Here is a 60,948-nt window from a genome sequence, read left to right on the forward strand (position 1 = left end):
GCACGCTTAAGCGTCAACTGCACGCTTAAGCATCCTAGCTCCAGTTGCTTCTGGACAGCACGCTTTCTACACGCTGGTGATCACGCTTAAGCGTCCTCTGCACGCTTAAGCGTCCTACACCAGGACATCAAAAGTTACAGGTTCCAACCCTTTTTCATCCAAAATCCCCATTTTGATTCTCCCAAACCCCAAAACTTAACCCAAAACGTGTTTATAGGTCATATACACTATAAAACACTTAAACATCAACAAGTTTTGAGATTACAACATCAATTCATCAATACACCAAACTTTCTCAATTTTCAACAATAACAATAAATTCATCACCATTTCAACGATACACATTGCATCAATTCAACAACAACATAACAACAATAACATTTGAACATGAATTCATCAACAATTTAACAACAACAACTTCAATCATCATCAGTTTTGCACAAAAACAACTTATATTCATATCTACCCATTTGACATACAAATTCAACAACAACATCACAATTAACATTCAATTCATGTACATAATCATGTCAACAAAATTAAGCACGAAATTCTACAACCAAAATCAAATTAAGCACTTAATCACAATTATGTAAAGAATTAGGGAAGAATTAAACTAAAGGATTATGATTAAAGCCTAACCCCCTTACCTTAATTCTTCACAATCAACACTAGGGCTCCACTTTAGCTCCAATCCTAGCTCCAATCCTTGAAGCTTGACCTCCCTCTAGCTCTCCTCTTGAAACCCATATCTTCTCTCTATCTCTATCTCCTCTCAAATGAAAAAATGTGGTAAAACCCTATTTCTCTACTAACAATAGTTTATATAGGTCCTATTTAATTGGGTTCAACTCACAACATCTTAATGGGCATAACCCATTTCTATTCTAACCCCAAAAAAATGTTACTACTCACTTAACGGTAAAAACGTAGTACGAACTGTCACTTACCAATAAATAAATAAATTACTACAACTTCCTAGCACCTAGTGAAATGACAACTCTCACTAAGCACTAAAAATAATCCTCAACAAAATTTACAAAATTACCCCTACTCTCAAAATGACCAAAATACCCCTAAGTCCAAAATGACTAAAATACCCTTCCAACACCGAATTCTACAACTCTCAACCAAAAATGCACACAAAGGCAATTAATCACATAAGAGCACATATAACACACATAAATAAATAATAAAATAAATCTAAAGAAAATTGGGCTGTTACAACTCTCCCCCACTAAAAAGAATTTTCGCCCTCGAAAATTACTTGAAGGAAACAACTCCGGATATGCAACCTTCATCGTACTCTCTGATTCCCAAGTGGCACTCTCACCAGTTGGTCCAACCCAATCACTTTAACCAAAACAATCTCCTTGCCACGCAAACGCTTCACTTCATGATCCTCAATCCTAACTGGCCAAGTCTCGACGGTCAAATTATCTCTTACTTCCAAATCATCCACTTGAATCACATGAGATGCATCATACACATACTTCCGCAACTGAGACACATGAAACATATCATGAAGATTCGACAAAGATGGCGGTAACGCAATCTGATACGCTATGACCTTAACCTTCTCAACAATCTCAAACGGTCCAACAAAACGAGGAGTCAACTTCCGACACTTCAAAGCACGACCAACACCGGTTACAGGATTCACTTTAAAAAACACATGATCTCCAACTTGAAACTCAATGTCCTTCCTCCTCTTATCATGATAACTCTTCTGCCTACTCTGAGACGCTTTCATCTTCTCTTGGATCATCGTAACCTTTTTCGTAGTCTCTTGCACAACATCCGGTCCTAACAAATCACTTTCACCTTACTCATACCAACACAAAGGAGTTCTACACCTCCGACCATACAAAGCCTCAAACGGTGCCATCCCGATACTAGAATGAAAACTGTTGTTGTAAGTAAACTCAATCAACGGTAAACATTCAACCCAACTGACACCTTGCTCCAACACACAAGCTCTCAACAAATCTTCCAAACTCTGAATAGTCCTCTCCGTCTGACCATCAGTCTGCGGATGATAAGCAGAACTCAACCTCAACTTAGTTCCCAAAGCAGCTTGCAAACTCTCCCAAAACATAGAAGTGAACCTCGGATCCCGATCCGACACAATACTAGAAGGAATACCTTGCAATCTAACAATCTACTCAATGTAGATCTCAGCCAACCTCGCTACCGACATACCGGTCTTAATAGGAACAAAATGTGCCGACTTCGTCAACCGATCAACAATCACCCAAATAGAATCAAAACCCTTAACAGTCTTCGGCAACGCTCCAACAAAGTCCATTGATATACTATCCCACTTCCACTCTAGCACAAACAACGGTTGCATCAAACCTGACGGTCTCTGATGTTCAATCTTAGACTTCTGACAAATAAAACAAGCATACACAAACTTTGCGATCTCCTTTTTCATTCCAGGCCACCAAAACAACCTCTTCAAATCTTGATACATCTTAGTCGCTCCTGGATGAATACTCAAACTACTTTTGTGACCTTCTTCCAAAATTCTTCTCTTAAGCTCAAGAACATCTGTACACAAACACGATCACGAAACATCAAAACACCGTTCTCATCCAATCTGAAGTCTCCACCCTTGCCTTGATTAACCAACACCACTCGATCTACAAGTTCCAAATCTTCCATCTGACCATTCTTGATCTCTTCCAAGAAATTACTCGTTAGCTTCAACATTCCCAACCTCACACCATCCGGTGTCAACTCACTAACCAAACTCAAATCTCTGAACTGCTCAATCAACTCCAACTCTTTCACTATCAAAGCAGACATATGCAACGACTTCCTACTCAAGGTATCAGCAACAACATTCGCATTTCCAGGATGATAACTCAACTAAAAGTCGAAATCCTTAAGATACTTCAACCATATCCTCTGCCTCATATTCAACTCTTTCTGGTCAAACAAATACTTCAAACTCTTATGATCACTGAACACTTCAAACTTATAACCATACAAATAATGCCTCCAAATCTTCAACACTTACACAACTGCTGCCAATTCCAAATCGTGAGTCGGATAATTCTTCTCATGCACTTTCAACTGCCTCAAAGCATAAGCCACAACCTGACGATTCTGCATGAGCACACCACCAAGACCCATCTTAGAAGCATCACAATACACAACGAACGATTCCTTCGGATTCGGCAAAATCAACATTGGAGCTGAAGTCAACCTCTTATTCAACTCTTGGAAACTCTTCTCACACTTAGCATCCCAAACATAAGTTTGCCCCTTCCGAGTCAACTGCGTCAATGGGAACGCCAACTTAGAGAATTCCTCAATGAACCTCCGATAATAACCTGCCAAACCAAGAAAGCTTCTAACTTCAAAAACAGACTTAGGTGATTCCCATTGCAACACCGCATCAACTTTCGACGGATTCACAACAATACCACCTTTAGAAATCACATGACCAAGGAAACTCACTTCACACAACCAAAACTCACACTTCGACAACTTAGCAAACAATTTCTTCTCCTTCAAGACACCCAACACAATCCTCAAATGCTCGACATGTTCTTCTTCCGACTTCGAATACACCAAAATATCATCGATGAACACCACCACAAAACGGTCCAGAAAAGGATGAAATATTCTATTCATATATTCCATGAAGACACCTGACGCATTAGACACTCCAAATGGCATCACAGAATATTCATAATGTTCATACCTTGTTCGGAACGCAGTTTTGGATGTATCTTCTTCCTTCACTCTAATCTGATGATATCCTGACCTCAAATCAATCTTGCTGAACACTTCCACACCAACTAGCTGATCCATCAAATCATCAATCCTCGAAAGCGGGTACCGATTATTAATCATCACCTTATTCAACTGCCGATAATCCACACACAACCTCATGCTTCCATCCTTCTTCTTAACCAACAACACTGGAGCACCCCACGAAGAAACACTCGGCCTGATAAACTGCTTATCAAGCAACTCTTCCAACTGATTCTTCAATTCACCCAACTCTGATGCAGACATCCGATAAGGCACAATCGAGATAGGACTCATTCCTGGTACTAAATCAATTGCAAAGTCAATTTCCCTCTCCGACGACAACTCGGTAATGTCGTCCGGAAAAACTTCTGAAAACTCTTGCACTACCGACAAATCACCGACTCCTTTCTCACTACTTTCCTTTAAGGAAGCAAACATCATAAACATACAAGCTTCGCCGTCTAAAGACTTCTTTACTTGCTCCGCAGCCAAGAGCTTCCCACCTTCCACAGCTACCGGCTTAGAAAACGTTATACTCTTGGTCAAACAATTAATGTTAACACCAAAAGCCAACATCCAATCCATACCAAAAATCACATCCATATGCTTCAATGGAAGACACACAAGATCCAAATCAAAATCAACATTACCAAAACTAACAGGACACTTAGCACACACTAAAGAAGTAGTCACCGAACCACTAGTCGGGGTATCGATAACCATCACTCGAGACAACGGAGTCACAACCAAAACCAAACACTCAACACAACTAACTGTGATAAAAGAATGAGTAGCACTAGTATCAATAATTGCAATCAAAGGAGTATTATTGATAAAACACATACCTCGGATGAGATTATCCGGATGCTCCATGTAACGCCCTACTTCTATTAAAGCGATAAAACGCACGAACATACAAATATATTCTAGAAATAGACGCTACGTCTCACGTAATAACCAAACATCTCAACATACAGGCATATATAATATTTCAACAGTCGCAGCGGATACAACATAAATCTCCAAATATAAAAACATGTCATGGTCAAATAACATCAACATAAAAATTCTCCACATCTCAACAATGAGTAGATCTCAAAACGATATAAGTCTAACATACAACTAGGGACACGAACACAACCTAATCAGAGCCCTAGAATATAACTCCAAAATGATAATGGAGGCTAGCTCCCGCTATCCAAACAACCACCGAAAGCAACTCACCAAGCGACTAATCCTGCACAACGCTACACATCCATACAGATAGGTCGGCGGTCGAAACCACTGGGGGTAAGCATTACATTAATCATAATCAACAAATAATAAACATAACATTCAAGGATTCATACATATCACATATACATAACCATCCCTCCTAGAATACTAGCATCACATGATTATTATCCCCCATCACTTGCACCTCAAGCTATCACATTATTATCATAGCATAACAAACATATTTAATCAAGTCATCAACAAAAGCTCATCATTTATCAATATCAATCAATGAAAACATTACACACTTCATTACTCATCTAGCATGTTTATCTCAACAAGTACAATTCATCATATCAAAGTTATAAGCAAGTCATCATCATTATCAAAGAACATCACCACATCATATATATATATATATATATATATATATATACACATATATACATACATATACAATTCTCACCTCATTAGTATTACCAAAGTAACTATCATCAAATAGATTCACCAAGTGTATAAGTACAAGCAAGTGAAACATGCAATTAGAGCATAGTTCGATTATTCACAATCATCAACAAAATTCACAAATGTACAAATTCATTAATCCACACAATCACAACATTCATCAAAATCCACCAATGCACAAATTCACCAAGTCACATATTCAATTATGACACAACTCATCAACCATTCAAATTCATGCAATGTTCTAGACTCTTTTAGATGCATACGGTACCAGATCACCTCAAGGTCGTCACCTTCGATGCAACAAAAACATTATAATCACCTCAATTAGATATAAAATCCGCCACCATCAGTCATGAATGCATGAACATATGACTCGACTCAATGCATATGTTTACACAAACAATTCACCTCACCATCACCATCATTTTGCATACATGCATTCACCAACAATATCACCCTCAAAATTAGCATGTATGAATTCACCATCAACAACCAACATTTAACATGTTCAACAAACAACATAACATAAACATGTTCACCACCATTCATTCATAAAATGATCATCATCAACATTTAGTATATATGCAATCGACAACAATTCACCACCACTTAACATATATACAATCATCAACAACATCCAAAATTCAATCAACATATAGTTGTCACATATATACATCAACAATCATATCCACATAAATCAACATATAGTTGCCACATTTCCACATAATTCCTTACAATTCAAATAAAGGAACAAAACCAAAATATAATCACAAATATCATATTCATCACATAACAACCATTCATACATCATCTTATAATCATATCAATCTATTCATAAAGGATTTATAGGACAATCGGTCCTTAAAACCATTTTCATCAAAGTTCGTCTCATATTTCACAATTTCAAAATAATGGAGTCATTTAACTAAAACCAAGTAAACAAGTTTCAATGCCTCAACTAAACATACCCCTCGGCCACGTATGAGTGCATTAGAGGATGCCTTGGCGTTTCACCAGCCAAATACGACGAATTCATGAAAAACTCAAAGTTCGTCTCCTTTTATCACTTTTCACAAAAATTTCCATTTTCAAAGCAAAACAAGTTCAAACTTGATGAAACCAATCATAACCATTTTTACAAATCTTATAAATATTATACAACTCTAATCCAACTTCAATTTCCGAGAGAAAACGAGTTTTCGGAAAAATTGACTTTTGGACCGTTTTCTAAAAGTTAAACGAATTTCACAAATTCAAGTCCAAACCAATTCAAATCATGTTCCAGTAGGATTAAAGGTATAAACAGAGGTTAATCAAGTAAAAAGAAACATTTTAGAAAGCCCGGATTGATCCCCAAGTGCACGAAACGAAGAAATAAAATTGGCTGAAATGGGCTTAGCACGCTTAAGCGTCCTCTGCACGCTTAAGCGTCTTAGCCCTAGTAGCTTCTGGACAGCACGCTTTTTGCACCAAACTTTCTCAATTTTCAACAATAACAACAAATTCATCACCATTTCAACGATATCCATTGCATCAATTCAACAACAATGATGAGTCATAGAATAGTCTATTTTAATGCTTTATTTAGTACCGTTTTATTTAGATTTAGTTTTATTTTATTTTAGTTTTATTTCCTTTTTGAATATTTTAATACAAATTGCTTTTTATTTTATTTTAGGAACGAATATATGGTGGAAGGTGTCTTGGAGCAAAAGAAAGAGGACTGGAGCAAAAACAGTGGAAAAATACGAAGATACGAGACAAAAATATGTCTCTACCAAGTGAGAAGCTTGGCACGGCCCGTGCCAACATGTGGCACGGCCGTGCCACCCTCCAGTATACTCTTTTGCTGCTTTTCTTCAAGCCCAAGTTACCCTGTTGCAGCTTTACTGATTTGCCCTTATAGTTGCTTATTTTTAAGTCAATTGTAAAGCTATAAATAGAGTAGCTCTCCATCATAAACATTCACCTCTTCTTAGAATATTTTAGTTACAATTATTTCAATAAAGTATTTTATTTTATTTACTTTCTTTCGCAATTTATTTTATTGTTTTCTCTCTTCTTCCCCATGTCTACGATGAACATGAGTGAGTAGACTTCTTTGTCTTGGGATTGTTGAAAAAGTCTAATGACATGATCCTAACGAACCAAGCTTTAACCCTAATTTTATGTAACCGTAATTTCTAATTTAGATTCACCGTTTTAACATGAATTAACCATTATCAAACTGTAGAAGCGAAAGTGGAGGGTTTGATAATTGTTAATCCATTATCCCAAACATCAATTCATAAAGCGAGAGCGGAGCTTTGATATTGGAACAAGTGAATCTAGACAATAGTTGCAAAGGCAGCGAAATAGTCTTTGCAATTATTGAGACACAAGTAGTTTCAATCCTTATAAGCATCTTCTAGTAATCAAGTCAGCGAAATAGGCTTGGTTACCAGGAGTAAACTCTCAACGGACTTTCATCGGAAAGGTAAGGGGCTAAAGGGAAACCGGTCTTTAGAAATTAAGGTGTAAACCATGGAATTAGAAGTTAAAGTCTTGTCTAGTGAATGATTTGTTATTACGACAAACCAATAATCCCAAGGCTCTTTTATATTATTGTTATTTACCTTCAGCAACTAAACCTCCTCTTTATAAACTTTCTTCTCCTCTAATCATTCTTTAAAGGTTAATTGAATTGAACAACTCCCTAGCGGAACGATACTCTTTTACTACTATTACTTCGATAGCCGTGCACTTGCGGTTTGGCCTATCAAACAACATATGTCAATATAACAACAATAACATTTGAACATGAAGTCATCAACAATTTAACAACAACAACTTCATTCATCATCAATTTTGCACAAAAACAACTTATATTCATATCTACCCATTTGACATACAAATTCAACAACAACATCACAATTAACATTCAATTCATGTACATAATCATGTCAACAAAATTAAGCACGAAATTCTACAACCAAAATCAAATTAAGCACTTAATCACAATTATGTAAAGAATTAGGGTAGAATTAAACTAAAGGATTATGATTAAAGCCTAACCCCCTTACCTTAATTCTTCACAATCAACACTAGGGATCCACTTTAGCTCCAATCCTTGAAGCTTGACCTCCCTCTAGCTCTCTCTCTAGCTCTCCTCTTGAAACCCTTTTCTTCTCTCTATCTCTATCTCCTCTCAAATGAAAAAATGTGGTTAAACCCTATTTCTCTACTAACAATAGTTTATATAGGTCCTATTTAATTGGGTTCAACTCACAACATCTTAATGGGCCTAACCCATTTCTATTCAAACCCCAAAAAATGTTACTACTCACTTAACGGTAAAAACGTAGTACTAACGGTCACTTACCGGTAAATAAATAAATTACTACAACTTCCTAGCACCTAGTAAAATGACAACTCTCACTAAGTACTAAAAATAATCCTCAACAAAATTTACAAAATTACCCCTACTCTCAAAAATGACCAAAATACCCCTAAGTCCAAAATGACTAAAATACCCTTCCAACACCGAATTCTACAACTCTCAACCCAAAATACACACAAAGGCAATTAATCACATAAGAGTACATATAACACACATAAATAAATAATAAAATAAATCTAACGAAAATCGGGTTGTTACACTCTACCTCTTCCGCATTCATTGCAAACACCTTTCATGCCTCCTTCTTCGGCTTGGTACACTTAGTACTGAGATGACCCTCTTCGCCACAATTGAAACAAGTAATATCCCTATTGCATTCAAACTCCTTGTGACCCTTCTGCCCGCACTTGTAGCAACTCTCTCCCTTCTTGCAATCATTAGAGTAATGACCCAAGATTCCACACTTGTAGCATCTAACCTCAGCAACATTCGGCTTAGAGCCTCCACCACCTTCTTTCTTCTTTCCCTTGTCCTTGTTGTACGGTTTCCCAAATCCATGGCCTTTCCCCCTCTTCTCATTCATCGGCTTATAATGGTTCACCTTGACCTTCCCACCTTCATCAAACATGTGACACTTATGCACCAAAGTATCGAAGTCACAAATCTCCTGAATACACATATACTGATAGATGTCAGGCCTCAAACCACTCTCAAACTTCACACACTTGGAAACCATCAAACCCTCAGCATTGATTTACAGATAAAACCTCGAAAGCTCTTCAAACTTTGCAGCATACTCAGCCACTGAACGGTTCTCTTGCTTCAAGTTTAAGAACTCCACTTCCTTCTTGGTTCTCAAATCCTCAGGAAAATACTTCTTCAAAAACTCAGTCTTGAACCTAGCCCAAATCATAGCCTCTCCACTAGCCTCAAGCCTCCCCTTAGCATCGGTCCACCAATACTTAGCCTCCTTAGCAAGCATATGAGTAGCCATCCTGACCTTCTGATCCTCGCTAGTCACCATAGCACGAAAGATCCTCTCCATGGCTTGCATCCATGTCTGAGCTCCATCCGGGTCATACCTACCGTTGAACGTCGACAGACTGTTTCGCAAGAAACGATCAATCGCCGCATCATCTCTACCACCAACCATCTCACTTCTACATCGAAACCAACCAACAGATAAGAACAACAGCACAACAAACAAGTACCGAAGGTAACTCATTACCATTCGTGTACAAATCGGAAAATTAACGCATACTAGTCTACTAGTCCATTAGTCCGGACAAGACTAACCAGGCTTTGATACCAACTTGTAACGCCCTATTTCTATTTAAGCGATAAAACACGAGAATATAACAAATATTCAAGAAATAGACGCTGCGTCTCATCAAAAACAACAATAGGCATGCATATATATAATCTCATCAGTCGCAGCGGATACAAATCATACATCTCCAAATCAATACATATGTCATGGTCAAATAACATCATCATAAAATTCTCCAAATCTCAACAATGAGTACACCTCAATAATAAAATAATCCAATAGAATAACAAAAGGACACCGACACATCCTAATCAGAGCCCTATACTACGACGTCAAAATGATAACGGATGCTAGCTCTCGCTATCCAAGCACTCACCGCAAGCGGACTACCCCTGCACAGCGTCTATCCATCCATACAGACAGGTAGGCGGTCAAAACCACTGGAGGTTAGTATTACATCAATCATAATCAATATAATTAACTTGACATAAATAACAGTTCAATTCTCCTCTAATCATCATGAACATTTAACCTCCATATACATATTCATAAGCACACTCATCATCAACATTCATCATTCAATTCAACAATCAAGACTCATGCAATATGATATGCGCCTAAACTCGACACATACATGCATGTGGTACCAAATCTCCTCAAGGTCGTCACCCATGATGCAATAAAAACTTTATTATCAACGACTATAGTCAACGGCAATATGGATATAACATCCGACACGACATATGATGCATGAACATATGACTCAATTCACCAGCATATGTTCACATCGATTCAACGGTTATAATCAACGGCTATAATCGTCATTCAACTATATCATATAGTTCCATATCTCAACATAATTCCTTACAATCCAAATAAAGGAACAAATACAACATATGATCACAAACATCATATTCATCACCTAACAACCATCCATACATCATCTCATAATCATATCAATCTATTCATAAAGGATTCATGGGACAATTGGTTCTTAAAACCATTTTTATCAAAATTCGTCTCTCAAAATCACAACATTAGAAATAATTGAGCAATTGAGCCAAAACCAAGTAGACAAGTTCCAATGTCTCAACTAAGTATACCTCTAGGCCACATATGAGTGCTGTAAAGGATACCTTGGCGTTTCACCAGCCAAGTGCGACGAAATCATGAAAATCACGAAGTTCTTCTCTCTTTATCACTTTTCATAAAAATTCTCATTTTCATGGCAGAATAAGTTAAAACTTTATGAAACCAATCACAACCATTTTTAGAATTCATATAAACTTTATACAACCTTAACCATACTTCAATTTCCAGAGAAAAACGAGTTTTCGGAAAATTGTCGTTTTGGACCATTTTTCAAAAGTTAAGTGGAAATTCACAAAATCAAGTCCCCAAGTGCACGAAACGAAGATTCAAAAGTGGCTGAACTGGGAGTAGCACGCTTAAGCGTCCAACTTCCAGTAACTATGGGTTGTGCACGCTTGGAGGACGCTGGTAGCACGCTAGCCGCTCGCTTAAGCGTGGTGAGCACGCTTAAGCGTCCTCCTTCAGACTGTCAAAAATCCAGTTATGGGTTCCAACCCATTTTCATCCAAAATCCCCATTTTGATTCTCCCAAACCCCAAAACTTAATCCCAAAGATGTTTATAGGTCATATATGCTTCAAAACACTTAAACATGTACAAGTTTAGAGATTAAAACATCAACATAACAAAATTCACCAATTACCCAAACTTTTACAACTTTCAACAACAACAACAACCTTCATCACCAATTCACCAATTCATGATACCCAATGCATCAATTCATCAACAACACATTTAACAACAACAACAACATCTAATCATGAATTCATCCTCAATCTAACAACCACAACATCATTCATCATTAATTTCACATAAAAACATATCATGTTCATATCTACCCATTTTGACATACAAATTCAACAACAACACAATTATCATTCAAATTCATGCATATAGTTATATCATCACAATTAAGCACGGATTTCTACATCTAAAATCAAATTCGTACACTTAATCAAAAGATTAGGGATTAACTACAACTATTGATTATGCTTGAATTCTAACCCCCTTACCTTAATTCTTCACAATCTCCAACTAGGGCTTCACTTTAACTCCCAAAGCTTGATTCTCTAGCCTCTTCTAGCTCTCTCTAGATCCTTCTCTTCAAACCCTTATCTTCTCTTGTTCTTCCCCTCTCTATCTCTTCTCAATTGTGAAAATGTTGGTAAAACCCTATTTTCTCTACAAACAAGAGTTTATATAGGTTCTATCTAATTGGGCTCAACTCACAATGTTCCATTGGGCCTAACCCATTTCTATTCCAACCTAAAATGTTACTACTCACTTAACGGTAAAATATAGCACTAACGGTTACTTACCGGTAAAAGATAAATTACTACACTCTCTAGTAACTTAGTAATATAACAACTCTCACTAAGCACTAAAAATAGTCTTCATTAAAATTACTAAATTACCCCTACTCTCCAAATGACCAAAATACCCTTCTAACATCGAATTTTACAATTGTCAACCCAAAAATACACACAGAGGCAAATAATCACATATGAGCACATATAAACATACATAAATAAATAATAAAATAAATCTAGCGAAAATCGGGCTGTTACATTTATTATTTTTATTCGCATTTCATTTTACGAACTGTAAAACTTAAAATTGCAAAAGTTATAGTAAATCATTATTTCGAATTTTAGAATCCGGAAACATCTGTAAAATTCTAATAATGCAATCCGGAAAACGTAATCCAGATCAGGGGTAAAATTGGAAGAAAAAAAAAAAGGGCGCGCGAGGAAAGGCATAGGGTGGGAAAAGTAATAGTCATATACATATATATATATATATATATATATATATATATACACATATACACACACACACACACACACACACACACACACACATATATATATATATATGTTTGTGTTGTGGGTGGCTTCTTAGGTAAGGCACCAATTGTATCGTTCACAAGTGGGCCTACTGAGTCAAAAATAAGTAGGTCTTCAGTAGAATGAGATGATAGCTTCTTTTCACACCCCATTCATCTCTCTTTTCTTTTCATACTAGTGAGCGTTAAGCATAAAAGGGTCTGTATGATTTTTTTTTTGTCAAGTAGTTGAGCTTTAAATTTCGACCACTGCATATTGAAATGCATTGTCCTTACTAATTGAAGTATTCTCGGTGACATATGATATGGATTTTCAAAACGTTTTTTTTTATTTTTAGAAAAAAGGATATTTTGTTAAATTTGAACATAGGGAAAAACCAATAAATTGTTGAATTTTGCTCTCCACCCAGCACATTTTACTCGCGCCCTGCAGCCCTTCCATATTTACCCTTGCGCAAGTTAACTAACGCAAGTGTAAAACTCTGCGTGAGTTAACTCACGCATACACAAGCATAGTGTAAATTTATACGTGAGTTAACTCACACAGTGTTTTACACTTGCGCAAGTTAACTCACGCACTACTGATATATCAGTGCAGCATTTAATGCAGTACTGATATGCATTGAATGCAATATGTGTCGAAACCTTAATATGCTCGTAATTGAACCTACTTACGCCAGTTTAACAATATTATTGGATAATACGACACAATCGATCAAAATTACACTAAAACATCATTTTTTTTTCACAATCACATAATCACACATAACGATCCAAACGGTCCAAATTACACAAATTCGCCGGTAATGACCCGTAATCATTTAAACACACTTAATGACACGTAAACGATTCAAATTCCATAAATTTATAAAATTACATAGTCTCACATAAACGGTCAAACATTACACTATTACACTTAAATAACGATTACACTTCAACGGATCGGACAAAAAGATACAAAGTATTATTCTCAACCATTACCCTAAACATGAAATCAATGTCGCTATCATCTTTGAGAAGTTGTGGATAATACACTGTCTTCCAGAAGTCCTCTTCCTTATCCTCCCCCAAGTCCAGACCTCGCACATTTACTATCACATCACGTGTTCTATGATTTGAATGGATAAAGAAGTCGTCAAGCTTTGCCTTCAACTCGTCCAACTTGTCGGTGGGGTTTACAGTGAACCAAACCCTCTTTTTCACATCTACATAACGGACTTCAAGTATAACCGAATCTTGTGCATCTTCAGACATGCTTCACTTCAAAAAAATATAATGAATAACAAATATTTAGAGACAAAGTAAGTAATGCAAGCAATAATTGGTGTGACATAACCAGCCACCAAAAAAATAATTCATTTCATTTAATATATATAATATTAGTTACATATTGGCCGCAAATATCCAAATTACATAACCGGCCACCAAAAAATACGTCGGGGTGTAATACCACCAAAAAATAGGACGAACACCGACATACCTATAACTGTCCTAACCTATAGTAACCTATCTAAGAGGTCTAGTGACATTTCTAAATTGTCGTCTTCTTCCATGTCTTCCGTCCATTCAAATTCTTGTTCCTTTTTTTGCGGGGTGGGAGTATCATCACAAACAATTGGATTGTGCTCATTTGTTGGTTTCTTTGGAGGCTTCGACTCCTTAGACATGAATTCATTGAAAGTGTTTTGCCTATCCAAAAATGCAAAATGCCAATTCTTCGCCTCACCAATCTTGTTGTTCATCCACTCCTTACAACTCGGTGGTAACAGACAATCTTCCTTCAAAATCACATGAAGATAGTGGTCGGGAATTAAGCAAAGACACATGATGTTGGAATGTGGATTAAGTGGAGGAGCACTTCGGATTGGGAAATATGTCTCACATACACCACCCCATTTTAGAGGTAAGACATTTGTTGTAGTTGGAATGCACATTCCAACTACAACAATTGTCTTCCTTTGGATGGGGTAATTCAAACTAGTTAAATGGCAGGACACCGACATTCGCCCGGGAGTGTTTTGGTTCCATTCTAAATGTTAATTTCTTGTTGGCTTCGTTTAAATGATGGTATCGAAGTGTCAAGGTCTGGACCTCATTCCGTTGTCACTTAGATACTATCATTTAAAACCAAGACCAACAAGAATTTAACATTTGGAATGGAACAATAACACTTCTGGACGAATGCCGGAGTCCTGCTTTTTAGCTAGTTTAAATTGTCCCCAGTCAGGGGTAAGATAATTGTTGTAGTTGGAAGGTACATTTCCGAATGTAATGTAATGATACCACAATGTCATGTAACGTAGATGAAATTATATCTAAATAAAATTGTCTAAGAATTAATGTTGTGTACTTATCGAATTTATTTATTCAATATGCCATTTTTACTTGAATTAATGTTGTGTACTTATTATAATTTACTTATTCGATACGCAATATTTATTCAAATTCACGCTATCGTAATATTTATTCGAATTCACGCTCTCGCAATATTTATTCGAATTTTATTCAAATTTATTTTATTGACTTTATTCTTCTAATTTATTTTTTTACTTTATTATAAAAAATATATTGCGTTAATTAAGTCACGCTGCGTGACTTAACTAACGCACCTTAAAAACTTTATAAGCTCTGTGCAAGTTAACTTGCGTAAGGTGGCCGATACTAAAAACTGAAGCACAAACGTTTCTTGGATGGTAGTCAATGGTCTTCAATGGTTTTTGCACGTTTTCCACTTGTTTTGACCACGTTTTTTGACTCATTAATTGCTATATACCTAATACCCCCTATAAAAACCCTCACATACTTCCTCTTTTCCTCACATTTTCTCATCCCACTCTCCCCCCTCTTTCTCTTCTTCTTGTTCTTCTTCTTTGTTTCTTATTAGTTTCGAGGGTGGTTATACCGCTTTAGGTATATACCAGTGGCTTTATGGGGGAAGTAGTGGTCGGTCCGGTCAGGAAAAGGGCATCTTGATGTCGTTTTCCCCAGGACTGATCACTATTTCCCCCATGAGCTATTTGGCATATACCGAAGAGGGTATCAAATAAGTTTTGACCTCAAGAGGGCATTAAAAAAATGTAAAAATCAGTCTTATTTGCGCGACTTAACTCGCGTAGTGCGTGACTTAAGTCACACATAAATACAACGTGCGTTGGTTAAGTCACGCTACGTGACTTAACTTGCGCAAGGGCATTTTTGGTATGCTTGCAGGGTGCGAGCAAAACGTGCTGGGTGAAGAGCAAAATTCTAAATTGATTGGTAAAAATATGGACTGGTATGATCCAATTTCACGACTCTAATATGAAAAACTTGCTAATTTCCTTAAATCTACTTTTATATGTATCACAACAATTATAGAATCTTTAAAATTGTATTGTAAAATTATAGAATTCTTGAATCTAATTTTGTATGTATCACAACGATTAAAGAACAATCATATTTAAAATATCTTTTTTTACGGTTAATTTAAATTAATAGATTACATTTTATTTTATTTTGACAAAAGACGTCATTTATTTGACCTTTACAATATTAAATAAGAAATAAAGAGATAAGTGTTCTTTGGGTCGCCATAAATACACAGACGGTTAGGGAAATAACTTACGAACAACATTTTGTGTGTTTTTTTGGATAACAAGAGGGTCTTAGCCGGAAAAAAGAGAGAACTACCGCTTAAGCGGATAGTTGAAATACCAATAAAGTAAGCTTAAAATAACAAATTAATTTAAGCAGGACAATGCTCATATAACATCAAACAAAAACCTTCATCACATGCCATATTCGCCAACGCATCGGCACATTTGTTTACTTCACAAATTCCAAATCTTGTTCTCCCACACCAACTCCAACAATCTTCTAATATTTTGCAATAAGCTCCAACCATCCACAATTCCTCCTTCCTCTAAAGCACGAAGCTACTACCCAAGAATCAATAAGAAGCTCCATTTTATAAAAACCACACAATCTAGCCAACTTCAAATCTTCAAACACCCTCCAAAACTCTGCTACATATGCACTACAAGCTCCCAACCCCTTCGAATAAGGGGTTTTGGGAAGATAACTCTCAAATATTGTTTTTCAAGTTAAAGAACAAATAAGGGGTGTAAAGAGCAATTGTATTGAATCAACAAACTATTAAAAAAGGCCCAAAACCTTTTGAGAGACTGGTCCCAAACTAACAAATTAACACGCGCGGGACACATGAAACTGAACTGTTGAAAATTGAAATGTGGCGGTAACTCTCTCTCATTCAAAGCGTTTGTCGCATTGCGTAACAGAACAACACAACAATGGAAGATTCAGGAGCGATTCTCTCTCACATTTCATCTCTCAAGGAAATGCTCGATCAGGTACCTATTCTTCTCTTCGATTCGATCTTTCTTCCTCTTCATTCAATCTTCAATCATCAATATTAATTTCATTATTATTGTTCAATTAGGTCAACGAAGAAATCGAAGCTCATATTCAAGTCACACGCGAGATCGAATCCAGCATCGTCAAATGCGAAGAGATGGAGAATCATTTTGCAACTAAGGAAGCTGAATTGATCGGAATCTGTGGCGTTCTGCAGTTCGACACTGTTGGATTTGTAACTGTCGCTGGTTAGAATTATTCACTTCACATTTCATCTTCATAGTTTAACTTATATCATTGATTATTATGATTTGTTAATTAATTTGTGAGTTTATAGCAATATTAGATTAGTTCGAGGAATGTGATTCAGATTATTTTTTTTTTTATTATCAATCCAAATTTCTGATTTAAAAATAAATAAGCTCATGTATATTATCCTTCAATTTATAGCAGCGAAACTCCTAATGAAGTCATGTCTGGTATTTGACACCTACTAGTGTCCAACATCGACACAACACTGACACAACACTGACACTGACACGTATAATTACATTTAATTATGCTATTTTTTTCAAATTATTATCGGTTTTGATGTGTCAATGTTGTGTCACTGGTGTGTCTCTGTGTCAGTGCTTCATAGATATTATCTAATTGAAACGGAATGGAACAATGTTAAACCAACAATTTGATCGGTTTATTCTTTGCTTATTTATAAATAGCTTGGCATCTCTGAAGCACGGGTACTCCGTTTTGCTAAACGTACCCGTACCGGGTACTGCGCGGGTACTGGTACACGTACTGTACGCGTACTGTACGCACCCATGAAGCACCAGGTTTTTTTTTTTTTTAATGGTTGGGTACGGACGGGGTACTGCAGTGGTACTGATTGGGTACGTTTATCCTCTTTTTTTGGAGAAAATGGAGCAATTATAGTTTTTTTTATAAAAGTCAAACTTAACTCCACGCACATCCTCTTTTTTTTTGAGAAAAACAAGCCCTTTTATGAGAATTAATAGCATTGAAGCTAGTCATTTTACTGAAGATGAGGAAGGAAATAGTGATATCGACACAGTTGGAGTGTGATTTTTCCTACTCATGCATAGTTATTAAGTTTTATCCCGGACTTTAGTTTTTCAATTTGGATGTTTTAGCGTTGTAATTTTTTTTTTTGGTTGAATTTTTGTCGTCATTTGAGCAATATAATTTTCTCATGCAATGTTATTTATTTTAAATTAAAAAAAAAAATTATCGTAACGTACCCGTACCCTTGTTTTTTGAAAAATGCCGTATCCCGTACCCGCACCAGCACCCGTACCGGGTACCGTACCCGCACCCGTGCAACACAGCTTGGCATTTGAATTTTTAAGTATTTGATGCGCTTTTCATTTTAAAAACAGATTAAAATTGACTTTAAAAAAATGTAATTGAAAAAATAGTATTTGCAACTTTTTGGATACTAAGAAGCAAACAAAGTTTTTGTTTAAGCATGACAGGGTTTTTATAGAAGAAAGGCTGTTAACTGAAATTTGGATTGTTATATCAAGGTTTTTGATGTCTTTATGATGGCATAGAAGTATATTTAACAATTATTCTCTGTAGTATCGTGGATCATGTCGTGATCGCAATTTAAAACTTTGCCTCAGAGAATTGCATGAAAATTTGGTTTTTGGATGATGCAGACCAAGTCAAATTGCACAAATTCTTCTTTCCCAGTGACTGATGCACGTTGGCACTTGTGCAGGCTCGTGCCCCCACTTTGTTTTTGGTTTTCTTGGTACCTTTGCTATTCATGGTTCTTCACTAACAGTCCAACAGTTATATATGTGCAGTATTAATTATCAATAGTGTATAGCATCTCACTAAAGGCATGCTATATTAAAGGCATTTTCTTCCTAAGTGATTTCCTTTATCAAAGGCAAAAGAAGAGATTTCATCAATAACCGTTACAGTAGAGAATGTATATCTTATGTAGAAATAGGAGAACACACAAAAAATAGGAGTCTGTGTTAGTGCTTCATAGATATTATCTGAATGGAACGGAATGGAACAATGTCAAACCAACAATTTGATCGGTTAAATCGATTAATTAGAATTTTTCCTTTTGTGTTAATACATTAGGTTTTATTCTTTGCTTATTTTTAAATAGCGCGGTATTTGAATTTTTTAAGTATTTGATGCGCTTTTCATTTTAAAATTGACTTTAAGAAAAATGTAATTGAGTAAATAGTATTTGCAACTTTTTGGATACTAAGAAGCAAACACAGTTTTTGTTTAAGCATGACAGGAGTTTTATAGAAAAAAGGTTGTTTACTGAAATTTGGATGGTTATATCAAGGTTTTTGATGTCTTTATGATCGCATAGAAGTATATTTAATAATTATTCTCTTTAATATCGTGGATCATGTCGTGATCGCAATTTAAAACTTTGTCCATGGAGAATTGCTTGAAAATTTGGTTTTTGGATGATGCAGACCAAGTCAAATTGCATAAATTCTTCTTTCTCAAGGACGGATGCACGTCGGCACTTGTGCAGGCTCGTGCCCCCACTTTGTTTTCGATTTTCTTGGTACCCTTGCTATTCATGGTTCTTCACCAACAGTCCAACAGTTATATATGTGCAGTAATAATTATCAATAGTGTATAGTATCTCACTAAAACTAACATCTTGTACCAAAAAAAATTACCGGTAATATTTGCACGCTATATTAAAGGCATTTTATTCCTAAGTGATTTCCTTTATCAAAGGCAAAACAAGAGATTTCATCAATAACCGTCACAGTAGAGAATGTATATCTTATGTAGAAATAGGAGAACGCACAAAAAATTGTAAATATGTAAATTTATATGTATATATTGCTCCCGCTACTCAAAATTCCTGGATCCGTCATTTTTCTTTCTTGATAAAAAATCGAATCAACTCGAGCTCATATCTACCTAGCTATCAGTAACAGTCCTTCACTTCTTAATGGACATTAAATTAACATAGGAAGGCATTTTCTTACATATCCTGTTTCCTTTCTTTAATATATTTATTGATGTGTTTTGAGTTTTATTACCAATATAAGCATATGCTTTTCTTTAATCTTTTTTCTATCTGGTTACTTTTACGTTTTTCAACCAGTTACATTTATATTTCTTCAACATTTTGACAAATTTTTAACCAACTTGGTTTGGAAAATCTGAAAATGTCTTTAAATTTGAAATCAGCATATGGAGAAAACTTGGCTGAAAGCTTGTGTGTCTAATAGGTTCCCGACAAAGATTAGTCACTACTATGCGGCGGTGATGTAACATGGTTATAAAAAAATCCGAAGCTAGCTTATTTAACAGTTAATTGTTCGTTGATTTTTTTTATACAGTTTTGCTTATGTGCTGTAAAACATTTTTTTCTTCCTATTATAGCTGGTTTCAGGGAATCAGTGAGTACTTTGGAGAAGGAGTTGTGTTGTCTTAAAAACAAGAGGGACGATATGGTTAACAGAATGGATGAAAAACGGTATTCAAAGATTCTTTATTATCTCTGATTTTGTTTTAGACTTCACTACAAGTTAAATTTGCAACTGCTGGAATTATTTTTTGGGCTCCAGCAATCTCTAAAGAAAATAATGCTGTGCAGTAAGAACTATCCATTTTTAACTTTTTGTTTGGCTTTAAGTTTGCCATATGTAGTATGCATTTATGTTATGGTACTTGCATAAATTAAGATGAAAAAAACTGTACCTGGGCATTCACATGTGATTAGGTCGTATGGGATGGGATATTTTGTTATATATAAGATTTACTATTTATCAATAGTGCGAGGATAGCTCCAAAGAACCTAAAGTTGGCCAAATATAATAATGACAGTACTCTCTCAATCTCATTTTAAATGATCTAATTTGAAAATGTGAAGTATTCACATAACATATTTTGACCATATTTTTCTACTAATATATAAAGACAAATGGTAGCATATAAGATGTTGGATTTGTCATGATGAATATTTTCAAAATATCAAATTTTTATAATTTTTTCTAATTGATTATTAAAGATATTTAAGATCAAAATTGTGCATTAACACGTGTGACAGAGTCAAATGTCTCACATAATATTGGATGGAGGGAGGTATTTTTGGTTAGTTCTCATGTCTCATTGTTTCTCATATGGCTACATGTTAAATGTCACCATAAAACAAACGTAAATATATTGTTGTGTTTCTGTTTGAACATGTGTCACTGTATTGTTTTTCTATTCAAATAGAAAAGGAAACAGTGTATGTTAGGAAAATAGCAAAAGATACTCCAACTCAGATATATGAATTTATCTCTATATTCTAATGTCACTGTAATGTACCTTAATTATGTAACATTTCAATGTTGTATCCTAATTTGATGACCGATTGATTTGTTTCCAAGCAGGGAAGAATTTACTGCACACTGCCTAGAATTTCAAAGAGAAATTGACAATAGAGAAAATTGTAAAGTGAGGATTTTGTTGGCAGAGAAATATTCACTTGAAAAGGAAATTCAACTCTTGGATGAGAAGAATTGTGTTTTGAAAAATTCGGTTTTGGCATTTGTAGAGGAAATTCTTGAAGATCTTCATAATTCAAACTCAGGTAATACTCTATGTATACAAGGAAGTAGGTTTTTCATGCTAGTTATTACTTCTATGTTTATATTATTGCACCATGCTAGTTATTACTTCTATGTTTATATTATTATTGCACCAAACCAAATAAGGATTAACATATATATAGAAGTTAGAGAAGTTAATGCTGCAGCCTAACCTTTCAATGCACTTCCCCAAACCCCCTACTGCAGCATTAGAAGCTGAGATCCAGAGCAAGAACTGGGAGAATGAGAGATTACTTAAAGATATCAATGAATTGAAGACTACAATGTTTTCAGCAATTGGGAGCAGTGATAATATACTGTAAATTCCTTTCTTTAAACAAAAGTTAATTCATAGTTCTGAAGTATGGTTTGTCAACTTTGCCAAATTTGGTAATTAATTAAGATGGTACATTATTTGTAAATTTGCAGTGATCAGTGTATTGTAGTTTTCATGTTCTGATGAAGTAGTAAGAATGGCAAATGAGTGTCAGAGAGCTAGTCCTTTTGGTTGATAAATAATTAGCATAGCTATGGTATCATCTGTCATATTCATCCCTGTGAAATTAAATTTGACCAGTTATATAGTACATGAAGAATCGTGACTAGCAAGGAAATGTTAACTTCACATAATCCCAGGCGCAAGCCAAAGGAAAGACAGATTCTATTAGAAAAAAATCTAAATATTCGGAAAAATCCAAGCTCCACTTAGAGGATATGAAAGGTTTGATATCATTTATCTATAAGTTGGTTTTAGGAGGATGAGTTACACCAAAGAAAATTAGAGTCTCTTAACTAAATTTTAAGATTAGAAAATAATTTTTTTTGTTGTAGTTTTTTAAAGTCAATATCAAGTTAGTTTTTTACACTTAAAAGGTATTAGATCAAACTTTATTGTTCATCAATGTATGGAGTTGGTAGCTGACGAGGTCTGCGTTTAATGGGGGATGGAGTTGGTGGCTGAACAGGGGCCTTACTTGGGGTAGGTGGGTGATGTGGAGGATGTTTATTGTAATGATGATCTAGACGAAGATAATGAATACCATAAGAAGATGGTGGATGAGCAGGAGCTGGTGTTGGGGTAGGTGGGTGATGAGTACTGACCTCTATAGCAAAAACTGCCAAAGAACTCACTTGGAGTAAGGCTAACACCAAGACTAGAACTTTGGCCATTTCTCAATGCAATAAAAAGTAGCCTAAAGAGAGGTGGGAGAGCAATATTGATATCTTGGAAGTGTTCAAAAGAGTGTATTTGTAGGCGTTGATGCTTAAAATGATTTCAATATTTTACTATAAACTTAGTCAAAGCTAAAAGTTTAAAGAATTTTATATCTTGAATGTTTAAATGCTTTAATCAATTTTTTTATATTTTTAATTTTTTTATGACTTTTTTAATCCTTTAAATTATATAATTAATAAAAATTAAGGGTATTTTGATCAATAATTTTTTCTATATATTCATAACTTTTATAAAGATTAAAAATTATATATCTAAAGTTTACATGAAACTTAAGCATAATGATTTAAAGCATTAATATGATTTTACTAATAAATTTTATATTTACTATTTTCATTATTATTTTCAATCACAAAAATTAAAGTAAACTATTTTATTGAAAGAATTAAAAATGATAATAATAAATTTTCACTAACAAAATTAATTAAATTAATATAGTTTTTTGACAAATAAATTAATATAGTTGAATAGTATAAACATATTAAAGTAATTTTTTTATGTCCGTGTATAATATATAAGTATTATTTAATTTTTATATTCTTAATTGTGGAGACAATTTTTTTCTTCTTCAAGAAAGTGGATATTTTCCATTTTGTACTTCCTTTTCTTTTTGGTTAATATATTTTGAATGACGCAGAATGCGTCAATCTAGTTTAAAAAAAAAAAGGTATATGACATTCAATTGTGCATTAAAAAATTGCATTTACCGACGTCGATTAGTGCATATATTATATTGCGTGCCTAAAATAAATTCCCTTTTTATAAAAAAATAACATAATTTCTGCATACCTTGAATTCGGGATTCAAGATCCATCGAATTAGTCCCTCTGAGCTTAGCTCAATTGGTAGGGACATTGCATAATATATGCAGGGGCCGGGTTAGAACCCCGGACACCCCACTTCTTCACATTTAAATGTTTGAGCTTCACCCAATAGGCTACAAGACCAAGAAAGAAAAAACAGATTCATCAAATTAAAACTTAGTTAATTTTTATATTTTAATCAAAATAGTTTATTTTGTTAAAAAAAATGGAAAGGGAAACTATTTTTAATAAGGTGGAGCTAATGGCTAAATTTAGAACAGTCTCAAGTGGGATTTTAACCATGTCCTTTGTGATTACAATGTCAAACTCTTATCACTAAGATGACACATTTTGGAAAATCAAATCAACCTATGTTTTAAAATCAAGTATTACTAAAGTCAAACTTCATTAATGTAGTTATGAATCAAATATTGTCTCACACTAGTATTATTACATTTTGGTCCAATTGTTTATGTTTTTGTATAAAGTAAAACCACCTCTGTTTATCCCATAAAAGAGCCTAGTAGCACGTGCACGTGACATAGTTTTAAAACTCCAATATTTTTTCGAAGTATAACATGAATAAAGTTCAAATTCTTATCACAACAAAAAAATCCATACTAAATTTTGTTTATCCCAAAGGTGTTGAAAGGGATAGTTTTCTTTATATATAGTATATTTATAGATGTAACATTTAATTTTTTTTTACAGTAATGTAACAATTTAATTAACATCTAATGAACCTAATTAAAATGCCCTTTCTTGGGCTTTGAGTTTTATTTTTTTTTCCACTTGACGTAAGTAAAAAAAAATTATTTTCTATTTCTTATTCTATTGCCATGACACTTCTGCACAACTTCATTTAACTCCCATGAATTAACAGTTAGTAAATTGGCTAAGCTCCAACCAATCACTTCCAGGGTGAGACCTTGCAAATAAGCATGAGTTAAAGAAACCTTAGAAAAATGAAAGATATGGATACTAAACAAAAGAAAATGCCAAAAAACATTGTTTTTGACTTGCAAATCAACATCAGTAGCTAAAATTTATACATTACTGTTTCTTGTCGTAGTATTTGTCAAGCACTATCTCTGAATACTCTCCATAAGTAAGGGAAGCATTTGATGGAATAAGCTGTAGAGAAAGAAAAAAATTGAAAATTTCAACCCATTCTTTGACAAGAAATGTGGATTATCTATTTAATAAAATGAAGAGGTAGAAGGTATAGTCTGTTATCTAGATGAGGAGAAATGTTATGTAGAAAACTATCTTCGTGGATTTCAGAATTCTGTGTTTGTGATGGATTTTTAGTAGTTTAGTTAAACAAAAATCATTCAACGGTCCTATCATCAATTAAATTTAGAAGTTATGCAGGATACCTAAATGACTAACTAGATTCTCTGCATGAAGAACTTTATTGTCATATATGTACTTCTATGAAAACTATGATTATTTCTTCCAAATAAAAAATTCACATGTGAAATTGCAAAGTCTCTTTATTTTTCTGTTTTATAACATCATCTTTTATCCATTATGTAACCGGCATTGGACAGACACTAACACGGACAAGTCGACATCGGTAAAATTTTGAGAAAATAACATAATTCAACCTAATCACAAGTGTCGGTGTCGTGTCGTGTGTTTCGGACACCGGAACCCGCCTTCAATCAGAAGTGTCCATGCAACTAATGGCTGAATGTGAAAAACAATGATGACTTTTAGGAATACACAAACCTCTTTATGAATGTGAACCTCCTCGGGAAAACTGAGTTTTTCATCCCTGAAAAGAAAAATTATCAATATACAATAATAGATAGAGATCATATTCATCATTGACCTCACGCTAACTTGTGATTCTACGATTGAAGACAACTTTAAACCAAATTTAAGCAACAGAACAGCCTAGTTGATCTCATAGAACATACCAATCAGGTTGCATGAATAATGCAAATGTCGAGCGTTCAACACCAGAAGATTCCTCCCCTTTTGGAGCCTAAAAGTAGTATATCATCCATATTTTAGGTCAAAACATGTGAACCCAACAAGAAAGAAAACACAGTAAAGAGTTAAAAAAAAAACTTCATTAGAGTATCCAGACAAGGTAAAGCTATGATCTGAGTGACAAGTGGTGAATTTGGGAAAACATCTGATCCATTGAGTCCACAGAAACAATATGTTGCTTTGGCATTGAACATGGATTGCCGCCAACAGCAAAGAAAGCACACTAGAAAAGAGTACTAGACATACAATTTTTTTTACTAAGGGTGATACTTATTTAGTAATCCATTTATAAATATGAATAAATTAATAAACATTTGATATATCAAATTTTACAAGTTGGAAAATGCTAACAACTACCCTTGAGGCATTGGTATAGCAAGAGTGGAAAGCATATAAAAACAGAGAATATTTTTATTACAAGTTTGTCGCACACAGAACAGCAAGTTTGTTATGCACAGAACAGCCATTAGAATAGGTGTTATGCACCTATTTATCAATGAATGAGCAGGCCTCCAAAAAACATCATCTAATATTAAAAAACCACCAATACCCGAATCCAATAAAGCACACTAGAACACTTGTTTTATACGATTCATATTTCAATGCTGACATGAATCTTATAAAGCATTTTAATAAGAGGAATGCAAGTAACACAATCTTTAAACAATAATAGTGTGCTGTTTGCATTCCTTCTATTAAATAAGAACACTAGCAATCACTAGAAGAAAATAAACAAAGATATAATTATGACATCAATAAAAACATGATGGAGCACAATACAAGAAACCAATGATGTAAAAAATAAAATAAGGAATATATAAACAGAATTGATTCAACAGGGTGGCACTAAACGATGCTTCAAGTCTAGCACAAAATAGAGAGAAATAATTTATGTGCATTTTTCTTAATTTTTTTAATTACATGAACACAATGAGGTGTTGCACGAAGGATACCTCCAGAAAGTATTTCGGCAGTTTCACCAATTTGGTAAGCTATATCATCTGCTCCATAAACAACCTATAAAAGAAAATACTGAGTAAATGCATTGTACTAATTCAGAGAAATTCTAAGCATCATGTTCAAACCATTTACGAATAACGTATCAGATTTTACAATTTTAAACCCTCCAAATGCCCGGTTTCCTCTGAGCTATTTTTAAAAAGGAAAAAAAAAAAAAAAAAAAAAAAAAAAAAGGTCCATGGAATGCTTCCTTGTTTAAGGTCAAGCATTACTTCTCACAGCTGATGTGTTATATTGAATTTATTCATCCCCAGGCATAAGGGAAAGAGCTAAACTGCAACCCTAAAATTCCATGAATGAGTCGTGTGTCCTTGTGATGAATACTGACATAAAGGAGATTCATTCAATTAGTACAAGGTCTGTGATGACACTGCAGTCATTTTAATTGACATATCTATTGACCATAAAAAAAAATATTATACTTCAATAGATCTAGAATAATCATCCTAACCAGATACATATAATGCATCAATATGTAATAAAAACTTCCCCAAAAAATTACTGTCCAAACTATTGCATAGAATTTAAGTTAGGCTTAACTAAACCCTACAAAACTGGCTTTTTAAGATGGATGAGAGATGCGTCCCACTTATAAACACATTTCAAGGTCATATCTCATCAAATTTCGGACTCTCAACACTATTGAACACTATCAAAAGAATGGAGACATTTTACCAATAATTTTACCAACATAAAAAAGCTGCATATTATAAGTTTGATAATAAGGGAGAGAAGGATTCATCTACTTGAATGAAAGATGAACCAAGAAAATATTTTAATGTTGCAGTTACTTGCAATTCCAGAAGAAGAATGTGTACCTTGACAATCTGATCATTTCTTGTTCGGATGTAAAGACCAGCAGTACTGTCAGGGCAAGGTATTTCTACACCATCTCTTGTAAATATACCACATGTGAGACCTACATATAGAATCAAAATCAACATTGCAAAAGTTATGACATGTGAAGAAATTCAACATTAGTACTCTCAGAAACAGTTTGTTTTTAAAATCCATGGCTTCACTAATCAACTTGACTAGCATGAAAATATAGTAAAGCAGACCCCATGTGATATACAAATAAACATGCGTCAATAACCTGTTAGTGAACCATTGTCGGTATGCCATCCACACCAAGAAGACATGGAGTTGCCACCTGAGATTCTGTAACAAGTCATGTGTAACTTATTAATATAAATATACTGTCAGTCATATACTAAAGGATAGCCTAGAAATATTTTCTTAATTCAAGGATAATGACATTAAACTTGAAAGCTACAATACAATCTAAACATCATTTGAAATAAACTGTAATTGTTCTTGATAGGGCTCCAGGGTCCAACAGGTGTGATGACCCAATCATTGAGCCCAATTCACACAAGTATAGCTTCTACAAGGCTGTAGAAGATGAGGGAATAATAGTTGGGAGATCCCTGAATTTTAGGGACTTTTCTGTTATAATAGAGAGGGAAGGGTAATGTGTACCTCATTGAGAAAGTTGTTAGAATCTGTAAGGAAGGATTCCTCTATAGTTTGGGAGTTCATTGAACTCTGGTTTTTCCCCTCATTCTCTGTTTTCACCATAGTAGAGCTTCGAGCTCACCAATTTCCAATTCAACAATAACAGTTTATTTACCTAAAACTATGGTTTCTGAGTTCTTCTGCTACCATCCTATCAGTATTTCAAAAGAGTTAAACATCATTAAAGTGAAGGTATTGATTTTATCAAACATTTTCGCTTGCAGGTCATATTTTGCCTTTTAATGCGGTATCCAAAATGTAACTGTTCTTCTGCTGTCATCATATCAGCATTTCAAAAGAGCTAATATTTGATATTTAACAGCTTTTGTGAATAAAAAATGTTAAAAGTAGAAACAAGGCTTGTAGCTCAATTGGTAACGGCCTAAGTCTGTTAAGGCTTGGGAGTGATTGTGAATTTAGAGGCTCAATCCTGCACTAAGGCTTAAAGGAAACACTATCCTGAAATCATAAAGTCAAATTTAAATTTTAATATCAAATTCATAGGTCCGGTGCATATTATTATCAATTTCATTTTAGAAAAGTAGAACAAAATATTTTTTTATGAAATTAAAACAAAGAAACTTGCATATTAGGATATTTGAATGTAAAGAAAGATTAAATTTAAGGAACAAGTCTCCATTATCCAGGGTTGAATTTTTCTAGTTATCAACAAACAGGAGGGAAATTTGAGTGATTAATTTTCAATTAGAATGACTTTGTAATAATGTAGTATAACTTTAAAAGGTCAAAGAAAAAGACAGATCAAACTAAATTGTACTACGTCCATCCCTTTTTATAAGAGTAGTTTACAAAAAAGTTTAGTCCCTAAATATAAGATCATATACAAATTCATAGATGCATTGATTACTCTTATTCCAAATATACCCATTATTAATACTACCAATTTGTCTTAGTATATGAAAAGTTAACATTAAATATATATTTAATTAAGGGTAATCTAGTAATAGTCACACACATTTGAGACAACTTTAATACTCCAACAACGTTTCTTAATACACGTGATTTTTGTAAACTACACCTATAAAAAGGGACAGAGGGAGTATCAATAAAATCCAGTCAGCAATGTGAACATTTATTTTGGTGACCAATGTTCACATATTGATTCTGCTAAATACTTTTAGTAAATCAACAAACATATGCTTGGTGGTTAAGTAAGATATCAATATAAAGGTCTTCTGATAGATATTGGTTCAATACCAAACAGATTTGGAACAATTTCTAGTATTTATTGATACAAACAGAATCACAGTACAGAGAATAACACACAAATCACACAGAATAACAAAGATAAAACATAACTTCCCTAAAACAACTGCTTGACATAATAGAAACTGCCATATTCAGTTTTGGTTCCTAATAGGAATTCTAACATCTTCTAATAAGAAAAGACACATTGTAAAGAAAATTACCCCTGTTGTGCAGGAAAGTAATATAGCAAACGTCCTTTGTGACTGCGGGAGCGATTAAGTATTGATTCCAGACCTTCATCCTTACGAATTTTCATTCCTTTGGATACTGACAAGGTTTGAATGTAAACATTGATCAGAAAAGCAATAGGAATGAGGGAAAAAATTATAGGTATAAGAAGTTGGTTATGAACAAGAAAATAGAATGCGACGGATGCCACTCTTCTCATGATTTAGTGCACCACCAGTCATAGAAGCTGGCTCGGGCCTTAACTCAATGAAGGCTAAGAAGTTCTGAAACTTTGCAAACTTTAAAAAACTTAAAGATGATTCCTAGCATACTGAGCAATGTAAGAGAATATAAAAAGGAAATAAAAATTCGATGAGCATTATAATCCACCTAAAGGCTAAAACCAATCAGATGTTTCTTTCCAAGATAGAATATCACTAGAGATATTTCTGTGTAATAAAATAAATCAGATGCTCTTTTCTCAAGATAGAATAATCACTAGCCCAAACTCTCATTCATAATCCACCTAAAGTTATTTAGAGCATTAACAGTATAAGAAACACCACTTCGTCCTCGTGAGCTTAGCTCAATTGATAGCACAATGCATAAAATATGCAAGGTCCGGGGTTCAAACCCCGGCCACCACCAAAAAAAGTATAAGAAACACCACTTCAATATCCAAATAAATGTATTGGTCAATATTCAAAATAGGCTAAATAATTACTATCCCTAGGAAAAATTAATTGGTCCACTTCCAACAAGTTACAGCATGTATAAATAAAAAGGTAGAGTATCGGCGGTTAGAAATGCCTTTGTCTAATGCCAAACAAATAACAATAGATGTCTTACCATATTGATCACAGTGATATGCCACCAACAAACCAACATCAAATATCAGCTTCCCAAGTGCTTTGAAAGCTACATGCCAGAAACAAAAGAACAGTATACATGTAACCAATCATGTTACTATCCAGCAAAACATAAAGATCGAATAATCTGAGACAAGTTATTGCTGTTATCTAAATTTAACAAGATTTAATAGTATAAGCATCATGCTATTAACCTTATAAATTTAAGTTCAAAATCCAAGATATGACCTTTTTATAGTTTTCAGTAAAGAGACAAAATCTGACAACAGGTATACAAAATCAAACTGCATGGTTTGATTGCTGCCTATATGTGCACAGGCATAGCAACTGCATGCTCATTCATGTAAAAGCCAAGAAAAGAAAACAGATTATAAACACAGAAATTTATATCCCCAATATAAGAAAAAAGCAGTGCAAATGCAAAATCAATTTAGGCTTCAGGGTGTACCAAATTCAAGTTCTGGTAATGTGCTTTTGGGCCATACATTTGATCCACAATATGATGGGTACCTACAGGCACACAAAATCCAAGGAATTGCGTATGATCATATATATCAAATCACAAACAGTATAATACAAAATTGATGATGATAAAAAAGGTAAGCAACATATAAAATATATAAATCACAATAAAGAGTAACATATAATTTTACAGGTATGCATCTACATTTATTTCAAATGATAAGAAAAAATAATTTATAGACAGATGATTACTCAGTATAATTCAGTTCTGCGAAATCTTGCATGTAAGGTGTATAAAATCTAAAAGAATAACAATTGAATTATGATAGCGAGTATTGCTCCATAATATCCATATCCATATTTAAGATAAAAAAACACCTACAGCAAGAAACAACTAAAGTTTTTAAAACAAATCAAATGTTCTCATCTAATTTACCGTCGTATCAAAGATTTATCTGTTGTAGGCGTGTCAAGCATAGGATTGGCATAGAAAGATCCTTTTAATAAATCTGCACTCGGAAGAAAAAAATCGATAAATGAAACCAGCCTCGCTTAAAACTGTAAATAACTAACTGATTTAACAAAATGCATCTATGCAGCAAAGTATTAGAATTTAAAAAATAACATATACAAATTAAATGTAATATATAGTTGAAGTCGCTTTCTTTTATAGCAGTTCAGATTTACTACTGTTATATGAAGAACTCTCTGTCAGAAAGTCATTTCGAGAGCACCACTTGAGCATCTCAGATTACACTTCTTTTTTCTCCTATACCAATGGTAAGCATAATATACTTGTGGAATAATCAAATAATCTTCAATAACCCGATGTACTCAATTCAGAAAGTTATTAGAAAATGTTTCTTTGTTTTACACATTTCTGTTACCACTTTGACTAGAATAATACACTTATTCATTCTCATCAAAGATTATCATGTTGGACCACTTCCTCACAATTTATTTTGAATTTGAAATACACAATTTCAAAACTTGGTTACAGTTATAGAAGGTTTTTTTTTTTTTTTTTTTTTTTTTTGTGGAGAGAACCATTTTTATCAAAGAGAGAAGAAAGAAAGTTCAATAATGGGCAGGGTAAGGCGTCCTATTAAACCAACAATTCAAAATACAATGCAAAACGTACTTTGAAATTAAAAAGGCACCAACATTGTCAAATAAATATGCATATCCAAAAAATCAGCCGATATATAGAAATGGTTACAAAAACGAGAGAGAGAGAGAGAGAGAGAGAGAGAGAGAGAGAGAGAGAGAGAGAGAGAGGAGAGAGAGAGAGAGTGAGAGAGAGAGAGAGAGAGAGAGAGAAGGAATTATCAAAATCTAATGCAAAGCAAATTAAGGTTTCCCAAAGAGAAACCAAAAAAGAATTCATTATATGCAACAGATGAGAGAATTACCAGGCTTGCCAGATTCAAGTTTCTCTTTCCCATGGCTCCAGCCAATATTATATCTACAAATTCATTGTGAATAGAAGAATCAGAAGTCATTTGCTGTTATAATATATAACAAGTGATGTTCGTTGGACCGATGGAAAACAAAAAACTTTAAACTGCATAATGCGATGGCGGAATTAAGTGGAAGTGAAAATTTAATAGTAAGAAGTTTTAAAAAAAGATAGGTTACCTACTGTTAGGATCTTCAAGATCATCTTTTACTTCTTTAGGAAGATTTGCCAATCTGACATAAAGAAAGGAAAATGTTATCATCAATAATAACTTACCTTGGTGCGAGATGCAAAAGATTTCTACTGATAGGATCATCAATCACTGCTAGGACTAAAAGCAGAAATAGCATATCAAAACACTTACCTTGGTGCGAGATGCAAAAGATTTCTGCGCAACGAAGAGTATCCTGGGACCTATAATTAACTCCAATTAAGTTATTATGAAAATACAAATAGTAGTACATACAGCCAGAAAATAAACCCATCAATTTCCAGTTCTGAAACTTTATAACATATCTACAATCATCACTTTTAGGATAAGATAGAGCTGATGACAAGAAATGGGCATCGCCTAACTCTGCTGTCATTTTTCACTGCAGAAACCATTATACAAACTAGCACAAGGTGTAAGTTCAAACTGAGAAACTTCCCATAAGTGTGATAGTTCTGAAATTTTCAAAACAAAAAAACCTAGTCATATGTTTGAATCTTTTCTTCGTAGTTTGATTTACGGGTGAACATTGGTTACAGTCGGATTCGGTCCAAAATCATCCACCCATAGCAAACCAAATAACACGAACACGAACCCATCTTTGTCCGATTAAGCAACAGTCAGAGAAGATAACATTTAGGTTATTGATGGGACAATTTGGCGCAGGCATAATACTGTACAATGTGAGGGAACTTAAACTCTCTAAATACTTGGATCGGGCGGATTTGGGCCCTACTGGATTTATTTTGGGCAACCAAACCCACCCAAATGAAGCCATTTTTAACAGCTTTTAATCACTTGGTACCTGAAACCCACCTGAAATGGACCAGGTTAGCCTACAGTCAAAAGTTTCACGCATTCATGAAGTTGGACTATTGGATCTCGATCAACCAGCCAAGGATAAACTCAATGCATGAATGTGTCAAAAATTGATCGCAGCATTTCCTAGTTTGATTAAGGTTCAAAGACTTGATTCAACTTTACATGCAAACACTAACTAACAAACAAAATTAAAAATTAAATTTATTCAACCGCAACTTATCCAATAAACAAATTCAATTCATTCCTCCCTAAAAATCAAAAATTGCAATTGTGATTCATCAGTAATAATTCTAACATAAATACAAACACAAATGAAAATGAAAAATTGCACATACATCCGTGACTGATAGAATCCCCAAACCATTAGGTCCAAAACCTTCTTCAATCTTCAATGACAAGTCGTGGTTCTTATCCTGTCACAATAAAATTCAAAAGAATATAAATAATAATCCAAAACTATATCGTCACGCAGATAAAAAATATACAGCCATAGTCAAAAATCAAACCAAGTATCAATAGTTGGTTATGTGGTGACAAAAATAGATTTACACATGTTTGTTTCCTCTAAAGTAGAATTGATTTTTTCTCCATAATTGATTCTACTTGAAGCTAGAAATCATAGCTTCTTATTCTAAAATAGATTTTTACACTGAGATTTATTATTCAACTCACGCTACCATTAATGTATTCAAACATAAATCACTTTATCTTCAATTCAATAATTTTAGCTAGAATCAATTTTACTAAAGCAATTCATTCAAAATCAATTATTCCCAGAATGTTTGGTGGTTCCACTTCTAGAGTGACCAAAATTGATTATGGAAGTGTAGAATTGATTCTGACATATTTGGTTTCTTTCTAGTACAATTGATTTTACCTCTAGAATTGATTTCTTCTTGAAAATAGAATCTGTAACTTTTGATTTTATAATTGATTCTCAGACAAATTTAAATTCAACTCACTTTTACATAAAATGTTTCCAAACATAGCTAGAGTCAATTTTAGAGAATCAAATCACTCAAAATCAATTTTAGTTACCGCAAACCAAACATACACCAAAAATCAATTTTAGAATCAAAATCTTCAAATCTGTTTCAAGTAAGAATTACAGCTGCAAATTTGTTTCAAAATCTTCAAATTATAGCTTCAACTAAGAATCAATAGTAGTTGGGAGAAAGCGAAACAAGTCAGAGCATAACTATAAACAAGAGAGAGAGAGAGAGAGAGAGAGAGAGAGAGAGAGAGAGAGAGAGGTGTTACTTGGAGGTGAGAGAAGGGAATTGAAACGGTGGAGTAAGAAAACATTGTATGGTGGGGAACGACTGCGTTTAGAGGAACAAGGGGCGGGAATGGAGAAGAGTTCAACATGCGAATAGCAATCATTCAAGTTTGAAATTGAAGATGACACGGCACGGAAACTCAATGTATTTTTTTGGTTACAGAAGCAAATTAGAAACAGAAAAACAGAAGGCAGAAACAGAAAACAGAAAACAGGAAAGCAGAAGACAGAAAAAGAAACTAGGCCCTAGTGAAGAGGGTGCCCGAAGCGTCGTTCCTGATCAGAGCCGGGAGGTCGATCGGTGGCGAAGGATGCACGGTGAAAACATCTTCAGATGATGCTCCCAATTTAGCTAAGAAATCAGCACAATAGTTACCCTCTCTAAGAGTATGACGAAGAGTGAAATTGCGGTTACGAAGCATGTCTTTTATGTCTTGAAGAAGGACGGCATAAATGTGAAACTTTGGAGTGTTTACCGTGATGAGATTGATGGAGAGGAGGGAGTCTGAATAACAGACCAGATCGTCCAACCCCATGTCAATGGCCAAGCACAATCCATGGAAGATTGCGGTGAGCTCCGCTAAGAGGATGTCAGATGAATTAGGGATGTGTCCCGAGAATCCAGCTAGGTAAAAACCATGAGTGTTTCGAAAGATACCACCAAAGCCAGCTCGAATCGGAGTTCCTAAGCAGCTGCCGTCTACATTGACGGAAACTCAATGTATAATACTCGGTAAACTCTGTTACTATAAATAAAAAAAAAAATGGCTTAATAGCTCATTTGGTCCCCTAATTAATTTCAAGTTTTCATTTTGGTCCCATAACTAATAAAACTCATGTTTTGGTCCCTCACGTTTGTCTCCGTCGGTCAAATAAATCCGACTGTTAACTCTAACCCCCAAATGTCTATGGTGGACCAACCTTAAGAGTGGTCTACTATAGATCCTGTTAATTATTTAATTTCAACCCTTTGATCTATTTTTTTAAAAGAGGACGGTTAGATTTTGAAGGTCCATTGTATCTAATAGTGAACCATCACCAACTAATCTTTCCCTTTCTTCATCTTCTTCATCGACACCAAACCCAAAAAGAAAAAACAGTCAAAAAAAAATTAAACAACCTATAAAAAGATTGATTCTTCTTCTTCAAAACGGCGACGTTTGGATGATGATGGTGGTGCAGAAGGAAGTTGACGAAAGAGGTTAATGATTCTTCTTCTCTCCATCGTCACTCACTCAGGATTGAACCCACAAACCCTTATTTTCTTCCAATTGAATCTGGAACTTTCTTCTCTATCGTGAACTTTCTTCTCCTCCATCGTTCTCATTTTCGTGATCCTGGATAGCTCAGACTGAGACCCACTTTGTCATTTCTGTGAAGTCTTTGATTTCAATCCTTCTTCATTCTTTTGTTGCCAAATTTTGGAATTCCTAGTACTTCTGATTTGGGACCTTTAAATTTTTATTTGGGATCCTTGTATTCAATTTCACGTTTACCCAATTTGATTTCTTTTTTGTTGTTGTTGTTGTTGATATTCTAGAAAGCTTCTTGCTTGCTGCAATTGTGGTTCGTACTAGTAGAAAGAAGGGTTCTTTGATTTCAATCCTTCTTCATTCTATTCTTGCTTGCTGCAATTTTGCTTTACGGTTGTTTCTCTAGTAAACTGGGTTTTGTGTTGATGTTATTGATCTACAATTGGGTTTGTTTTTCTGGGGTTGTTATTGATAGAAATCAATGGTGATGATGATGTTGTTGTTGTTGATGAATGATGATGGAAAGAGTAAAGAATTTTCCATTTCCTGATGATGATTGATGTTGACGATGGTTGATGTTTCTGAATTTTTCTTGAAAAAAGATGAAGATAATGATGGTGTGATGAATGTGATGTTGAAGATGATGAACAAGAGTGAGGAAGAAGATGAAGAAAGATCAAAGGGCTGAGATTAAATAATTAATAGGATCTATGGTGGACCACTCTTAAGGTTGGTCCACCATAGACATTTGGGGGTTAAAGATAACAGTCGGGATTTATTTGACCGACGGAGACAAACATGAGGGACCAAAACATGAGTTTTATTAGCTATGGGACCAAAATGAAAATTTGAAATTAATTAGGGGACCAAATGACCTATTAAGCCAAAAAAAATTGAGAGAGACAGTATTTAGAATTCTGCTCTTTACCCAAACGGTTTTGCTCATTCCCAAAATAAAAGTTCAAAATACCCCTACGCAACTTAACTTGCGTTAGTGTACTATGAACGTGACTTAAGTCACGCACAACTTAGCACTAGCGCAGCTTAACTCACGCAAGTTGGCCGGTGGTCAGAACTGAAGAACAAACGTTTTTTGGTCTGTGGTCAGTTTTTCAACATTCAATCCACACGTTTTTTTACACTATTTTACACGTTTTTTGACCACATTTAAGTTAGATACAACCTAGGTTTCCATTTGTACCTATAAATACCCTCACATACTTCTCATATTCCTCACATTATCTCCTCACACTCTCTCCCTCTAATTCTCTTCTTTCTTTGTTTTTTTTTTTTCAATATTCTCTTCGGGGTAAAAAGTGATCAAAATTCGTCCGAGTAAAATAGTGAATAGCCGACTTGAGGAAGTGATCGACCCTTGGGATAATTTTAATCTGCTTTTTTAACCGCAGAAACTTTTTACCATAAGTAAAAAGAACTTCTTGTGGTAAAAAAAATAGATTTAACTTTAGCCCAAGGATTGATGATGTATTTTCCCCAAGAAGACTGCTCACTATTTTACCCCACGAAGATTGATCACTTTTTACCCCAAGGAGAAAATAAGTAGAATTAGGGCCCGTTTGTTATGGATTAAAATAAAAGTGATTTTGACATAAAATAATTTAGAGATTATATCTTAGAGATTTTGTGAAAAATCAGAATCTATTTTGCATTTGTTTACCGTAATAAAAATCACTTTTTTTAAACAAATAATCTAGTTTGTTTGGATACAACTATATAAAAGGGATTTTTTGTTACAAAATTAGTTCAATCTTTTAAATCATATTTTCTCTCTCCTCTAAAAAAATCTATTTTTTGAGAAGCTACTCTTAACAGCTTCTCATTTGAAGCTGTTTTTAGATTATTTTTAGATTCTGATTTTTTAAAAAATTTGTAACAAACGGATGCAAAACTCTTAAAAGTGATTATCTTTTTAGAAAAAGTGATTTTTTCTTAAAAAAGCTATAACAAACGGGCTCTTAGTGAATAAGTTCAAAATTATTGTATGAATTATTGTAATGTATGAATTATTAATAAAATGATATATTATTATATGCGTCAATTTTGTTCATTTATTTTATATTTGCTTTTAGTTTCTAATGTTGTATTTAAATTTAATGAATAAATATTAATTTAGTTCATTTACTTTTATTTATATTTGTATTTATTTAAAGAATAATATCGAATCAATAATTTAGAATAATGTTAACAAAATAATTTCAGAATAATGTTAATAAAATAATTTAGAATAAAGTTAAGAAAATAATTTAGATTAATGTAAACAAAATAGTTTAGAATGAAGTTAATAAATTAATTTAGAATAAAGTTAAGAAAATAATTTAGATTAATGTAAACAAAATAATTTCAGAATAATGTTAATAAAAAAATTTAGAATAAAGTTAAGAAAATAATTTAGATTAATGTAAACAAAATAATTTTGAATAAAGTTAATAAATTAATTTAGAATAAAGTCCTTAAATGTAACAAAAAAAGGCCTAAAAAGGCATAATTGAAAATTATTTAGTGCATAGGTTTTATATGCACTAAATGCAGTCAAAAAACAGTAAAAAAAACGTGTAAAACTCAATAAAACCATGGTTTAATAACCGACCAAAGTCCAACAAACGTGTTCTTGAGTTGTGACCACCGGCCCAACTAGCGTGAGTTAACTCACGCTAGTGCTAAGTTGTGCGTGATTTAAGTCACGTTCATATTACACTAACGCATGTTAAGTCACGTAGCGTGACTTAACATACGCTAGTGTTAACCTGTGCGTGAGTTAACTCACGCTAGTGTTAATCCTGGGCTCAAGAACACGTTTTTTTTTACTTTGTTCAATGTATTTTAATTGATTTGACACGTTTTTGTTAAGTTTTTACACGTTTTTTGACCCTATTTATGGTAGATATAACCTATGTTACAATCTCCCCTATAAATACACCCCTAAACTTCCCCATTTCCTCACACCATCTCTCATTCTCACTCTCTCCCCTATGAATCTTCTTCCTTTCCTTCTTTTTTTCCTTCTTTATTTTGGTGTAAAAAGAGAAAGAATGATAAGTAGTGGGAATACTGGGGAAAAGATAAGTAGTGAGCAGCTTTCTTGGGAAAAGAACCACATTGGGTAAAACTAAATGTGCAGATTTAGTTTTACCCCAGCGAGGTTGGTTTTCTTGTGGTTTACTTTTAGTTTTACCCCAGGAAGATATGTTTTCTGGTGGTTTTTATTTTTTCGCAGATTTAGTTTTACTCCATTGTAAATGTAATAAGAATTATATTAATAAAATGATATTTTATATCCATTATTTTTGTTTCTTTATTTTTGTTAATTGTTGCATTTATTTTACGATTGCGTATTGAATTAATAAATTCTAATAAGATAATAAATTCGAATAAGACTAAATAAATCAATTAGAATAAATTCAGCGTGAATTCGAATAAAAATTGTGATAGTGTGAATTTGAATAAAAATTGCGATAGCGTGATTTCGAATAAAAATTGCGGTAGCGTGATTTCGAATAAATATTGCGATAGCGTGATTTCGAATAAAAAATGTGATAGCGTGATTTCGAATAAAATATACATAAACGACATTTATGTCAACAATTAAATTACATTCCGGAATGTACCTTCCAACTGCAACAATTATCTTACCACTGAATGGGGCAAATTCAAACTTGCTAAGCCGCAGGACTCCAGCATACGATCAACATCTCGAATGATGGTATTCAAGTGCCAACGAAATGAGGTCCATTCCTTGACACTTGAATACCATCGTTCAAGATGCTCATCGAATGTTGGAGTCATGCCGATTAACAAGTTTGAATTGCCTCATCCAGTGTAAGACAATTGTTGTAGTTGGAATGTGCATTCCAACTACAACAATTGTCTTACCTCTGAAATGGGGTAAATTCAAACTTGCCAAACTACATGACTCAAGCATTTCGCTCGACATTCATGCTTTCCTTTGAAAAGAATAAATTTTTGTTAGGCTTGCTTTAGATGATGGTATCCAAGTGCCAACGAAATGAGGTCCATTCCATGACACCTAATACCTTCATCTAAACCAGCCTAACAAGAATTTAATCTTTTCAAAGGAAAAACATGAATGTCGAGCGAAATGCTTGAGTCCTCGCCGTTTGACAAATTTGAATTACCCCATTTCAGAGGTAAGACAAATGTTGTAGTTGGAATGCACCTTACCCTAACTAATGACGATCTTCTGGCGGAATCAAGCTATTGATGATATCTTCAGTTGATCTCAGCAACGTCACCCGCATATCGATCCACTGGAACTTGGTGTGCTCTGTAACACCCCGTTTTCCCAACTTGAAAATTTCATAAAAATATCAGAATCACACATCACAAACGGAGCGTCACATTCAACAAAACATCAATTACAACATTAATAGTAATATCATTTATTAAATCAACCTGCCTTATAAAATTCGAGGATCAAATACAGCGGAATTTATATTACATCATCACATAAAATACTTAGCACAAGGCTACAACTTAACATCTTCTATAATAGTCTTCACCAAATACTTCAACAATTTTATTTATTAATACGTAACAAGGAAACAAAACAACAAACAATTCCCATCCTGTTACGTATCAGAGCATCCTAGACGACACAACAGACCACTCGCACAACTGCACTAATCTTCATTACCTGCACATTACCCACGGACGTGGCAACATATACGCAGAAGGGGTGAGATTTCACAATCATTATCAGCAAATAATAATTCATAAAGAATAATCAACCATAATATCATCCATTATCCACAACATATAAATTCAACTTATATAAAATCATCAACAACAACAACATCTCAACAGTCATTAATTATGACAACTCCACATCACGACAACAACTACTCAACACGACAACGACAACGACTCAGACGACTCTGACGACTCTGACGACTCAGCATGCTTGTGGTACCACCATCATCACGTAGGTCAATTTTTGGACCTCATCATCACGTTGATCATAAAGATCACATCATCACGTTGATCATAAAAGATCACATCATCACTACAACAACACGACAACGACAACGACAACGACAACGACAACATCAACAGCAACATCACAATCCACAACAATCAACACATGATCAACAATAACCAACAATAAATTCATATTTAATGTTAAATTCATTAACAATTATTCATCACAGTTCATCATCTCCAACCAGTACTTACTGGATCAACAATTAATTTATCATCATATTCCATATATATATCAGAACCTATCCCATCATGAAACCCAGTCAAAATTGTCAGAAATTTGCGAAACAGCAGGTCTGCACTGCACTAGCTCGCAATGGCGCGCTACACTACTCGCAATGGCGAGCTAAGGGTCACTTACCAGCTACTCGCAATGGCGAGCTCTAAACACTCGCAATGGCGAGCTAGGACAATTTACTCGCAATGGCGAGTAAAAACCACTCGCAATGGCGAGTTAGGGGTTGCTCGCAAATGCGAGCTAATTAACTCGCAATTGCAAGCTCTGACAGGCAAAAATGTCGCAGCTCTGTTCTTCAACCTCACAGTCACCCCAAATCCACTACCCAACCCTCTAATTCAACAGGAATCATCACCTACATGTTTTATATGACTAATTAACATCTTTCTACCTCAAATTACACTAAGATTCACTTAGATCTATCAATTATAATGATTTTGACCTAACCCCCCAAATCCTAAAACTACCTAAATTGATTGAACTCCATGAATCAAAACTTGATGAAAATGAGAGTTAGTCTCACCCTTACCTTAATTGACAAGATCTCAGCAACAATCCTCAATATCCTCTTCTCCTCTTTCTCCTCTTTTTCTTCTTCTTCTCTTCTCTTTTTCTTCTTCCCCGTGTTTTCTTCTTTCTTTCCTATTCTTTCCTTCTTATAATATTATTTCCTTATAATATTATTTCTTTATTCTACAGTCTACTCCCAACAGGCTACCCACTTAACGGTAAAATGTCTAATTAAAACCCTCCAAGCACCGAATTATAATATTCTTAATCCAAAAACACACATAAAAGCACATAAAACACATCACAATTATTTAAATAATTAAATAATTACAACGGGCGTTACAATTCTCCCCAACTTAAAGAATTTTCGTCCTCGAAAATTTACCTCAATCAAATAACTCTGGATAAGATTCCATCATCTTACTCTCCAGCTCCCACGTCAAGCTTTCACCAGCCGCTCCATCCCAAACAACTTTCACCAAAGGTATCTCCTTGCCTCTCAATTGCTTCACTTCACGACCTTCGATTCTCACTGGTAAAGTCTCAAGCGTAAGATTATCTCTAACTTGCACATCATTTCTTTGGATCACATGAGATGGATCTGGAACATACTTCCGAAGTTGTGACACGTGAAACACATCATGCAAATTCGAAAGATGCGGTGGTAAACCCACTCGGTAAGCCACCGTCCCAACTCTTTCTGATATCTGATAAGGACCAATAAACTTCGGAGTTAACTTCTTAGACTTCAATGCACGACCAACACCGGTCATTGGAGTAACTCTCAAGAACACGTGATCCCCTTCTTGAAACTCAAGATCTTTCCTACGTTTGTCATGATAGCTCTTTTGTCGACTCTGCGACGCCTTCATCTTTTCTTGAATCATCTTCACCTTTTCCGTAGTTTGCTGAACAATATCTGGTCCCAAAACTGCACTTTCACCTGACTCAAACCAACACAATGGAGTTCTGCACCTTCGACCATACAAAGCTTCGAATGGTGCCATTCCAATACTAGAATGATAACTGTTATTATATGTGAACTCTATCAACGAAAGATGACTATCCCAAGTTCCTCCTTGCTCAAGTACACAAACCCTCAACAAATCTTCCAATGACTGAATTGTTCTTTCCGACTGACCATCTGTCTGAGGATGATAAGCCGAACTCAACCTCAACTTAGAACCCAAAGCCTCTTGCAAACTCTTCCAAAATCTAGAAGTAAACCTTGGATCTCTATCTGACACAATGCTCGACGGAACACCATGTAACTTCACAATCTCGCGAATATAAATATCCGCCAACTGAGATACAGGAAAATTGATGTTAATTGGAATGAAATGAGCGACTTCGTCAATCTATCCACAATCACCCAAATGGCATCATGCCCACTTGGAGTGTTCGGCAAACTCGTCACAAAATCCATGGATATACTATCCCATTTCCATTCTGGCACATCTAATGGTGTCAACAACCCAACAGGTTTCTGATGCTCAACTTTTGACTTCTGGCAAACCAAGCATGAATATACAAACTGTGCCACATCACGTTTCAACCCAGACCACCAAAACAACTTCTTCAAATTATGATACATCTTGGTAGCTCCTGGATGAATACTCAAATTACTTCTGTGACTTTCTTCAAGAATCATCTTCTTCATTTCCTCATTATCAGGGATACAAATTCTTCCTCGAAACCTCAACACCCCTTGCTCATCAACCTTAAAGTTATTGTCTACAACAGGATCACTTGTAACCATTAAATCTACTAACTTCACATCTACTTTCTGAGCTTCTTTGATGTCATTCAAAAATTCATTGTTGATCTTTAACATTCCTAACTTCACACTATGTGTTGACATTTCACACACCAAACTCAAGTCTCTAAACTGTTCAAGCAACTCCAACTCCTTAACCATCATAGCAGACATATGCAAGGTTTTCCTACTCAAAGCATCTGCAACAACATTAGCCTTTCCTGGATGGTAATTCAACTCAAAGTCAAAATCTTTTAGCAATTCAAGCCACCTTCGCTGTCTCATATTTAATTCCTTCTGATCAAATAAATACTTCAAACTTTTATGGTCACTAAACACTTCAAATTTCGAACCATACAGATAATGTCTCCAAATCTTGAGTACAAATACCACTGCAGCTAATTCTAGATCATGAGTAGGATAATTTCGTTCATGAACCCTCAACTGCCTCGATGCATAAGCTACTACCTTGCCATTTTGCATAAGTACACCACCTAAACCGAACTTGGACGCATCACAATACACAACAAAAGGTTCCTCGGGCTTTGGTAAAATCAAAACTGGAGCCGTCGTCAATCGTTGCTTCAATTCATTAAAGCTGTTCTCACACTGAATATCCCACACAAAAGCTCGGCCTTTACAAGTCAATTGAGTTAAAGGAAGTGCCAACTTGGAAAATCCTTCAATAAATCTCATGTAGTAACCAGCCAAACCCAAAAAGCTCCTAACTTCTGTAACCGACCTCGGAGTCTCCCATTGCGATACTGCATCGACCTTAGATGGGTCTACTGAAATACCGCCACCAGAAACAATATGACCAAGAAAACTCACCTCGTTCAACCAAAATTCGCATTTTGATAGCTTAGCATATAGCTTCTTTTCCTGCAACACTTGCAAAACAATTCTTAAATGCTCAACATGTTCTTCCTCAGACTTGGAGTATATCAAAATATCGTCGATGAATACAACCACGAAGCGATCTAGAAACGTATGAAAAATACGATTCATGTACTCCATAAACACACCTGGTGCGTTAGAAACTCTGAAAGGCATTACCAAATACTCATAATGGCCGTATCGTGTTCTAAAGGCTGTTTTCTGAACATCTTCATTTTTCACTTTAATCTGGTGATAACCCGACCTCAGATCAATCTTGCTAAACACCCGTGGACCCACTAACTGATCCATCAAATCATCGATCCTTGGAAGTGGATACCTATTCTTTATTGTCACCTTGTTCAACTGTCGATAATCAATGCACAATCTCATGCTTCCGTCTTTCTTCTTAACCAAAAGCACTGGCGCTCCCCAAGGTGAAACACTTGGTCTTACAAACTTCTTATCAAGCAAATCTTCTAACTGCTTTTTCAACTCAGCTAATTCAGAAGCTGACATACGGTAAGGTGCCATAGACACGGGCTTCGTACCCGGAACAAGGTCAATCGAAAATTCAACTTCTCTCTCGGGAGGCACATCAGGAATCTCATCAGGAAAAACTTCTGGAAATTCACGCACAACTTCCAACTCATCAATCTTTGCCCGGTTCTCAACGGACAAGGACGCCATCAAGGAAAATAATTGACCTTCATCAAGCAACATCTGTTTCAACTTCTTAGTAGTTACAAATTCAGTCTCTGCTTCTTCCTCTGGGGAAGAAAATCGCACCGTCTTGTTGAAACAATTTATGTGAGCATAATTATACTCCAACCAATTCATACCCAGAATCACATCCATTCCTATCAATGGCATGCATATTAAATCCATAGTAAAATCTCTACCATACATAGACAAAGGACAACTCAAACACACCTGAGAGGTAGTTATCGAACCATTAGATGGAGTTTCGACAACCATCTCTCCCTTCATGGGCGACACATCAAGACTCAACCTCAAAGCACAATCAACAGCAATAAAACAATGTGTAGCACCAGTATCTATGATAGCAATTAACAGAATACTGTTAATGAAACAAGTACCTCGGATCAAACGGTCCTCACTGGCGGTCTGAGTACCAGCTAAAGCAAACACCTTACCCCTAGTCGGGGCCTTCTTTGGTTCTTTACACTGAGTACTAATATGTCCCTTTCCATTGCAATTAAAACAAATAACGTCATCCTGATTGCATTCTGAAACTGTATGCCCTCTGCCTCCACATCGGTAACATCTTTTCACATCATTCGGACAAACATTACTCTTATGACCTTTTTCTCCACATGAGTAGCAAACAATCTCAGCAGAAGTCGCATACCTCTTGGGTCTTCTTTCATCATTCACCTTTTGCTTGCCCTTATCAGCTGGAGCACTATAAGGTTTTCCACGGTTTTGTTGTTGTTTGCCTCTCCTTTCACTCACAACCTTATAGTGAGCATTGGAATCACTTTCATAGATCCTGCAGCTACTCACCAATACAAAGAAATTACGGATCCTTTGGTAACCAATTGCCTTCTTGATATCAGGGCGCAGACCACTCTCAAACTTAATGCATTTAGAAAACTCAGCATTTTCACCAGTGTAATGTGGATAGAATTTAGCTAACTCCACAAACTTAGCAGCATACTCAGTCACCGACATACCACCTTGCTTAAGCTCTAAAAACTCAATTTCTTTCTTTCCGCGAACATCTTCTGGAAAGTATTTTTCTAGGAATTCCTCCTTAAAGATAGCCCAGGTAACTACGGTACCATCTTGCTCTAACTCCTATAGAAGACTCGCCCACCAATCATCAGCTTCTTCAGCCAGCATGTGCGTACCAAATCGCACTTTCTGCTCCTCAGAACACTGCATAACCCTGAAAACTCTTTCAATTTCTTTGAGCCATGACTGTGCTCCATCAGGATCATATCTTCCCTTGAAAGTAGGGGGATGATTCCTTAATAATGTCTCTAACATTCTCACTTCTGTATTAGCACCAGCATTCGGTTGTTGCCCTATAGCTTGAGCCACAACTTCCAATGCAGCAGCCACCGCAGCATCATTCCTGCCAGCCATTCTTGTTCTCCTATAACAAATGATATTAGCAGCGTCCAGTTTTCCTCCTTACTTCTGCACAACACACAACAATCAGAATAACATAATAATGGTATTCCAACTGTTAGACGACACAACTCGACTCAACTAATTGGCCGGACGGACCGACCTGCTCTGATACCAATTGTAACACCCCGTTTTCCCAACTTGAAAATTTCATAAAAATATCAGAATCACACATCACAAACGGAGCGTCACATTCAACAAAACATCAATTACAACATTAATAGTAATATCATTTATTAAATCAACCTGTCTTATAAAATTCGAGGATCAAATACAGCGGAATTTATATTACATCATCACATAAAATACTTAGCACAAGGCTACAACTTAACATCTTCTATAATAGTCTTCACCAAATACTTCAACAATTTTATTTATTAATACGTAACAAGGAAACAAAACAACAAACAATTCCCATCCCGTTACGTATCAGAGCATCCTAGACGACACAACAGACCACTCGCACAACTGCACTAATCTTCATTACCTGCACATTACCCACGGACGTGGCAACATATACGCAGAAGGGGTGAGATTTCACAATCATTATCAGCAAATAATAATTCATAAAGAATAATCAACCATAATATCATCCATTATCCACAACATATAAATTCAACTTATATAAAATCATCAACAACAACAACATCTCAACAGTCATTAATTATGACAACTCCACATCACGACAACAACTACTCAACACGACAACGACAACGACTCAGACGACTCTGACGACTCTGACGACTCAGCATGCTTGTGGTACCACCATCATCACGTAGGTCAATTTTTGGACCTCATCATCACGTTGATCATAAAGATCACATCATCACGTTGATCATAAAAGATCACATCATCACTACAACAACACGACAACGACAACGACAACGACAACGACAACGACAACATCAACAGCAACATCACAATCCACAACAATCAACACATGATCAACAATAACCAACAATAAATTCATATTTAATGTTAAATTCATTAATAATTATTCATCACAGTTCATCATCTCCAACCAGTACTTACTGGATCAACAATTAATTTATCATCATATTCCATATATATATCAGAACCTATCCCATCATGAAACCCAGTCAAAATTGTCAGAAATTTGCGAAACAGCAGGTCTGCACTGCACTAGCTCGCAATGGCGCGCTACACTACTCGCAATGGCGAGCTAAGGGTCACTTACCAGCTACTCGCAATGGCGAGCTCTAAACACTCGCAATGGCGAGCTAGGACAATTTACTCGCAATGGCGAGTAAAAACCACTCGCAATGGCGAGTTAGGGGTTGCTCGCAAATGCGAGCTAATTAACTCGCAATTGCGAGCTCTGACAGGCAAAAATGTCGCAGCTCTGTTCTTCAACCTCACAGTCACCCCAAATCCACTACCCAACCCTCTAATTCAACAGGAATCATCACCTACATGTTTTATATGACTAATTAACATCTTTCTACCTCAAATTACACTAAAATTCACTTAGATCTATCAATTATAATGATTTTGACCTAACCCCCAAATCCTAAAACTACCTAAATTGATTGAACTCCATGAATCAAAACTTGATGAAAATGAGAGTTAGTCTCACCCTTACCTTAATTGACAAGATCTCAGCAACAATCCTCAATATCCTCTTCTCCTTTTTCTCCTCTTTTTCTTCTTTTTCTCTTCTCTTTTTCTTCTTCCCCGTGTTTTCTTCTTTCTTTCCTATTCTTTCCTTCTTATAATATTATTTCCTTATAATATTATTTCTTTATTCTACAGTCTACTCCCAACAGGCTACCCACTTAACGGTAAAATGTCTAATTAAAACCCTCCAAGCACCGAATTATAATATTCTTAATCCAAAAACACACATAAAAGCACATAAAACACATCACAATTATTTAAATAATTAAATAATTACAACGGGCGTTACATGCTCCCAAAACATGCTCGTCACGTTTTCGTCGTTCTTTAACTCCACCCAAGTGAATGATACTCTCCCCTCATCGAGCTTTGGACGTTTATACCGAACATTTTGCACCCTCCTTGTGTCTCTGCGGTTGACTCCTTGGTTGAATTCATTTAGTTGATCCTTGAGACCTCTTAACATTACATCAAGGCACCGAACCTTCAACCTCTGAGGTTCTCTGCCGTTGAATTGTGCATGAACGTCGATCCACCCGACCATTGCTTCAAATCTACACAATAAGAAATTAAGCACAATCAATGAAAAACTCATTCAAACATTTCATCAAACACTTGGTGTGCATATTATACATAAACCCTAAAAATTATAACTACAACATAAACATGCAAACATCTAAATAATTAAGCAATATTACTCATTTGCATGTAACATTGTATCATATATTGCAAAAAAAAAAAATGCAACAAACCCTAAATCTAAAAAAATCTAATCTAAGTGTAAAAAATCTAACATAATCATGCAAACATCTAAACATCATAACAATTAAGCACTATAAGTCATTTGCATGTAGCATTCTATCATTTCTTGCATAAAAAATTAAAATTTTAACAAAACAATAAACCTAACAAATTCTAGATTAACAAAAAAAATCTATCATACCAACATAATTTAAGTGAAAGCTTACTTGTTCTTGTTGTTGTAGTGTTGTTTGATTTGAAGTTGAAGGAATTTTTGAGTTGAGTAATTTGAGACAGAATTGAGATTTGAGTGTGTTGTGTTAGAAAATGAGGCAGAATAAGGTTCTACCTGGGCTAATAACAACACGCAACGTGACTTAAGTCACGCAGCATGACTTAAGTTGCGTTTATTTTCTAACTAGTGCATGTTAACTCACGCGACGCAAGTTAAGTTGCGTAGGGGCATTTTGGACTTTTACTTTGGGAATGAGCAGAACCGTTTGGGTAAAGAGCAGAATTCCAGTATTTATTTCTTTTTAATATGCATTTATGAGCCCGTTTGTTATAGCTTTTTTTAGGAAAAAAATCATTTTTTTAAGAAAATAATCACTTTTAAGGATATTGCATCCGTTTGTTACAGATTTGTAAAAAATCAGAATCTAAAAACAGCTTCAAATGATAAGCTGTTGAGAGCAGATTCTCAAAAAATAGATTTTTTTAAGAGGAGAGAGAAAATATGGATCTAAAGATTGAACTAATTTTGTAACAAAAAATCGCTTTTATATAGTTGTATCCAAACAAACTAAATTATTATTTTAAAAAAGTGATTTTTACTACGGTAAACAAACGCAAAATAGATTCTGATTTTTCTTAAAATCTCTAAAAAATAATCTCTAAATTATTTTATGTGAAAATCACTTTTATTTTAATATGTAACAAACGAGCCTTTGTAAAAAAATCTCTATTTAATTTACATTGTTGAAAAATATAAAGAGTAAATTACACTCCTCTGCCCTCAAAGATGCTTGAATTACACTCCCCTCTCCTTTTATGTTAAAATATACACTCCCCTCCCCTCTTATTCAAAACATATTAGAAAAATTTTCACTCCCCTCCCCTAAGAGAAGCTTGAATTACATTACCCTCCCCTCTTATCTTAAAATCTACACTTTACTCCTTCAATATTTTTTTTTTTATTTCTTAATAATCTTGCAAAAAAAATAATAATCTAACACACTTCCAAAAAAATAGTACTACGGGTCTATTTTAGTATAATAAAAAATTGAATACATATTTTTCGCTATTTTTTATTCACAATTTCATTAACATGTAGTTTTAAACTTTATTATAAAATACGAAACAACCCAAAATAAAATTAAAATATGTGAAAAATTACTAAAGACAATAAAGCATGGTTATTTAAAAGTAAATTTTATACTCTAAATTATAAAATCAATAGCAAAATATTTAAATTTAATTATCATTGACATTTAAATTATAAAGAAATGAATTAGTTTTTCTTAAATGGTGGTTGAAAATTGATATATATCATAAAAATAATTATTTATGTTAAAATAGATTAAAGTATAGTGCATATTTAATGATTAAGGGAGAGGGCTGTAATTCAAGCATCTTATAAAGGAGGGGAGTATAAATTTTATTTTTCAAGGGAGAAGAGTGTATATTTTAATAACATAAGAGGGGAGGGGAGTGTAATTCAAGCATCTTTGAGGGGAGGGGAGTGTAATTTACTCAAATATAAATACATGTTTGTTAAATAGGTTTGGATCTCATCCAAAAGACGAGTGTACTCAAACATATTGCAACATGGGACAAATAAGATCACTTTTTGGATCTCTTTCGCCATAAGGGCTACTCTCTTTGCTTCGGGCGGATGAACCAGGATCGCTTTTTATTAGGCGCTAGTTTTGTTTCTTTTGTTTTTTTTTTGTTTTTTCTCTTTGATTAGGCTTGTAATAAAAAAAAAATATTGCAACATGTGACAAATAATAAACTACAAACAACTTCAACACCCATCCTCACGTCTAGCTTAGGCTTGGGTCCACTTCTCACATTGCAATCTTCAACCCGACTCTGATACTATGTTAAATAGACTTGGATCTCATCTAAAAAGCTAACTCAAAGAATGGAGGTACTCAAGCATATTTATACAATCCAACAACCCGAGAACCAGAGCAATGTGGAATAAATAACAAACTACAAACAACTTCAACAATTTTATTTCTCTTATAAAGAGGGATGCATAATGTATCCATAAGTAGCTTAGTATGCTACTTGACCTATTCACTTTAAAGGGTTAGGTTTTAGTCATTATGTTACTTGACCAAAAAATGCATAGATTCAAATATATCTAAACTATTCGTATTGCACCATGAACAAATCAAAGGAAAAGAAAATAGATAACAGTTGTAACTTGTTTTACAAGTTACAATATGTAGTCGAATTATCTTATAGTTAGAGTGTAGTGCAAGTTAATTAGTAGTACAATATCAAAATGTATGTATAACGGTTGTAATCTTTTATTTTAACAACGAAATTTTCCTCAGTTTTATTAACCTCTTGATATAGTATCAGTATCCTTCTCTCTCTAATAAGAGCAAAGTTGTTAGGATTCAGTTATATCTTCCGCCATTGATAAACATTTTTTGAGTTTTTTTTCGTTTGACTTTGTGTGTTTGTTCTTTGAAGATTCATCATCTTCATCTCTATTTCTTTGATTTTTTGTATTTTGATCTCAATTTTGTTTTGAGATTTCCAGTTTTTGTGCTAATTTGTCACTTTTCTGCTCGTGTTCATCAATGATTCTGATAGCAATAGTAAATAGAATAACCATGACGATGTGCATAATGAACACTCCTAGTTTTATTTACTATTATGCACATCTTGTATCCTTACTTCATTAAGCAATTTTAACTCCCTCATCACATGTGTCAAACACTCCTAGTTCTCACCATATTCACTCTCATTTAACTAGTAGTTTCCTACCAGAAAGCTTTGCATCATCTATAAACACAATTTTTTTTCTTACTTTTTGCATGTTGTTTCTAATATATGGTTGTTTGATTGTGGTGCTAATGAGCATATTTGTTCTTCTATTCATTGTTTTAGTCACTTTTATGCTATTCAACTTGTTTCAGTACTTAATGGGCAATCTCCTGTTGTGTAACACCCATACTAGACGTATCTAGAAAGTCTAGCACGTGCGTTAAGTTTAGTACTGGATACATTAAAATATACAACAATAAAACTTCGAATGAATATTATTTACAACAACATGTGTTCGTACAAAGATAATACTACTCATCTTTTCCAATGTATAATAAATATGTCCTTGAAATCCATAACATCCTGCTGCGGCACGAACGACCACTTGTTGAAACATCCACTCGGCTACTAGCATGCCATCCAACCTGTTTATCTGAAACAAATAAGGATTGGGATGATACATAATGTATCAGTGAGTTCCCCTAAATCCTAGGCTATAGGTAAACTCAAGGGAAACCTACAGTCACCACGTGTCTACAATACAACCTGACGGTTGATTATACGTGTGTGGTCATACTTTCCTAGACGGTATTGCATACTAAACCCGTCATAGGTTCATCTCACATGTTATAGGCTTCACTTCCTATACGTGTCATGGCGGTCGAGGGGGAATCTAAAACCGCATTGCTAAGAATACGCTCTACGTATCAAGGCTTAAGCATATCATGATCATGGCACAATTCTAAACCGGTATAGCATACTTTACTTGCTCTATTCCATGTCTTGTACTTGTCTTATAGCATCTAATGCTCTTGTTCATGAACTTAATCGTGCATGGAATCATTCTTACATAATCATGAACATAATCATAAACATAACATCCATGGTCGTACATAAGTTCATTCATTAAGTTAGCGTTGAACAAACAATCATTATCTTGATTCATTTTATGGAGAGCCCGGGTGGAGTAACCCCGAGAACAATCCCATCATGACCGATGTACGTACATAGGACTCCCTCGGTGTCGTGCGGGTCCCTTACGGCTTGATCCGTTCCCCTTGAGTCGAGAACCTCCTGTATCCCCCTGATGTGGATAACAAGAGACACGAACACCTACATCTTGTTTACTCGGTGACATGCGGGTCCCTTACGGCTTAAATCGTTCTCATAATGAGAACCCCTTGTATCCCCCTGGCGTGGATAGCAAGAGACAAGCCACCTACATTATATTAATCATGATCTTGTCGCTCATGTAGGATAAACCTAATCATGCTTACATGTTTACCTCGGAATCTTGATCAATCCGATTAGCTGTAAATTTCATTCTTGTTCATGCTTGTACAATCTTAATCATGGTGGAGAGATTAACTAATCAAACCACGACTTAACATGCTTGCTATATCACTCTTGATCATGCGCGAAGAATTTATATTTCGCATCTTATCATTCTAAGGATTCTTGCTAACTAGCTAGTTCTCGACAACTACATCGAAGCTCTAGTTTTCCCTTGCTTAATGTATAACTTGTTACCCGATTCATGACATGATTCATGACATGATTCTTACTAACATGCTTAATACTTGCCTCTTTATCATAAAATTCTTGCTTTCATTGATTATCATTTAGGACCTTGGTTTGAGGGGTTTACTTTTATAAAAGACTGCACGAGAAAGTCCGGAACAAAAATCACCGAAACTGCCTGAAACGAGCAAGCAGCACCTGAAGGCACCACTTGCTCGCCTAGGCGAGTAACTCCTTGTGGGAGGCGAGCAGCTGCTTGCCATGGCGAGTAGGAGGCGAGCAATACACTGGTTCTGCTCCATTCTACTCGCTGTGGCGAGTAATAGCTCGCCCCGGCGAGTTATGACAGTCCAGAGCACTTAAAAATGGTATTTTTGACCCAAAATCCTCAAACCAAGTGTCTCTAAGCATGATATGACTCTTAGAGGTCATAGGAAACTTGTAAAACATTTATATGGCAAGTATTGGCAAGTATAGCAAGCATGGCTAAAAAGGGAACTAAACATATTACATATTATCATAGTACTCATAATATTCTAGCATGGCATAATCATGATCCCAAAGGGTGGGAAAACTATCTATGGAACTCACCTAAACAAAGCTGCACAAGATTCTTTAGCTCCCAAGCATCACTTCCATTTCACACCTCAAAACCATAGCTCTTGATCACTTGCTTTTCCTTGGCTCAAACCATCTCAATCTTGTTATTTTCTTGCAATCCAAAGCATCATGATCCTTGTTGGTTATAAATCTTTAAGTTTTCTCCTTTTATCACTCCATCCTCAAACCCTAAGTTCTTTGTTGAACCAACAACCATAGCCTTAGCTCATGAATTCAACTTAAAGCCATCTTCTTTGTTCATGGAGAAACCACATCTTGCACAAGATCAAACTTCCACTTCCAACATAACCAAAACCCTAACTTCTTGAGAGGAGAAATAAAGAAACCAAACTTAAACCAAGCTTCCTTAAGCTCAAGAGATCACAAGGAAACATAGTATAAAAGCTTACCATGGAAGGATGAAACTTTAAGAAAGATTGGTGGAGAAGAAGGAAGGAGGTGGTGTGAGAGAAGAGAAGAGAGAAGGAAGAAAATTCTATCCAACATAGAGAGAGAAAGATAAGAAGGAAATGAGATATTTTGTGCCCAACACAAATAAATATCCTTTCCACATGAAATTACAATTATGCTCTTGCCTCAAGCGTGTTTAAAATGACTCCGATACTTTTCCCGTATAAAGTTGACATCTCATAAAATATTATCCATTAACTTACTTTCCATGAATTTAATTCCTCTGGCACGATCAACGGGTAATATACCGATACTGACAGGTGGGATATTACATTCTACCCCCTTAAAGAAATTTTGTCCTCAAAATTTAGAGATCGTTTACCAATCATCATGACATAAACTTATCATCTTTGGTCTAAGCCTTACATATTCTAATCATACATTCTCAAGAAGTTCATCGTATAATTTCCTCAAAACATGCATTTCGTCTTGTTTCTTAATCCACATACATACGTATACAGCCTTCTCAAACTTGATACCTTTTTCAAATTAGAGTTATCTCAGAACATCATGATTTGGAACTTACCTTGCTTCACATAGACTTATTGTTTCGGATTTGTATCTTTCCGGCTTAACATAAACCATTCATAAAGGTAACTTATCATAAACATGAACAATCAGGATTTGCCTTTTAACTGGAATCCTACCGGAAACCAGGTTTGCCCTGCAATGCTTACTTGCAACATTAAAACTTCTTTCATACATACATCTTATTGTACCTTGAGACACATGTCTCATACTTTCATTACTCATCTAGACGATTCCACGAATCTCTTTCTGAGTCTTAAGAAATCTTCCAATCTCATTGAGATCTTGTTGCACCCGAATCAATGGGTAACTCATATAGCTTAACATGAAGATGTGAAACCAGCAATGCCAATTCATCTAACAATTTAGTAACCTGTGATTTTGTTCACTTGCCCTTGAAACTTCCTACTAAGTCCATTTGCTCTTACATTGAGCACTCTTAACCACAAATTCGTGTATCTCGTATGATATTGATATCATATGGACATTGTTGTTTCCATAACATGTGCATACTTTCAAGTGCCACTTCTTGTTAAATGATAACGATACGTGTTCTATTATCTTGTTTTAAGAAATTTTTCTAAACTTTGGTATACGGGTTCTTGGAACGAATAAACACTTGGCTAAAAAGAATTATCATTTCAAAACTGAGTATGTAGTGGTACTACATAACCACAAGACGAGTCTTTATATTTTGAAAAAGGTTTCACAGCTCGTCTTATGTGAACTTACTTGCTCGCGACGTACCTCCTCAGTTTCAACAATGAAAAGTTTCATGTTTAAAATAAGCATCGTTCCCAAGTTCCTTGATACAAATCTTAACTTTAAAAGTTATAAATCATGCTTTAACATTTCTTAACAAGTATCATTTTCACTCAACAAATATTGCACACAAGGGTATGAAGCTCATTGCATAAAACTCAAGTTGCATCTCCTTTCGTGATAACATGCTTAACTTCGCGAGTGGATTCTTCCTTTCTTAACTGATACACATACCCCAGACACGCATTGCTGCATAACATAATTCTTAGAAAATCCTTGGCCTACTTGACGTTAACATGTTCCTCCTCTTCAGGAACACAAAACTTGAATCTCCACATTATCTTATTCAGATATTGCTTGAGCGTTAATTCCTTTTTCGAAAAGCGATCATCATACTCGATGCTTCGTTCATTACTTGAGTCACTAGAGGAGACCTTCCAAATCTTACATGTTTTCCAATTCCATCATTCATACTTCTTGATAAATTCATAAATAACGACTCCAGTCTTTCTCATCTTACTTAAGTGAAGATTCATCCTTTATACTTTTACCTTAGCCTACACTGATTGTATAAGCATCCATTCTTACTTATCACGTTCGAGGATTCCTCGTTCGTCTTATGATGCTTCTTGTTAAACTTGTGTTACCAACCGAATATTCTCCACGAAGATTCTTTCATACTAAAATTCCATGTTTCGTGATTAATGATTAACTTCCATGGCGCTACTCTGACTCCCACCGGTTGGCTTAAACCATTACTCTAATCCGTTAGAGCGATTGAGACTTCACATTCCTGCTTACCACTTGAATATTATCTTCTTGAACTGTTCTCAAGATCTTCCATGTTGCAACCAACGTCACAACCTTACACTTGTCTTTGTAAGATCAAAACTCATGATAAATTATCTTATGCTCATAATACTTGACTTGGGGGTAAACCTTACGTTCTTGCTGGTTGGATTTACCTTCCGAGGTATACATATCATACTTGAACTTGTTTCCAAGCAAACTCGATTTCCTTTGACAAACTCATATAACACTTGAACATATCTTTCTTGAACATCTAACCTTGTACCTTCGCATTCTCGCATACTATATTTTGCTTAATCATACCAATGCTTGGTCGTTGATTTTTATTTTAAAGAAAACTTCGTAAACTAGCGCACGAGTCATTGACGTTGATGATTTTCTACTATATATATATATATATATATATATATATATTGAGTTTAGTCCCCGGCCGTTGCTCTAAAATCATAGAACGAGTTGATAACACATACGTGCCATCAAACCTAGACTCTAATAAGTCTAGACCGCTCTATGAGTGTCGTAGCAAACCGGTTCCTAGAAAATCTCTTGTGAATTTTCAAAATGTCAACTTCAATCACCCATACGCGTAAATCTTTCTAAAATCCTTTAGACTTTATAATTCAACATCATATTGAGCCATAGCAAGTCTATTAAGCAAAACATAGGTTCAAGAGATACGTCATAATTCCACAAAATTCGAGAACCTTGTGATTTTCCATAACTTTGCACCATTTTAACTTCTTACTTCATACCTTCACATCTATGACTTCAATATCAATACTGAAACTTCCAAACTCTTGATCTGAGCTCTTTCATGACTCTTGACACATTAACCTCCAAAGCTACCTTAAACCATATTGATTTCGTTGATGGTTGCCCATGCCTTTTCCTAGGAAATCTTAGGATATGATATACATTCGTTACTTGATGTCATAAAAGATTTTTGTCAAATAAAAGATTATTGTGAAGACATCTCCCCAATAGTCATTGCAGACCATAGGAACGAACTGGTAGGTTTCATAAAAACGGAAAGTTCGTCCCAGGTTCGCTATTTGGTGAGCTTCTCCAACTCTATTTTTTTTCAGAAAACATTATTCGCATGAAATTTTTATTCTTAAGTATACAATGCACATCATTCATTCCTAGCATCGTGAAATATTCTATAACATATGCATGGAAACATCAACCTTTTTCGATACAATTCTTGGCACATCGGAAATCAATGCCTTAATCCTGATAACATAAAACTTTCTCTTGAATCCTTAACTTCCTCCACTACAAATAGCTTACCTCATTACGTTGCCACTTACGCAACTTTCCGAACATACATGTCCTTAACTTTATTCATATATTGCTATTCCTGAGAGCATGCTAACTCCATCAACATATGTCGACTTCTCCCTATCTTGTAACCTTGTATTGACATTCCAAAATATCATAAACCCTTTCCAAAAACAACTCTTACCGAAACTTTCCGTCATGCTTATATATATATATATATATATATATATATATATATATATATATATCCAACTTCTTCACTTACGGGTACACGAAGTATCATTAACTTCTTACCCGACATTGTCGGAACATTTCTTCTTAACATTGCCTTACATTCCCGGAGGATTCACACTTCTACTTGCTAAGTTCACCGGCCACCTTCTGGCACGATCAAACTTCCTCATCACATACTTCGTTCCTCCTGGGTCCTATTCAGCTCTCAGGCATCCGTTCTAATCGTCGAATGTTAAATTGAGTTGATCAGGCTCAGCTAACAACAACAACTAGAACATCCACCTGGAACCCAATGGCCCCACTACCTTAGTTGTAATTTAATGACCCAAGGCACGATCTGAATCGACCTGCTTTGATACCAAATGTAACACACATACTAGACGTATCTAGAAAGTCTAGCACGTGCGTTAAGTTTAGTACTGGATACATTAAAATATACAACAATAAAACTTCGAATGAATATTATTTACAACAACATGCGTTCGTACAAAGATAATACTACTCATCTTTTCCAAGGTATAATAAATACGTCCTTGAAATCCATAACATCCTGCTGCGGCACGAACGACCACTTGTTGAAACATCCACTCAGCTACTAGCGTGCCATCCAACCTGTTTATCTGAAACAAATAAGGATTGGGATGAGACATAATGCCTCAGTGAGTTCCCCTGAATCCTAGGCTATAGGTAACCTCAAGGGAAACCTACAGTCACCACGTGTCTACAATACAATCTGACGGTTGATTATACGTGTGTGGTCATACTTTCCTAGACGGTAGTGCATACTAGACCCGTCATAGGTTCATCTCACATGTTATAGGCTTCACTTCCTATACGTGTCATGGCGGTCAAGAGGGAATCTAAAACCGCATTGCCAATAATACGCTCTACGTATCAAGGCCTAAGCATATCATGATCATGGCACGATTCTAAACTGGACGATTAGGGAAACCTAAGGTCGTCACTGGTATAGCATACTTTACTTGCTCTATTCCATGTCTTGTACTTGTCTTATAGCATCTAATGCTCTTGTTCTTGAACTTAATCGTGCATGGAATCATTCTTACATAATCATGAACATAATCATAAAAATAAGATGCATGGTCGTACATAAGTTCATTCATTAAGTTAGCGTTGAACAAACAATCATTATCTTGATTCATTTTACGGAGAGCCCCGGGTGGAGTAACCCCGAGAACAATCCCATCATGACCGATGTACGTACATCGAACTCCCTCGGTGTCGTGCGGGTCCCTTATGACTTGAACCGTTCCCCTTGAGTCGAGAACCTCCCGTATCCCCCTGATGTGGATAACAAGAGACAGGAACACCTACATCTTGTTTACTCGGTGACATGCGGGTCCCTTACGGTTTGAATCGTTCTCATAATGAGAACCCCTTGTATCCCCCTGGCATGGATAGCAAGAGACATGCCACCTACATTATATTAATCATGGTCATGTCGTTCATGTAGGATAAACCTAATCATGCTTACATGTTTACCTCGGAACCTTGATCGATCCGATTAGCGGTAAATTTCATACTTGTTCATGCTTGTACAATCTTAATCATGTAGGAGAGATTAACTAATCAAACCACGACTTAACATGCTTGCTATATCACTCTTGATCATGTGCGAAGAGTTTATACTTTGCATCTTATCATTCTAAGGATTCTAGCTAACTAGCTAGTTCTCGACAACTACGTCGAGGCTCTAGTTTTCCCTATCTTAATGTATAACTTGTTACCCGATTCATGACATGATTCTCTCATATGCCATGCCTTAATAACATGCTTAATAATTGCCTCTTTATCATAAAAATCTTGTTTTCATTGATTATCATTTAGGACCTTGGTTTGAGGGGTTTACTTTTATAAAAGACTGGACGAGAAAGTCCGGAACGAAAAACACCGAAACTGCCTGAAACGAGCAAGCAGCACCTGAAGGCACCACTTGCTCGCCTAGGCGAGTAATTCCTTGTGGGAGGCGAGCAGCTGCTCGCCATGGCGAGTAGGAGGTGAGCAATACACTGGTTCTGCTCCTTTCTACTCGCTGTGGCGAGTAATAGCTCTCCCCGACGAGTTATGACAGTCCAGAACACTTAAAAATGGTATTTTTGACCCAAAATCCTCAAACCAAGTGTCTCTAAGCATGATATGACTCTTAGAGGTCATAGGAAACTTGTAAAACATTTACATGGCAAGTATTGGCAAGTATAGCAAGCATGGCTAAAAAGGGGAACTAAACATATTACATATAAACCCTAGAATTATCATAGTTCTCATAATATTCTAGCATGGCATAATCATGATCCCAAAGGGTGGGAAAACTATCTATGGAACTCACCTAAACAAAGTTGCACAAGATTCTTTAGCTCCCAAGCATCACTTCCATTTCACACCTCAAAACCCTAGCTCTTGATCACTTGCTTTTCCTTGGCTCAAACCAT

General features: G+C 35.1%; 3 protein-coding genes across 5 annotated transcripts; 1 reads left to right on the forward strand and 2 right to left on the reverse strand.

Annotated features, from left to right (window-relative positions):
- The first annotated feature begins 17,258 nt into the window (after window positions 1-17,258).
- On the forward strand, window positions 17,259-22,501 carry LOC146929080 (uncharacterized). 2 transcript variants are annotated; one of them, XM_085701159.1, is made up of 5 exons: window positions 17,259-17,386; window positions 17,476-17,638; window positions 20,793-20,886; window positions 21,785-21,987; window positions 22,193-22,501. In XM_085701159.1, the coding sequence occupies exons 1-5, from the start codon at window positions 17,327-17,329 to the stop codon at window positions 22,306-22,308; spliced, it is 636 nt and encodes a 211-aa protein (XP_085557285.1). In that variant the 5' UTR covers window positions 17,259-17,326; the 3' UTR covers window positions 22,309-22,501. The 2 variants fall into 2 exon arrangements, with proteins under 2 accessions (XP_085557285.1, XP_085557286.1); XM_085701160.1 differs by having other exon boundaries at window positions 21,788-21,987.
- A 2,343-nt stretch (window positions 22,502-24,844) lies between these two features.
- Window positions 24,845-35,323, reverse strand: LOC146929081 (uncharacterized). Of its 2 annotated transcripts, none has more exons than XM_085701164.1 (16): window positions 35,082-35,323; window positions 34,157-34,234; window positions 33,153-33,202; window positions 32,968-33,021; window positions 32,742-32,794; window positions 31,766-31,838; window positions 31,316-31,377; window positions 30,848-30,916; window positions 29,992-30,097; window positions 28,140-28,204; window positions 27,862-27,962; window positions 26,945-27,040; window positions 25,948-26,015; window positions 25,757-25,802; window positions 25,074-25,156; window positions 24,845-24,950 (listed from the first exon to the last, which is right to left on the reverse strand). In XM_085701164.1, exons 1-15 carry the CDS (start codon window positions 35,202-35,204, stop codon window positions 25,076-25,078), a joined length of 1,125 nt encoding a protein of 374 aa, XP_085557290.1. In that variant the 5' UTR covers window positions 35,205-35,323; the 3' UTR covers window positions 24,845-24,950; window positions 25,074-25,075. The 2 variants fall into 2 exon arrangements, 1 of the variants encoding a protein (XP_085557290.1); XR_015005959.1 differs by having other exon boundaries at window positions 24,869-24,950; window positions 26,977-27,040.
- Window positions 35,324-35,339: 16 nt separating this feature from the next.
- Window positions 35,340-36,418, reverse strand: LOC146929082 (uncharacterized). Its single transcript, XM_085707209.1, has 2 exons — window positions 36,385-36,418; window positions 35,340-35,800 (listed from the first exon to the last, which is right to left on the reverse strand). Exons 1-2 carry the CDS (start codon window positions 36,416-36,418, stop codon window positions 35,340-35,342), a joined length of 495 nt encoding a protein of 164 aa, XP_085563335.1.
- Between the last annotated feature and the right edge of the window lie 24,530 nt (window positions 36,419-60,948).

Source organism: Medicago sativa, chromosome 4, assembly GCF_051527215.1.
Source record: "Medicago sativa cultivar Bolivia chromosome 4, Bolivia_mono, whole genome shotgun sequence".
NCBI lineage: Eukaryota > Viridiplantae > Streptophyta > Magnoliopsida > Fabales > Fabaceae > Medicago > Medicago sativa.

What these genes read in the sequence shown, in the direction of transcription:
- LOC146929082 (XM_085707209.1), bottom strand. Translation starts at nt 36,418, where the DNA reads ATGGAGGAGAAGAAAGTTCACGATAGAGAAGAAA. An exon ending in AGTTCACGATAGAGAAGAAA is followed by an intron (nt 35,801 to 36,384) that starts GTTCCAGATTCA and finishes CCGTCAATGTAG; the next exon opens with ACGGCAGCTGCTTAGGAACT.
- LOC146929081 (XM_085701164.1), bottom strand. Translation starts at nt 35,204, where the DNA reads ATGATTGCTATTCGCATGTTGAACTCTTCTCCATTCCCGCCCCTTGTT. An exon ending in GGATTCTATCAGTCACGGAT is followed by an intron (nt 33,203 to 34,156) that starts GTATGTGCAATT and finishes AGTTAATTATAG; the next exon opens with GTCCCAGGATACTCTTCGTT. An exon ending in ATATCACTGTGATCAATATG is followed by an intron (nt 30,098 to 30,847) that starts GTAAGACATCTA and finishes AAACCTTGTCAG; the next exon opens with TATCCAAAGGAATGAAAATT.
- LOC146929080 (XM_085701159.1), top strand. Translation starts at nt 17,327, where the DNA reads ATGGAAGATTCAGGAGCGATTCTCTCTCACATTTCATCTCTCAAGGAA. An exon ending in TCAAGGAAATGCTCGATCAG is followed by an intron (nt 17,387 to 17,475) that starts GTACCTATTCTT and finishes TTGTTCAATTAG; the next exon opens with GTCAACGAAGAAATCGAAGC. An exon ending in TCTTCATAATTCAAACTCAG is followed by an intron (nt 21,988 to 22,192) that starts GTAATACTCTAT and finishes CCCCTACTGCAG; the next exon opens with CATTAGAAGCTGAGATCCAG.